At 32.3% G+C, this 70,046-nt stretch overlaps 2 protein-coding genes across 4 annotated transcripts; one reads left to right on the top strand and one right to left on the bottom strand.

Moving 5' to 3' along the window:
• Window positions 1-5,342: 5,342 nt before the first annotated feature.
• LOC127734199 (glycine N-acyltransferase-like) lies at window positions 5,343-21,329 on the bottom strand. The gene is made up of 5 exons (XM_052243953.1): window positions 21,164-21,329; window positions 15,114-15,227; window positions 12,467-12,581; window positions 7,039-7,162; window positions 5,343-6,154 (listed from the first exon to the last, which is right to left on the bottom strand). Exons 1-5 carry the CDS (start codon window positions 21,242-21,244, stop codon window positions 5,635-5,637), a joined length of 954 nt encoding a protein of 317 aa, XP_052099913.1. The 5' UTR covers window positions 21,245-21,329; the 3' UTR covers window positions 5,343-5,634.
• Window positions 21,330-37,298: 15,969 nt separating this feature from the next.
• LOC127734185 (HEAT repeat-containing protein 4-like) lies at window positions 37,299-69,420 on the top strand. Of its 3 annotated transcripts, none has more exons than XM_052243915.1 (15): window positions 37,299-37,446; window positions 40,153-41,219; window positions 41,863-42,002; window positions 46,514-46,531; window positions 47,552-47,692; window positions 50,611-50,837; window positions 51,867-51,978; window positions 53,678-54,000; window positions 54,708-54,902; window positions 57,157-57,261; window positions 57,967-58,150; window positions 58,388-58,573; window positions 59,725-59,914; window positions 60,414-60,609; window positions 68,092-69,420. In XM_052243915.1, exons 2-15 carry the CDS (start codon window positions 40,168-40,170, stop codon window positions 68,803-68,805), a joined length of 3,783 nt encoding a protein of 1,260 aa, XP_052099875.1. In that variant the 5' UTR covers window positions 37,299-37,446; window positions 40,153-40,167; the 3' UTR covers window positions 68,806-69,420. The 3 variants fall into 3 exon arrangements, with proteins under 3 accessions (XP_052099875.1, XP_052099876.1, XP_052099878.1); XM_052243916.1 differs by lacking the exon at window positions 46,514-46,531 and adding an exon at window positions 45,228-45,242; XM_052243918.1 differs by lacking the exon at window positions 46,514-46,531.
• Window positions 69,421-70,046: the final 626 nt, after the last annotated feature.

The following is a 70,046-nucleotide window of genomic DNA, read 5'->3' as shown; positions in this document are numbered from 1 at the left end:
GCCTCTTTTGGGGAGATATATAATACTCATAGATAAATTGTTTTGTTGACGTACTGGTTCCCAGATATGATCTCTATATTACATCTCGTAGAGACATAACTTGGGAATGTTACCTGTATGCAAAGTAAATTCATAATATATGCTCATTTGTAATTTGAATTGTTAAGCAGTACTTATATTTACTCTTCGCAGTCATTGAAAATCATAGATTCTTGATGAATATTGTTGTTGGGGTCTTTTCATCCTGTCAAAAACCCAAATGTAAGCCGTAACACCTGAATGTGGTTTTTTGTAACCGCGGCATAAAAAAATACAAGCTAGAGATACAAAAATACCTCAATAAAGCTAACAATAGTGTGTTCTATTCTAAAAAAGTACTGAATATTCCATATTCAGAGAAACAGCAGAATTATTTTGCAAATTTGAGGCCCCAGGGGCAAAAAACAGAGAAAAATCCCTATCCCCTGGGTCATTAAACAGATAATTTAGCCTGTAAAGGCTATTTATTTATTTTTATAAAGGTCTTCTGTATAGAAAACAATAACTGTGCTTTGAATTTTTGCAAAAATCAGATTCCAGCAGTCAGTTCTATAAAACTTTTAGTGATTTCATATATCAGACTGGTAACTTCATACATACAATTTTTGCAAATATGGCTTTGTTTAAACACTTCCAGCCAAATTATGTTAGATATATAGTAAGATATAATATCATTGTGACATGAATTCTTCACTGACCATTTGAGGCAGAAATTGTAATATTTTAAAGATAAATAGGCATACAGTAAGATGTGGAGTGGAGACATAGGCAGGATTGGATACTTTATATAATCTTGAATGTTGTAATGATTAACTACTAAACTTTACATTTATAGTATTCTGAAATGATTTCAATTTGTTATCAGAATAGTTTCATACAAGTTCTATGCATTTTATGTCAGAAAACATGCACATAGGGTAAGCTGATATTAATTTAAGTCTTGTTTTCAAATTCTTTAAAAAATTGAAACAGGGGTGGGGGTATAAAATATACCGTAGAAGAAAAGTTAGAGCAAATGCAGTGATTTCTTTTAGGCTATGATTCTGATAAATAACTATTGTTGTGAGAAAAAGTGTTTTTTAAGAGTTTTCTATTTGAATAAATATTAGTTGGTTGCACTTTGTAAATACAGCTGTTTCACAAACCACGCCTCTTTTGGGGAGATAAACTGTTTTGTTGACGTACTGGTTCCCAGATATGATCTCTATGTTTCATCTCGTAGAGACATAACTTGGGAATATTACCAGTATATATAAAAAATTATAGCGGCAGCTACGATATCTTGAAATATGCCGCACAGCCCTATATTTTGACCTTTGAAAAAAATAGTAGTGCATATCAGCTTTTCATTCTATGATATAATTTTTTTCGAAACTTCATAGTAAAAGTGGTACAGTTTTAGCCGTAAAAGGAGTTCCTACGGGAAATTGCATTGTCTATATTTACAGAAATGCAACCTATTATACATTAATATATGATGATAATGTGTATGAAGGTCATCTCTTTTATTCAGAAAGGCTTTGAAAAGTAATGATTTTTTAGGTTACGAATTAGAAAGCTAGAAGGCTTGATAACCTTGGCCGGTTTTGACTAGTCTTTTTGTGTGATTTTAGTTGTATTAATACCAATATTTTTTTACTTTTCTTCAGTTTTCGCCGTTTCTGATGAAGGTTGTCCTAGGGAGTTATGCGAATGCAACACATTTTGGATGTGTGTTTTGTACTTGTCCGTGCATGTTTTTTTTTTTTTATTTTTTATTGCCATGTGTGTCGGGTAGGTTTTTTGGTAGTAGAAATTACAGGATTTTATTTGCATGAACAATACTACAGGTGCCACTGGTAGAGCAGAAAGTGCTTACCCTGTCGGACGTTGTAGTTGAACCCCGGTTTGTAACGCGACTCGTGCTGCTCAATCTTTTTTGTCAGTTGTAATTTGTGGACTTGTTTTCCGTTTTTAAACTGACACGACTAAATCGGGTGAAAGCGTTTGATTACATATATTCCAGGAAAATTTATATTTCATTATATATGTATTTTACAAGTGAATTCTTTTTTACTAATAACGACTTTTTAAACTTACTGTTTGCAGTGTTTTGAACACAAGTACATTGTCCACTATTACATGCTAAATGCCATCCCTGATCACAAGTGAGATGAGAGCACTGGGTGTCCAAGTTATTGTTGCCTGAGCATGTCTCCGCGGTGACATATGCTGTAAAACCATCATTTCATATAAATTTTCATCTTTATGTGCTCTTTTTTTCATTAAAAAATATAAAAGGTAATAATCACAACTGTTAGACATATGACGTACTAGGTTCATAAACAGGAAGGAAGCATTCTGTAGTCAGTTCAAGTAATATAAACATTGAATATGATTTTACAGCATAACTACATAAATGGTGTAATTTCTACCATTTTCATATTTAAATATTCCAAATGCACACTGTTTTTATTTCTATGATTCTTAACAGTTAAATGGGTCTTTTTCTGTAATCTAAGTGCAAAGTTATACAATATTGAAAGTAACCGTTTAAAAAAAAGTTATGAAAAGGTCGATAATGCTCATTGGAAAATGTACAGATTTACTGTCACAATTTCGAATCGGTTGACCGATGCTATGTGTTAACGTCTTATTGTTGTATTTTCTAAATCCGTTCCAACGACCCAACAGTGTTTTAATTTCATTGTTTGGTTTAAAACCAATATAACCGGAACTTGACCATTATTCTGTAGTACATAAGCTTCCGGATCTTGGGCAACAAATTTTAGGTTGGAACCATTCGGGCATGAATGAAGGAAAGCGTCAAAGATGTATGAAATGATAAGAGTAAATCATGGCAAAAATATATGTACGTAAAAAACTGATTACTTGGAAAATGTGATTCTCAGAATAGACGTGATGAAAGTGTTAACCATATTATAGTCCGATTATCTAATGTTGCCAATGAAACATGTCCTATATATAGATAAGAATATATGTATCTGACATGATGTCGGAATTAATTTCTGTTACTTTATAGAAATATACTTTACGTGAGCAAAATTGCACTTACCAATTAGGCAAACTACGAAAACAATAGCGGTCTTCATGTTTGAGACTTTACTAACAGTATGTGAAATGGTAGATTGTCACACAATTTACTATTATATATTGATGGTGTCTTATCTATGATCACGTTCACTTCTTATTATGATAAAGAATCACGAAGTAAATACACGCGATAAATGGCCTACTGGCTGATTCAAGTTGAAATTAAACTGAAGAAATGGAACTCTTTAATAGAAATGTAAAAATGGCCAATTTGGTATATTTAAATTGTTTACATGTGTTGTAATGGTCTTTAAAAGTTTAATGTAATTCGGAGTACCAAAATAAGAACAATTGTTTGTCATTTATTTTTGAAAATTTACTCTAAAAAATGAAAACTAGATATTGAACTTTAAAATCAAGTGAAATACATTAACTCTTCGCAATCACTAGATATTGACCTTTGTAAACAAGTGATACACACGACCATAATTTGTATATTTTTGGGTTGTAATTGCAAAAAAAAACACTACTCAAAAACATAGTTCATGTTCCCACACGTAAACAACTTCTACCCCTCTTGATTTAATGGTTATAACTCATTAAACAAACGAGGCATAATTTTATGACACGAGACATACTGTATATTCAAAAGAAAGATGCACATTTAACACGAAGCAGAGTAAATCAAACAGTTACAGGACTAAATGTGACAATTGGACCGTGTGTATTGACATGATAAAACCTTAATGTGTTTAGTTATAGTAGAACCTACTGGTTTAGCTGTAATCAGAGTAAGGTCAAAACCATTTTTAAATCTATTTTGTTTTATATGGGACATATGTTTACTGAAATATTACATGAAAAGGATAACAATAATCACCCCAAATATTGGACAGTACAACAAATCACACCTACCACCAACACCTGACGTCCGGGGGAAACAGACAACCAAAGACAAACAACAACAAACAGTACAACAAATCACACCTACTACCAACACCTGACTTCCGGGCGAAACAGACAACCAAAGACAAACAACAACAAACAGTACAACAAATCACACCTACCACCAACACCTGACTTCCGGGGGAAACAGACAACCAAAGACAAACAACAACAAACAGTACAACAAACCACACCTACCACCAACACCTGACTTCCGGGGGAAACAGACAACCAAAGACAAACAACAACAAACAGTACAACAAATCACACCTACCACCAACACCTGACTTCCGGGGGAAACAGACAACCAAAGATAAACAACAACAAACAGCACATGGTATAGATACCCTGACTTGGTACAGATAGGCAATTAGACAGCAAAACGTGTATGTCTATTTCGTCCTTGACCTACAAATTGCTACTAGGCAATGTTTTTATTATTATTTTTACACATTAGATTAAAATAAAGCCAGGCATGAACGTAGCCAACTTGAAATGTTCTGTTTTCGGTATTCATTGAATTTTTTGTTTAATGGTATGTGTTTCTTTGGGCTTTTTTGTCATGGTAGGGCCATTCTAAAGATTGCTATGCGGTAAGGGTTTTGCTCATTTTTGAAGGCCGTACGGTGACATACCGTTGCTAACATCTAAATCATTTGGACTCTGGTGGAAAGTTGTCTCATTAACAATCATACCACATCTTCTTATTTTATAGCACACATTAAAGTCAGTGCATCTGTCTGGTTCAAAGCAGGGTATTTCCACATCATATTAACATGTACTAGTTTTGTATATTCATGCACAATATCTCGAAGTTACCATAATGCGATACTCCAGTCAACCCTTGGGGTATAATCAATAAGTATATAGTTTAAACAACATTACTACCAAACTTTATACATAATATATAAACTAAAAAGGCCTTTTAATAATTATCAATCGAAATTGTTGTACTAAAAATCATCCTCTCCTTAATGTTTGTTTTCATTTGTGTAATAATTGTATCATATGTATCATCTTTAATAAAGATTGCAAGTGTGTATGAAGAATTGAAACAACGAATCGTTTTTTTCACAAGAAAATATACATAAATAAATTGTCATCATCTACTTCTATCTTTTCTCAAATGAATAGATTAAAAAAATACATCCATAACATCTTTTTGATCTTTTCAAATGAAAAAATAAAAAAAAAACAATACATCCATATCATCTTTCGAATAAACGTACACATATACACATAACAATACACAGGAACATTTTGAAATGGACATATTGTCACCCGTGATCATCTATGCACCATTGTATTTGATTTATTGAATTAACTGCAAGTTATGATTATTTTATTTGTAAGTAACAATGAACACGATATGAAAATAAATATCAACAATTAACAATGTCTAACAAATAAATTAACCAAATGATTAGCTTGCTTAGATTGTAAAGCATGTCATTTGATATTGCAATAAATGTGGTATAATGAATTCAATTCCTGAAACTCTGCTGCAGATCCATAGCCAGAAATTTTCTTTTTGATGATTTGAAAATTATATGATTTGTACTGGTCTCCTTATCTGTCTAACACACTGTCCCCAAAATTAAAGTCTCCGTGTTGTTATCACAAAGTAGTTAGAGGAATAGCATTGATTTTGAGATGATTTAAACAATCCTCCAAATTGCTAGATTTTGCTTCTACTGTTTTGGTTACATTTGAAAGACGATTTGGTTGAGCGGGAGGATTATATCTTATCCAAGTCATATTTCCTTCTGGTACCCATTCAAAACCAAATTCCCGCGCTAATTTTATCAGTTGCGTATCTTGAACAGGAATGAATGCATACGCCACTTCTGTTTTTGCGAGGCGTTTACGAGTAAGGTCACTAAGAAGTATATTAAAATATCCACACTGTCTGTATTCTGGTCTTATATATAACATAGCCATTGCGCCATTATATTGCATACATATATAGGCTAGGAGATTCCCCTCTTTGTCAGTTACACAACTACTGTCAAAGTTTTGTACAACACCCGAGAAATATCCCTCTAAACCTTCTCTGTATCGTGTCGATTCCCAATCGTCTGTCATGGTTTCCACGTGTTTTTGTTCTAAGGTTCCAAGACATATATCATCTGGTATTCTAAAATATTAAAAGGATTTATATATTGTGGCTGGACTCTTATGTGCATATGTAAATTCTCATAGATTTAATCAAATTTATTAAAAAAAAAATCTATACAGATCTTTAGTTTATTGTAATTGTTTCAATGAGGTATGGTCAGTTTGCGTTTAATTTTTTTAACACCAGGGTCATTTAAATTTGATTTTATCAAAACTCCATGTGTGTACTTTTGAACTTCAACCAATATTTTGGCTAATTTCTTAATACTCGACCAATTAATTACGAATGAAAATAGCTTGAAACAACAATTTTGACAGATTTGGACATAAAATGTATAAGTAGGACATGCTTGACCAAAACCAAAATTGTTTTGAAAGTTAAGTTATATATTGACTATTAGAGATCATTTATTTCGTTTTGGTTGAAGATGTTTTTCAATGTACAATTTTACAAAAACATGCAAACTTTGTAGTTTAGTATCAATATATCTAAAACAGAAATATTACTTATACTGTTTTGATGTTATGGAAAAAATTTTGATAGTTGACAAAAGTTTTCAGCATAATAGATAGTCTTTTTAGTACGTGCATTCAAGCCCAGCCGGGAGGCTTTCTATAACAACTATTTGTTTTTAACCCTGTGGGTGAAACAACTACATGGGGAATAGGTCCTACCACTTATGATATAAAAGTTCGTGTGTGGAGGTAAGTTGAATTATCTATTTTATTAAGATAACTTAACTTCAGAGTCTATTTAAGTTGGTTTAATTTCATGAAATAAGAGTTATTGTGTGTAGGTAAATGGCTGCGCCTTTTAAAAAAACATCTACGAAAATTTTTTACACCCGGTATAAAACGGCATCGTAAATATTAAGTCATATCTAAATTTAACAAATATCTTACTGAGGTAAAGGTGGAGGTTCTGGTTTGGTCCAACAGTACATAAATCTGGATTCCTTTGATGTTACAGTGGCGCCATGTTTTCGACTTAGTTCTGTGATAACAGGTATGATGTCATTTGGTACACCTGTAATATTTTTAAGAAACAACATGAAGTGCTTGGTTCTGATTAATATGACGTCCAGTGGCAAATATTTTGGTTAAACAGAGGCGGTTCCGAGATACCAAGGTGACATTCAAAACTCACAATTCGAGAGAAACTAGCAAGATGAATATTTATAACAGAAATAATTGATTGGTTAAGGTTCTAAAGTTATTTGACATTTAGGTAAACTGTAGGAACACAGGGAAAAAGGACGGTTTAGGTAACAGCAGCAATGTTTCCTAATGAGAAGGGTACTATAAACCATTTACAAAAACAAATCGGCATGCTTATCGTAACTAACAATACTCCTCTTCTTGTCGACTTGTTCCTTTATTCATTTGAGTCTTACTTTGTACATGAGCTCCTCGGGAACTTTCAAGTCCCGCTATACATAATGATAATGTCCTTTCACTAAAAAGTTAAAGGTTTTGTGACTATGCTGGACGCATTTATCCTATCGAACTCCAAATAAAGGATACCACAGAAACAGTTAAGATTGCCTCATATCTTGACTTACATCTAAAATTGACACTGTTGGTCGGTTGAGTACTAAACTTTACGACAAAAGAGACGATTCCAGCTTTCCAGAAGAAACTTTCCTTTTCTATATAGCACCAATCCAATTGGTAATAATGGGGTCATCCCATCGGAATTTTTACGGACGACGTCAGATATGGTTGACTGTTATGGAATATCTTTGTCACAGATGACCAATGATATTATATTTCAATTGTCTTAGTCACAATCCCGTCTTCTATTCGTCGAATTAGATTATTATCCGAAATTGTACTTGCCATGAGCAAGGATGTTGATGGGGGTTTACAGGATAGAAAATAACAAAAAAATAGAAAGAATAGAAAAAAAAATAAAGAATAGAGAATAATGAGGTGCTAAAATATAGAGAATAGAGAAAAATGACATAAAAAATGTTAAAAATACAAAAATGAAGGACCCCCATCCAGACCCTCACGAGCAACACGGAGGGTGTCACATGTGGAGGAAGGTCCGCAAAGTCTTTTGTTTTCTATGTAGTGTTTTGTACTCTGTTGATTGTATTTTCGTCTTTTTTGGGGGGGTTTATTATATGGTGTTGTCTGTTTTTTTCCGATTTTTTATTATTTAGCTTTCCTTTTGGTATCATTTTCTCTTTTTTACAATGAGTGGTTATTGTTTCAATGCGTACTGCGTACTCTTTAAATACTGGCCTTTGAATTCATTAGTCCGTACCACTTACAAACAAACAAAAGTTCACGACAATTATTTCATACAAACAAAGATTTCAACAAAAACACCAAGAAAATCCTTTTTTTAAAACAATTTTATGTATACGCATTCAATGCGGTTTTTTCGGTTGCTCACGTTTTTAACTCGTGTAATATAGTCCGCCTGACATCCGAAAATCTTACATCTTAAAAAAAAATAATGTTTATGACATACAGTTATCTACATCAAAATTTACATTAGTTGGCATGAAATGAAATGTCAGCTATCGTGTTTGAAATATTAAGAAAATTGGTACAATCTTACTAAAATCAGATCTTCCTCTTTGCTCCGTTGGATTGATAAGATTTGAAAACATTCCATAAGAGGTGATCATGGTCAGTGACCTTTAATCAGTTAAAGATGATTACCGTCCCCTCGGAGACGGTATTAAGAGTTGAACGATGGACAGTCTGCGGGCTGAAGGCTTTCTTACTACCTGATTGGAAGATATTGCTGACGCTGTCATAATTAAAGTTCGTTGATTGATTAGGACAACTCAAACCTAGTAAATGTCTTTTTATCCCGTACAGTGTCGGATCTGAACTCTTTATTTTAGTAAATAGATTTGCCTGGTTATCAATCATGCATATCGGTACACAGGTAACACTTATCTATGATTAGCCGAATCTCCTGAAGATTTGTAAACACACACGTGATTATTTCAAGTTACGTACATTTTATACGTGAAAACATAAGAAAACTTTTAGGAAAATGCATTTTTCTTAGGTTATATTTATTTATACTCAGTAAGATAATCTAAAGGCAACACAAACATTTTAAAACGGAGATATCAAATAATTTCTGTTTGATTAATATTAATTTACACGATAATTTTTATCTCAGGGGGCGGGGGCGGCGGCACTTCGACCTTTCTATGGCAGGGGTGAGCAGCTGAGACATCCAATACCCCACCCTTTATATATTACTTCAACTTGGTTCATTATAAAGCCATATGACTATTTACAAAAGGTTGGATGACATATGACCTTGAAAAATGACAACCGGAAGTGACCTTGAGAAAACCGGAAGTAGCCATTTTTGCACTTTCTTAATGGAAAAGTACTCGGAATCCATAATTGACATACATTAACTTATCACTGAAGTCTAGAAATGACTTTCGATAAACCGGAAGTGGCCAATTATCTCCTGGTTTACAAGCAAAAGTATATAGAAACTATATATTTTTGGAATCAGTGTGAAAGAAACTATTATGTGAGATCAGAAGTGACATTTACTTCACTGGAAGTAGCTAATTATCTCCCTTATTTCACTCAGAAGTATATAGAAACCACTTATTTATCGCATCAGTATGAAGAAACTGATGATAAGATGCCAATTTTAACTTTGAGTAAACACGAACTAGCTTCTTTTCAATAAATTTAAAAATTGCTGTGGAAAGACCTTCAATTGTTCTTTGAACAATTGGTTTTTAATTTCTATATGATTTGTTCCATCTCTATAAAATAAGTTCCACAATTTACCTGGTGAAATAAGTTCTGGGTTTGTGAAATTTGTTCCTTACCTAGTGAAATAAGTTCCGGGTTTGTGAGATTTGTTCCTTACCTGGTGAAATAAGTTCCTTGTCTGTGAAATATGTTACACTGGTTATAAAAGTTATCTTTTATACTGAGCATTGTTATCAGTGAGTTTAAAGTTATAATTCAAGTACATTATAAAAAACATGTATTATATTGATAATGTAATAAATAAAAGGTGTAAGCATCCAATATGGATTCTGTGGAGTATAGCAAAATGTTTAATTACATTATCCATAAAAAAAATACCCAAATGACAATAATTTAATGAGGCAGATAAGCAAAGAATAAGAAAAATCCGTCAGAAATTTTTTATAGATCGATCATTTATTTATGAATATTGCAATTCAACATATGTTACTTCATATCAGAATTTGTAGATAAACTGTTATCACAGAGATATGTCTCGCCCTTTTGTAATTTTGATTATGCAAATGTTGAAATTAAATAGCAATACTTTAACATGTTTCATAAGTTATGCAAATATTCAAAGTCAACGAACCATGACTGAGGTACATGGCTAGACAATCTCCATGTTAATGAGATGTGCCAAAGCTAATACAACTGCATACCAAATACCATTGACTTATTATTATTCGTTCCCTTTAAACAAACCTAAACACAAACATTAACTTGTAAACTATGTAAAAGTTTCAAAGTCAATGAACCATGAAGAGGGGGTGGGGCTATTTAATCTCCATGGAAACGCTACTTGCAAATGCTAATAAATTTGCATACCAAATATCGTGGACTTAACATTAGCAGTTCGTCTTAAACTGATCTAATCACAAACTAATACATGTAAACTAAGCAAAAGTTTCTAAGTCGATAGACCATGATTGAGGGGCGTGGCCAAATATTGTCCATGGTAATGAGATGTGCTAATGCTTATACAACTGAATACCAATTAACATTTGCCTAACCTAAATGGTTCCCCTTGAACTGACCTAATCACAAACTAATACATGTTAACTTAGCAAAATTCTCAAAGTCAATAGACCATGACTAAGGGGGCGGAGCCAAATAATCTCCATGGAAATGAGATATGCCAATACTTTACATCTGCATACCAAATATCATTGACCTACCACTAGTGGTTCCCCATAAACTGACCTAATCACAAACTAATACATGTAAAAGAGGGACGAAAGATCAGAGGGACAGTCAAACTCATAGATCGTAAACAAACTGACAACGCCATGGCCAAAAATAAAAAGACAAACAGACAAATAATAGTACAGATGACAGAACATAGAAAACTAAAGACTAAGCAACACGAACCCCACCAAAAACTGGGGGTGATCTAAGGTGCTCCGGAAGGGTAAGCAGATCCTGCTCCACATGTGGCACCCGTCGTGTTGCTTATGTTATTACAAATCCGGTAAATAGTCTAATTCGGTAGGTCACATTCGTGAAAAGAGAAGGGTATTGTAGTTACGACATAAGGAACATATCCGATATCATCTGTGAAACGGTTATTCCATAACGGTCAACCAACTCGTGATGGCGTCCGTAAAATTTACGAAGGGATGATTTCAACTTCACCATTTGGAACTCATAGTGAACTTAAAATAGCTTTGCAGAACTTATCACTTTCTTTATAACCAACGACGTCCATTATAATTTGAAAAAGAATGGCGGCGAAACTACTATGTTTTGAATTTCAGGCGCTTACGATAGGTCTTATATAACAAATTACCCGTCTCACGACTCTGAGTATTTTTCATAAAAAAAAAATAATCAAGAAGTCCAATAAAACCAAATAATCTGAAAAAAGAAACATTTAATTGTTAAGGATACTCATTATTCAAATATAGAAAAAGAGGCGTTGGGCATTCCACATTGCAGTCCAACTACAATGAATAGACAAAATCTTCATCGACAACAAAAACCATACATATATGTGAAGCTTTACATTTTAAGGATCATTTTTGAAAAGATGTGAGATACCGTTGGAAATATATTAATTGTGTTCTTATATGTTTAAATGTTACTACGTTTCACTCTCTGCACTTTTCGATGCCTATTATAAACGAAAAACTTTCAGGTGGAAGCGGCCATACTTTTCTAACACAAATAAATAAGCAAACCACCAAAGAAAAAGTCAACGAACAACTCCGATATCTGTTTGAAAAATAATAATTGATAGAAGACATTACCCCTCCATTTCCAGTGTTAATACTTTCCCCCAAAAGAAATTGGTTAATCTAAAAAATTGTATAAGCCTTTTATAATTTTTGTAATCCACTACAATTTACATACAATTCTGAACGAATTGAACTACGAAGAGAAAACATTTTCCACTTTCATCAGCTATGAGACGGCTAGATTTTGAGAAAAGCTATTACTTGTGTATTCCTCTCAGTTAATAACATACCAGCAAATTTGACAGATTCCTCTCCGGTATTAATACACCTGTGAAAGTTACATTTTCCTCTCGGTTAGCATAAATTGAGAGGGAATGGTTTTCTCCCAGTGAATGACATACCTGTGAAAGTGACAGGTTCCTCCCAGTTAATAACTCCTGGTCTCTGAATGAAGTATTTCAACGATGTTACACTTTTCGAATGGCACATATAAGTATGACTAAAATATTTAGGTACCTGAAAAGATGAGAAAGTATCTTTTTATAAATATATTTGTTTGATTACAACTTTGCTTTTACAATTAAGATATTCATTCTTACACAAAGAGCGTATTTGTTGCAATTAAAGATTGAACAAGAGAGGCGAAAGATACCAAAGTGACATTCAAACTCATAAGTCGAAAATAAACTGACAACACCATGTCAAAAAACGAAAAAGACCAAAAAAACAAACAACAGTATACAAAACACAATTCTGCCTTCGGTTGTTTTAAACCATTTATGGGTAAAAATAACCTTTATAATATAAATCCAAAAAATGGCATCAAAAATTATCTAAAAACATTTGTAATATAATATAATTTAATTTTGGATGTAACACGTCTTCTGAAAGTGTTTTGTCTATCAGCTCATAGACATAATTTTGTCATGTGACCTTGGCGTCATCAAAGTTTTTTTTTCTTGATTCACTCCTTAAAAATGGAATTTAGAATTAAATTATAAGGAATGACTGTAATATTTTTTCTGTATATTCGAGATAACAAAAAAAATGTGGTGCACACTTTTAAATAATACGCGGGTTATTCAGTGTGCACCACATTTTTTGATGTAACTGCTTCATAGACAGAAAAAAATATTACAGTCATTTCTTAAATAATATAAATTTTCACTCAATGTTACTTTTATTTTCGTTCGAAACACACCTCATATATAACCTGACTGCGCTATATTTGTGACGTGTTTATGTTGGGTTCTGAATACTATAGTATAATGTTAAGATTTTAAATTTGGACTTTTTTTATTGAGGATCATAAGGAAGATATACATGAAATTGAAATCGCAAGGTAAATTTTAAGTTGTAGTTTTAAATTGAAATTTAGCAGACCTCTGTACATTAATTACAAAAGGAAAGAATAAAGGGGTAACCAATGCCATAACACTTTGACCAAAGACAGAAAGACGAACAGACAAAAAACAATCCACGAAACACTATACTAGAAACTATATAAGGCAATACGGAAGCCTTACAAAAACGAAGTGAATTCATGTTCTCTAAAGGGCAAAGTATCTCCTACTCGATTAGAGACACCCGTCGTGTTACTCTTCTTAAAATTCGTTGATAACATGCAGACTAAAAAAGTTGAGATTTCTTTCTGGCGGTCATGTTGTTTGTCCGATATGAATAATGATCAACATTAATTGACTATTGTTTGATTCAGACTGGTCATGTCAACAACCTTTTCCTCTGAAAGTACATGGTGGCCATATTTACTTTATTAATTCAAATAAAGCCGCTCGTTGTCCCTTGTACTTTTTTAATTTTGTTTACATGTAATAGGTTACCTTGTGGTAAAGGTCTAGGTGTTAAAACATTTATTTCTCGTCTTTTTGTTACTTTTTGGAAAATCCTTCCATTAGCAATAAAACAATATCTACTTGAAAATTTTGTCGGGGAGAAATAATATTCTTTCCAGGGATTTTGTTTTAAACTTGCGACATTGTATAATGAAATTTAAAATGACTATACATTATAGGTTTTGCTCATTGTTGAAGGTCGTGTGGTAACCTATGGTTTCTTACATTTACGACATTTGGTTTCTGGTAGATAGTTGTCTCATTGCCAATCATACCACATCTTCATATTTTATATCAACTTCTTAGTACCAAAAACATGTATCAGATTAGGAGTTTGACCCGGTTTCTGTATTTTCCTTCTTTGGTTACACGGGTCTATTAATAAAATGTTTTAATATTTTACTTAACCAACTTACTTATATCTACACATGTATATTGGTTTCAGTATATCGAATGACAAATCATTGTCAAATGCGTTTACATTTGTGAATTTGTAGGGCCCACTGAAGTTCTTGTCCTTTAATCAATGTGACCTAGATTTATTGAATAATATCATTTTGTATTATGTTGATCACACACGGTTTAAATATATATGGTATCATACATACATACAAACTGAAACGGTGAACGAACCTTAATTGGTATTGACCTTGAAATAATAAGAATAAAAATCTTTATCCACAAAAAATATTTTCCTTCTTTCTTCTCCAACCCAAATCCAATAAATCTGATATTATTTAAACTGCCACTGGAAAACAGGTGCATGTTGGATATGGTAAGAACTTGCAGCAGGTCACCTACAGGTCCCTCGAAGAATTGTGGCAATGGTACTTTAACTACACAATACCTACACGAGGCATTCAATTTCATCATCCCCATTCTGACCGGACGTGGGTGCGTATAATACATCCCGCACAACAAAGTGGACATCTTTAATAAATAGTTACTATTTATACATTTGTTAATAAATGTATATCATGTACATATTAAGTAAATTATTTCACTGAAAATTCAAAGAATAACTTTTGTTCATAATATTACTTTTGAAAGATTTCTTTGAAAGGGAAAGCGTTTAAAGGCTATTGGAGGCAACCGACGTTTTTGCTTTCTTACACAAAAAGTGCATAAATTTCAGTATACTCTGAAACCATGATATCAGTGTTTCGACATTGCATTGTAAGGATATAGTAAGTACCTGTTTTTCTGATTGTGGACGGAGTATTATACATGACCATGATGGCCAGTTATCTACCAGTACTTCATAACCTTGCAAATTTCCATTCACATAACTTCTTATTACGTAATAAATCTGAAAAAAAAAAGAAAATGAAAAGAAATGGAAAATTTTTCAACATGCTAGAAATATTAAAATTTTGATATTGTTAGTTTATTTTTGTTGTTGGTTTTTTTTTCTCGTGCTTGTATTTAGGGGGTCTAGTTCACAAACCATGACGTATATATTTCTTTTATTCTCTGTGCATTAATACCGGTTCTGAACAGTTTGACAAATTTCGATAAACCACACGTTGATCAAATTTGCTTTGAATAATTTCACTCCATACCCATGAGGGTTATACAATAAAAAAAATATGAGTACATCTGTATTAACAACAAATTGATTTTCAAGTCGGTGTTCAAAATCATTTACCCTTCCGAAGCACCTTACTTCGATCATAGTGTTTGGTAATTTAGAAATTTCAAATTATATCTATAACAAGATTTTGTTTACGGAGATATGCTATGATAATTTATTTTAATCAGATAACTATCCAGCTGACGTGGATGTAAGTAACTATAGACCAAACTGAGTATAGCTTTCAACAATGAGAAAAACCTATAACGTATATAGTCAGCTAAAAAAGACCCAGAGATGACAAAATATATAACAATTTTTAAAGGAGAAAATAAACGGTCTGATTTATGATTTGTGACAAAACAATAAACGAGAAAAATTATACAGACAGCAAACAACGACAACCACTGAATTACAGACTCCTGAATTCTGGTTTCATACAGTAGCAGTAATAGAATATCATCGCTGTCGTTTAAATAAATGATAAATGAAAATGTGCTTTTCAATGAGAAATTTTGTAACATGTACGATTGTAGCTTACGCAATTATTATATTGATTCCCCCAAACACACAAAGTGCAATGCATTGATTAAAAATTCACTTGTGCCTTCAATAATCCGCACATCTACAGTAATTCAATTAATAAAACAAACAAATTAATATTAAAATCCCTTTGCTAGATGGGCTCTAAACAGTATTGATCTATGATCGCGTAATGCATTTTGAATTATACACGCTATACTCCAAACGACAATAGAACTCAAATCGCAGTTATGTTATTTCTTGACCATTTATTTCCCTTCCGAAAATCGGACTCAAACATGATCCTCTAAAGCGCTTTGAAGTATTTTACAGCGTAGAAACAAACATGATCATATTTGTAGAACACTCTTCTTTGTTTATATTACTAAGTATTAACGATGTAGGCACAAACAATGTACCAATGACGATCTTCATACGTCGATGAAATAATTAATTTCGTATAATTATTCTATGTATACTAGTCAACAAAAGTAACGGTACACAAGTTTGAACTCCAATTTATCATAAGATATAATAAATAGGGAAAACTGTTGAATTATCCAATGAAAACATTCATTTGCAAAGCAAATGCATACGATTAAAAGAATCTGACCAAATTGGAAAGTGAGAAAATATCGTGTTATTGAACACAGGAGTCAAATTTATTTTGCGGAAAATGATGACAAAAGTCGGCACTTAATTTCGAAGATGAAAATTAAGTATTCAAATATCTGCAAAGGCATTCAAAATTTTAAGCAGACCATGTTTGGGTTTAAAATTTAAAGGTCCAAAAATCGATTTTTGAATTTTTGGGTGAAAATACGATTTTTGAAATAACAAAAATTGCAACAAAAAAATTCGCGTTTTTGCCGTAAATCAATGGTTTTGATAAGAAAATAACACTCTGTAAATATTAGACCAATTAGGCAATTACTTACCTTGGCACAGTGTATTAAATTTCGTTATATATGGAAAATATATTGCCTTGTATCGTTTCTTTTGTTGACTAGTATATTTACAATTTTCAATGGCTGTAATAGGTATGGTGTAAATATTGGTTTAAAATATTCTGGGCTTCCAAATCAAATATTGAAACTATGTCTTGATACATTTTGCACAATACAGACTGTAGATTTAAACTTATGTATCCAATTGATCCAAACAGAAACTAATTTATAAAAAGCACCTGTTAACTCATGTGCCCATCAATTATCTCAACAAAGGAATACAAATACGGAAATCCTCTTATCTAATCATGACGTAACACGCTATTCAAATACTGTAACACTTTTTATGTCTGAACAAGTGCATGTATTTATAGTGATTGATGTCGAATTTATGGCCTTAATTTTTCATTAACAGGGATGTGATCCTAACGCCCATATGGAGGAGAAAGTCAAGCAGCCTGAAAACGACGATCAGAATATACACCAGCAATGTGAAGTCAGTTCTTCTATATGGGGCAGAATGCTGAAGAATTATCCAATCAGACATGAAAAGGCTTTCCTCATTTCATAACACCTGCTTAAGGAAAATCTATAAGATCATCTGGCCCAATAAAATAACCAATAAAGACCTGTACCACAAAACCAGTCAGTGTTGTATAGAGACGGAGATCAAAAGGAAGAGATGGCGTTGGATTGGTCATGTATTAAGGAAAGGAAATGATGATATCACCAAGATTGCTTTGCGATGGACACATGATGGTAGACGAAAAAGAGGGAGGCCAAAAGAGACGGAGATCCAAAGGAAGAGATGGCGTTGGATTGGTCATGTATTAAGGACTGAAGGAAATGATATCACCAAGATTGCTTTGCGATGGGCAGATGATGGTAGACGAAAAAGAGGGAGGCCAAAAGAGACCTGGCGTAGATTGGTAGAAACTGAGATGAAAGACATTGGGAAGACCTTGAAGGAGATTGGTAGAAACTGAGATGAAAGACATTGGGAAGACCTGGAAGGAGATTGAGAAGAAGGCAAAAGACAGGCAAATGTGGCGAGTACTGGTTGAGGTCTTATGTCCTGACAGGCACGAAGAGGATGAGGGAGTGAGTGGGTGATCCTAACGCAAGAAGTGTCCCAGCTGGGTTAGGACTAGGAACGGCTAAAATCGTAGGACAGAAAGTTACAGGGTAAAAAGCATCGGGACAAAAAGCCAAGGACAGTTTTGAGATATTCATTTTCTTAAATTAACAAATGAAAGACTTGTTTAAAAATATTTTTTGTATTTTTCTTTTACTTTCAAATCTACTAATTGTCTCCTATTCCGAGTCCTGGTATTTTGACTGAGCCTGAGCTCGCTTCCATAGCAAGAACCGCTAACCCTGATGATGCATCCGGTCTCGCTTCGTTTAAAGTTCATGCGATTCCCGCAGATTTTTTTATTGTGTTGCCTTTGACTGTGAACATTTCAAAATGGATTTACGAGTTTCGAACATCGGTCTGATGTTGTCTCTTATATCACAAAAGTAAAAATTAGTTTATAATAATATGTATTTTGCCAGTTAATTTGTATTGGTTCCTTGTGACCCTTATATTTGTGGTGATGGTTAATCTAAAAAAAAATTACTTTGCTTACAGCTAACAAGACGAGCATTAAAATCACTGTTCCTTTGTTGGGTCTGTCAAGTGTTTTGGGTCATGAGCAACAATACAAAATTCTTTGCCGGAATTTTTAATGCGAAAAATAAAATGTGACCTTAAAGTACTAATCTGAATGAAAGTGATCAAATGACCAATAGGTAAAAATCTGCATATTATTAAATGTGAAATAATGAAATAAAATAAAGTTTGTTGTATTCATTCGAACATATTTGATTCAGAATCAAATATGTTCGAATGAATCAAATATGTTCGAATGAATACAACAAACTTTATTTATTTGATTTTTCTAATTTATAGCTAGAGTAGTTCATCTTGAAACACATTGATAAAATAATTTACAATTGTGAAATTCGTCCTGTTTTTCGAACACATGACTTGAAATAAATTAATCATGAATCGAGACCACTGTAGATAAACCTGACCTAAAACAAACAGTTATCGAAAAATTTACTCCCTTTATAAGGAATCTTTAGTACTAAAATATAGATCTTTTGTTGCAAAGGTTTTTACGCCGATAGGACAAAACGTGCCGGTGTACTTCAAAATGTTATTAGATCGCGAAAACTGTTATTCACAGTACATCAAATTATGTATTGAATACCGCTTGTAACACGTTATGTGTCGGGAGAGATTACAATAAAGAATTTGAACTTGAACTTGAACAATTAATTCCAAGACTTCACTACACTAAACAGTCGTGGTTGGCATAAAATCCCATGCTATAGAGCAGACTATCGCAATGCTCAGAGCCAAAAGTAGAACATTTTTTTCTGTTCAGTTCCGATAGCTAAATTTTAATCATAAGCAGTGAATTCTGATGGTGACCCCTTTTCATGTATTTATTATATATATTTATGTAATAAGATTTTCAAATTTTGTTGTTTTACTTTTATTGCTCGCAATATCCACCAATCATAAAACGAATAATCAAAAGCACTGATAGAGTCCGAACACCTCAATTTACGTTAAAAGTCACAAAAAAGACTTCTACCGAATAACAAATGTAAAATGCACTCCATGGGTTTAATACTTTAAAGTTGTCCTTAAAACTTAAAATTTAAACCAAAAGAAGTTTACAAATAAAATATTTATTAATGCATTTTGATGATTTGTACTTATGATCTCTATTTTTCCTGAAGCTGTCCTTCAGATAACTGAAATTAAAGTTGGCATCCGGTTGCATAATATATTTATTGAATAATTTTATTTTTTAAAAAGCAAAAAGGAGAATATGTTGTTTCGACATCATGTGTTGTTGATCTTGTTTCTCTTTTATTTTTTTAATTTGTAATATGAGTAAATTTTTCTCATCAATTACATTGACAACATAAATAACATTTAAAAAAATATTAATAAAATTGGCATTTTGAATTAAGAATTGTTATCAATATCCATATAAATAAGCATCAATCAACTCTTTTTTTTTTAACCTAAACTTGTGCACGTCTCTCTTTATTTGAAAAAAAAAAACAATTTCTCGTTCAATTGAATGAAAAACAAGTAGCACCTCGTCTTCTTTACCTAACAACAAACCAGAAACATGGGGTATGAATAAAATATTCAGAATTCGAGAATACAGCGACGAAAAGAAAGCTTTGCTATAACTATTATTTTTCATTTCTTTAAATGACCTTCTCCGTCGAGAAAATGACTTTCATTTTTAAGTGTTGCATAATTTTATATTATTTAAATTAAAATATTTATAACGTATTAATAAGTCATATCAATTATAATCTTGAAGGCTGTTTGTAGGTTAACCACAGTTGTGTAACATAACGTCTGCTGGTATTTCTCATGGTTAACCATATACCATGGTACTTTTTTTTATCATATAACAAATTTTAATTATAGAATAATACATAAAAAGTAGAACAGGATTGGACAGTACTTGAGACCAAACACCATGTTACTTTTTTTTTTATCATATAACTAATTTTAATTATAGAATAATACATAAAAAGTAGAGCAGGATAGGACAGTACTTGAGACCAAACAATCTACCTGACTCCGCCGAGAAAATAGAAATACCAACAAACAGAGACAACCATGAACAAAATACAGGGTCTAAATGGCCTGAATTGAGAAGGACATAAATGGTGAAGGGTTAAAACAGTTTAACGTCCTTTCAAACTATCTCCCGCTTTGCTTATCTACACTAAAATTTCGGGGAAAAAACAAAACACAGTACATGTATAGGTTACCTAAACACCAAAATGTAACCCTGGTTTTGAGATTTGTCTACACAGAGTTATTGCCTACACTGCACCCTAGTGTAAAACAGGCTAGAAAAACAACCAAATAAAACACTAAATAAGGACCTCGAACACAAGCTAACTGGGTATGTTAATAACTTAATGAAGGAATTGGTGGAAATTTTGTTGCTTTATTAAACAAGTAGTTTACTGTGTTGGTTTAATAAGGAGAAAATCTTTGTTGGTATTCCGATAAGGCAGTACATATCCTTTAAGCTGAATCAAGTGAATTGAATTAAGTATATTAGAAAATAATATAAACTTTTAAAATTCTGTATAATACCGATTTCTTACCTTTGCTGTACCTGGTAATGATTTTCTGAGTTCTTTTTCTAATTCCACAACTTCGCTTTCATTTAATATTTGGTATATCATAATTCCTACATGTAATACACATGTATAGTATGTCGATTATACCTGTCGTAAAGGTATACTAATGTATTCGTATATATTTTTACCTGTTTTCACGTGACCAATATTTGATCTTTAATGGACCAGGTAGTATTTTTTAAGACGATCACATGTCCTTGCCATGCTGTGTTAGTGGATAGATTTAACAATTCGGTCACTGTACTGTAACGTATTCTTGACCCATTGATAGTCCCTGTTTAAACAAGATAACTGTGTTTTTACTATCCTTGTCGAGACCAGTGATATGACTCTGAATCAATTTGTGTATTGAGTTATTATTTATAAGTCTTTGTATACGGCTTGTTTACATGTAAAATGTTTGTTCCCCTGAAAGTGTAAATTTTGTTATTAAAGATCCAATTAAAAAAAGTTATGAATCTACGGACTGGTGTTTTTGTTTGATAATGACCCCACTTAACATTTCTATTTTTTTTAAATATAATATGTGTAAGAAGATGCATCTTTCGAAAGCGGTAAGGCTAATTTCTATTGGTTTTAGATCAAATCAGGGCCAATTTCAAAAAAATATTTTCCAATCTTTACTATAATTCACAGTGTCACAGCTTCGTGTGTACTGTCAGACAAAAAAAAAAATAACATAATGTCCTAAATTATGAATATTTAAAATTGGCAAAATTTAAAGATTTTATCAAATATTGTTAATGTTTAAAAGGGCATTCCAAACAAAGTCAAAATTCTAACGAAAGGACTTCAATGCAATCAATGTCTCTTAGATACAAATTAATTCATTTGGTTCAGAATGTCATTCGAGACAAAAGCTTACATTACATGTCTAAATGTGCAATATTGAATAAGTGTTGTTTTCAACAGCAATCATGCATAACACAGAAGATTTTTTTTTAAAGTATATGAATATATGTAAACATTTTGAAATTCTTTTAAAAAGTCTCTTCATAAAACCCACTGTGTTTCATTTCCTTTCCGAATTTGACCTTGTGAGAACAAAACAAATATGGGAAGGTGTCCTTGACTGTTGTTAACATGAACAATTTGTAGATAAGTAAAAGAAAAAAGGTGAACTTTACGTTAACGAATCAATGTTGCAAACAAAGCTTTAAAATACATGGCATTTTGAAGTACAGGCAACGCAATCTGTGAATTTTTTTTTTTTTGTATTTTATATGATTTTTTTTTAATGCTAAAGGGATATTCGTTGCATAGCCAAACGCCCGTTTTAGCTTGGTTTGTATTCATACAGGTTATTTATGTTTACCATGTTCACGTATACATGTACCTATGTATATAACAGTTTAAAATAAGTTTTTCTTCCATTAAAAACCAAGTTTCAGGTGAAAAAAAAAATTCGTATGACTGAGAAAATTATGAGAATAAAATCTCGATTTCAATGATAATTTTCAGTTTCTCATTGCCTGATTCATTATTTTAAAATGTTTTAATCAATTACACAAACAGCTCGATGGATTGAACGATTGTCGTTCATTTAACGCCCAGCAGCGAATATTTCAACTACCTACAGTGTAAAAGGGCGCGGCATTTGGAATATCATTGCAAATACGATATGTTGGTTCGTGCAGAAATTTCCCGAACACCTGGGTCACTAAAAGAGTAATTCTAAGGGTCCGTGGACGTACAGATTCATTCAAAAAGGACATCGAATTTAATGCCCTTATTCCATTAGACTGAAAGCCAACATACATCCCTTGCATGACCGTAAAAGTTCCATGTAGATAACCATATTTCTTTATCCAAGTCAACCTTGGATAACACAAATTAGATTTATTTTAGTGAAACATTAATTGATATATTCATTTAAATGCATTTTACACATTTCACGTTGAAGAAATATGACAAAAAACGGTCTTTTTGAAAATCCCCCAAAACGATGATGACTATCAAAGCATTATCCGACTGCTTTTTTTAAGAACTGCCAAATAAGTTTACACAATGTTTATCCAAATAAAATATCTCATAATTAAACATAATACATGAAATAAATAGAATTCGCTGACAATTAAACTTGAAATAGCTTAAACATATAGAAATTAAAAAAGTCTCAATTAGAAAAATGAAATTGTATGTCGTAATTTAATCAAACCCAACTGACCAAAATCATGAGATAGCTGAGTGCCAATAAATGCAACTCCTTTCCTGTTCAACATATGTTAAGGAGAAAGAAACTTCAGCAAACAGAGCTGTTAAATACTGTTATCTGTGGAGTTTCATATTACATGTACTTTGAATTAGTACTACCGGACCGATACCATTGCTAGTCGACTAAAAGTCCCTAAGAGTTTCGTCTGGTAGAATGTGCCTATAGATGTACTGTTTTGATGTTACTTTGAGAACACAACCAATTAAATATATTTTTTGAAATGCGCAAAGGCTGCATCAAGTTGTAATTTTGAGTAAAACACTGTGACTATGAACTACTAGATTTCGACAGCATCACTTTTAACCTGATTCGTTTGCGCTCTTAGATAACTTTCAATCAAGAAATTACAGTGGAAAACACATAATCTATCCTATCTTATCATTTGGGAAGTTACAATATTCTGCCGTAGGATCGAGGTTCAAAACAGGAATTGATTTTTCTCTTTTCTCTTAGAGTAAATTTAAAAGTCATTATCAATTTTGCTACGGAGCAGTATATATAATCGTGTTATGTATGTTATCGATTTTATATTTATCTATAATTATTTTTTTTGTTATTTGTTTAGGGGGAAGGGGGTAATCTTGACTACCCAATACTGGTGGTCGTGTATGGATATCACCCGTGTATTTCTATCATGTTAATACATGTCTTCCTTTTTATAATTTTGATTATGAAATTCAATTTACGAATCTGCATGATGTAGAATATAGAATAACAATTCAAGTTTATCATCAAAACAATCTTGGATAAAATTATTTTGTTAAGGGAAATACATATTCAAAAGATAATCATTTTCACATTGGGATAGGAATTAATTAAGCTTATAAATTAAATTAAGTACCCTATTTAAGAATATTTGCCAAAAAAGCTGAACCAATGTCTTTACAATGTTTAAATGTCATTTAAAGGCACTTTTGACATGTACAGCATGGTATCGGAACAACCTGTTATATTTAAATATGGATCAACGAAATATGTATATTAATCAGGTACTAGTACATGGAGTTACTCGACTTTTATCATTTCATATCTAACATTTCCAGCTTTTGACTTCCATTGAAGTACATTTTGAAATTCATGCTACCATTAGTAAGACTTTGGTCTTACTTGGAGATCGGTAATAAATATAACCTTATTTTAGCTTATTCTGCCCTTTTGTGAAGACTTCTGGAATGAATGATGACACTTTTTCCAGAAGTAGACAAAATTGAAATTACACTAGTCATGTGACCAATTTTCAATATCCTGAATTGTGAATACAGCCGAAGTATAGGAAAAATTTCGAGAAAAAGGTAATTCCATGCTGATATGCAGCTGTTCACAAAAAAATTTATAGGAAGAGGCACTCATAAAGAACATTTTAGAATGTTTTGTTAATCATATAAAAATACGTAACTGTTTTTTTTTTTTTTTGTATCGTTTTACCTTGCAGCACAGTTGTTTCTGTAAATTTGAATTTTTAAAACTATACTTCTAATAGTTTCAGTTGTTACTTCTGGAAGTTTTATCTTTCGAAGGAAGAAAAATATAATTGTTACCACTCATCGAGCGCGATACAATATGTCTCCTCTTGTAATTGTTACCACTCATCGAGCGCGATACGATATGTCTCCTCTTGTAATTGTTACCACTGATCGAGCGCGATACGATATGTCTCCTCTTGAGACAGCGGAATTTCTTATTTAAAACGCAAGGCTTGTCGAGCGTTTGAAATATTTATTAAAGTTTATTTTGCAAAAATTATTAATTGTCAAGAGTGGAGAGATATCGTATCGCACGAAATGCAGTGGTGGATTGATTTGTTATTTTTCTGTTTCTCAACTTTGACTGGGCCAAAATTCATTTATCTTTTGACTTTTCTTATGCTATCTGGTATATTTTAAGTTGTATAACCATACGACGATATGTCGCATATAATCTTAACCTTCACGTGACCTTAACCTTCGACCTCAGGTTCAGAATAGTTGATACCCCAAGAATGACTGCTGTATATATAGAAATATGGTCACTTTTGGTCTTCTTCTGACCGGTAGTAAAACCCTTGCCTATGTGGGATGATCGTTAGGTTGTACGGAATACATAAAATACGCAGCAACGTCCGGTCAGAACTGGGACGTTAAATTTAATGCCTGGTATAGAGAGACTGACACGCTTTCTGCACGTTAAGATTCCTTGCAACAAGTCTTTGAGGGATCCGTAGGTGGCCCCCGTTTGCAAGACTTAATTTCTGTCCCTATCCAATATATCCTCATTCTCCGTTGGTTTTCCAAATTTCCCTTTCGTTATCCCGGTCGACCCCATTTTGCAAGACCTGCCTATTGTATTCATTGTTAACTTTGTTCTCATCCTGAACATGCATGAACTATTTGACATCGGACGTTAAGCAATCAACAATTAATCAATCAATCGGAGTATATAGTTGATTTTTTCATTGGTATTTTCGCGTCCGGGACATAACTTTATCATCCTTTGACATAAGGTTAGGATACGTCCGGGACATAACTTTATCATCCTTTGACATAAGGTTAGGATACGTCCGGGACATAACTTTATCATCCTTTGACATAAGGTTAGGATATTTGGTAAATAGGTGCATCACCATAAGAAGATGTCTATAATACCATGGAACGGGATCTCTGACCTTGACCTTTTACTAGTACTTCAAGGTCAAATAATTTATTTTAAGAAAACTTTCGTGTTCACTCCAAAACCATGTACTATCTTGTTTGTAATGTCAAGACCTTTTCAGTACACACAAGGGCTTGGACCTTAAAGCGGTAATGCCCCATCCCCTCTTTTAATAAGTCCCGATCCCGACCTCTAACCATATAATTTCAATTGCCTTGATTAGGCATTTTTGAGCCACCACGGATTTTGTCCCTGTGGGACTAGCCTGGCATCCTGACCCAATCTAATACTTCGTCGTCTACTGTGGAGCAGTGAGCCAGGATCCCAGGCTACTGTGGGACATGCACCGCCCCATTAATATCATTGATTGCAAGACCTTCACAGCGCACATAAATTTGTTTGTCTTTGAGAGTCGTGTCCAATCCCCCTTTATCGTTAATTGGTATATATATATATCTATGTATTTTGAATTGACTTGACAAAACCTTTAAAGTTCACTATGGTAATACCTTCTCATTATTTGAATGTATTTGTTGGGCCTTTTTTTACTGACCGCCTCGTTTCTGTGTTGAATTCTATAGATGAAGAAGACATTTGTTTTAGTCCATAAAAACAGTTATTTCTTGTTACTTTTTGTTATATTGAGAATTTGTTGTTCATGACAGATCTTACTTTTATAAATGTTTAAACTCGGTGAGATTTTGAACTGTACTTTGAAATTTTACATACTATTTTGTTGAAAAGTAGACTAGTTGTACGTTGACCTCCATATGTCTTTTTGTTATTTGCTTTGGTGGGTTGTTGTCATCTCCTTTTATCCAATGAGGAACTTAAATACAAGTTTTTGTAGCAATTACAAAATAATCAAATGTATGTAATAATTCCTTTGATAACAATCCCAGTAGTAGCAAATAAGTAAAACGTTCTGATTTGAACGAAAAAGTGTTGGTGGTTATCTCCCTTACACAAACTCCAACACTGAAAAAAAATATTAAGAGCATACACTCATGTCATTCATATTCATACTGTATGAGTTGAAAATAAACTCATCATAGATACTATAGGATTAAAAGGTTGTACGCCAGACGCGTGTTTCGTCTACAAAAGACTCATCAGTGACGCTCGAATCAAAATAATGAAAAAGGCCAAATATTGTAGGGGTATGTGTCTCCTCAAGTAAAGAATCGTTGCCAGACATACCGTTGATGTCCTACTTTCTCTTAAAAGGACAGTATTGGGATATGTATAGCAGTGTGTGTGTGAGTCGTTGCTTAAGCCTTTTTTCAAGGTAAATGTTACAGACTCTAGATATTAACAACATATATTATTAGTAAAATAAATATTTATATATGTAGCACAAAAGACTAGATGAATATCGATGAAAGTAAGTTCCACAAAAGAACAAAAATGTACTAGGATCGCGTCTAAAAATTCTTAATTTTACAAAGTGAGTGAAAGAATGTTGGTTGTCATAAAGGCAATAAAATATTTCGTAGGTTGAGATTGATTATTTTGTTCTAAAACAAAAATATGACAATAGATAAAGTTCTCTTCTTGTCATTATATTTTGCAGGATTTTGTTCTTACGGTGTATGATATTTCCTGTTCCAGCTTATTCCTACGCTTACAATTACACTTTCAAAACTATAAAAGCTTACAATAAAATTTTAGCTGATTTTCGTCTGTAACGACACGTGGTAACGACACATGGTAACGACATGCACTAAGCTATGTAACTTTGGTGATATTTATCATGCTGTTCTTTCGTATTTACGTGGATTCATATGTTTCATTGGTAACGGTTTCCTCGGAGGGTCACGTAAACCTGTACGTTCCATTTCCTGTACACGACGGTCATCTCTTTCAACATTTTCTCCGGTGCTATACCAGTGTTTTCTTTGAATTTCTCTGGGTTCTCTTCGAATTTCCCGGGGTTCTCTGTGCATTTCCCGATGTTCTCTAGGGTAAGTTTCGTATGAGGTATGTCTCCGTTGGTAAGAATCATCAGCAAAATAATCTCCTTCGTATTTCTTTGTATAAATGTCATGATGTGGTGCTTGTCTATTTGGGGAGAAAGATCGAGGGTATACTGTTGCTCGCCTTCCATTTGAATACGATTTATTTGGGTCATACATATAACCTTGGTGTCTTAACATAGGTGCCGGTACATCCGGTGAAGCATAAACATTGTATTCACCGTTTTCTGCTTCTATAGTCACTTCAGTCCTTGGAATTACTCTATAAGTTTTATGGCAGTTAGCCAACACAGAATCTGGAATATCCCTGAACGACACATTACCCTCTTTAATTCTGATGGACACCATTTTCCCATATTCTAGCGTTCCTTCTATTTTAAAGTTTGTTGGATATGATCTTCTGTTTGTTATGTATTGTGGTCGAGGTCTGAACATTTCATTAGGTGGTCCTGGTAGTCTTTCCCCATTTGGACCATAGTAGTGGTGAGTTTCATTCCCTTGGCCTCCATATGGTGGAGCCATCTGACCTTGCGGTGGCATTGGTGGTTGTTGGGCAGCCATGTTTGGACCCTGCGGTGGCATTGGTAGTTGTTGGGCAGCCATATTCGGAATAGTTGTGTATGAAGGATATGGTAAAACATTACTTTCATTAACTAGGTTTGACGTTGGACTATTTTGATATCCACGAGGACTTGGCTGATTTGGGAAATTGTAATACTGACCTACATATCCACCATGTGAATGGTCCCTAGGAACGTTCTTTCCAACATTATAGGAATACTCGGTTGGTCCAAACATCCGTGGTGGGACATCGGCCAAATTAGAGCTCATGTAATTATTTTTACCAACTCCATAGGCAAATGCAGGAAGATCAATTATAGGTCTAGCACCGAATTTTGTGTTGACAACTGAACCGGTTTCACTCTGTGCTCGTGATACCGCCATGAATTGATATAATATCAGATTAATTATCCTTTAATTTTCCTAAACTGTTTTATATTTCACCATTTTTAACTGTCATTCACCATAATATGTTAATCCAAATGTTCACATCCCATACTCCTTTATTTTAAATGTCAAATCATAGTCACTTGAAATACTTTTCCATTATAAGATGATAGGTATGGCAGATTATCGTCTGACTTTGACATATATTTATACAAACTGCATTAACACATCCATTAAGTATCTTATAACTTTGGCCCCCACTTGGCTCACCTAGGTTTCAATCTGTCTTCATGAGCTCCCATTATTGACAAAGGAATATATGATTTAAATCCGTTCTAATCAATCCCTTACTGTAAACAATCGAATAAGTTTGTTATATTTCAATATTTTCACAGAAATTTGTTTTTATATTATCTGTTCTGATTTTCATCTATGTTATGGCCATATCCTATTTAGCTAAATCATGATGGTGCTTGTTACTAAATAACAGGGTGATAAATTTCAAATATATGAATACAACTAATTCAATACAAAATAACTTGCACTGTATACATACTTTAAGGCCCTTAGATTTAACTTCTTTCAGTATTAAAATGGGAGTAAATATATTGTATTCATCAGTTCCGTCAGTGCGGAAATCTATGTAAAGGTATCCATGTAGTTGTGTGTTACGCTCAATGATTTCTTTATAATCGTATAGATATATTGATTGATTTTTATTTTCAATGAAATAGGGTCTCGGATTTCATAAAAGTACCGCATACTTTTGTTGAATGAAAACACTGAAAATTAATAGATAATTGAAATATTTGACAGTGTTTGTTTGTAATAGAAGCGTGTTAACTATTTCTTTATTGTATGTATCTGAGTATTTTTTATTTAAATTCTTCAGGTGTGTGTTTTTATATTATTTTTGTACACAAGTGATTTTACGTTTACTGACGTCATAACTCTCTACGGTTGGTAAATCAAATGCATAATTTAATTCCATTTTATCTCTAAATTAATAAATTCCTTTACTGTCGTTGTTTTACTCGGTTTTCAAAAATTTATCTGCACGTGTTAGTATATGACCGTCTTGTATGTTACTAAACAGTTAATAACTATTTGAAGTGCAAGTAAAAGGAATACCAAGTGGTTTATTGTAGTTCTGAGAATAAGAACTTGGTCTTATAATTTTCCTGGATAGATCATTATAGCAATTGAAGCGTTATTACGTAATATGGACTATGTTTTTGATATACCTTTAGATAATGTTTTTGGGGAAGGGGAGGGGATTAATGTATTGATATATTCTCCACTCAGAGCAGTATAATGTGTGTCACCTGTTAATAAATGAACTAAAACGACTTTAAGCTGAATTTATGTTTTCAAATCTCTATAGTGACCAATAAACGGCTCTTTTACTTTATATTTCTGGATATCACTTTTTCAATTATTTGTCTATGTCCTTTAACTTCCTGTCAGTGTATTCGTCGCGACGTAGTTTTGTATTGCAAATATCATGCACCATCGAGATAATTGTATTTAGGCACAGTACGTTTGCGCTTTTTTACCTGTAACACAAGACATTTGCGCTTTAAATTTTGATACACTTGTATCAAGTTGACCGGACATTTGCGCTTTTTGTCTCGCCTTGACGGAGTCAAAAAGCGAGACATAGGTATGCTGTTTCCGGCGTCGGAGTCGGCGGCGGCGGCGGCGGCGGTGTCCAATGTATTAGTTTGTGATTAGGTCTAGTTTATGGTGAACCATTAGTGGTAGTTCAATGATATTTGGTATGCAGTTATATCAGCATTGGCACATCTCATTTCCATGGAGATTATTTGACCCTGCCCCCTCAGTCATGGTCTATTGATTTTGAAACTTTTGCTTAGTCCAGTTACATGTATTAGTTTGTGATTAGGTCAGTTTATGGGGAACCACTAGTGGTAGGTCAATGTTAATTGGTATGCAGTTGTATAAGCATTAATATATCTCATTTCCATGGAGAATATTTAGCTCCGCTCCCTCAGTCATGGTCTATTGACTTTGAAACTTTCGCTTAGTTTACATGTATTAGTTTGTGATTAGGTCAGTTCAATAGGAACCATTTATGGTAGGCCAATGCTAATTGGTATGCAGTTGTATAAGCATTGGCATATCTCATTTCCATGGAGATTATTTGGCTCCGTGCCCTCAGTCATGGTCTATTGACTTTGAAACTTTCGTTTAGTTTACATGTATTAGTTTGTGATTAGGAAAGTTCAAGGGGAACCATTAGTGGTAGGCCAATGTTAATTAGTATGCAGTTGTATAAGCATTAGTACATCTCATTTCCATGGAGAATATTTAGCCCCGCCCCCTCAATCATGGTCTATTGACTTTGAAACTTTCGTTTAGTTTACATGTATTAGTTTGTGATTAGGTCAGGTCAATGGGAACCATAAGTGGTATGTCAATGCTAATTGGTATGCCGTTGTATAAGCATTAGCACATCTCATTTCCATGGAGAATGTTTAGCCCCTACCCCTCAGTCATGATCTATTGACTTTGAAACTTTTGCTTAGATTACATGTATTAGTTTGTGATTAGATCAGTTTAAGTTGAACCGCTAATGTTAAGTCAGTGATATTTGGTATGCAAATGTATTGGCATTTGCATGTCTCGTTTCCATGGATATTATATAGCCCCACCCCCTCATCATGGTTCATTGACTTTGAAACTTTTACATAGTTTGCAAGTTAATGTTTGTTTAGGTTTATTTAAAGTGAACGACTTATGATAAGTCAATGGTATTTGGTATGCAGTTGTATTAGCACATCTCATTTCCATGGAGATTGTTTAGCCATGTACATTCAGTCATGGTTCATTGACTTTGAATATAAGCATAACTTACAAGTTAAAGTATTTCTATTCTAATTTCAACATTTGCATTATCAAAATCATGCATAAAAAGGCGAGGCATATGTCTGTAATAACAGTTTATTTACACGTAAAAAGCGAATTGAGGTAATCCAAACTATCAATGGCCTATCGTAAATGATTCAGTGCCACTTCTTGAACAATCATAGAATTAAGAATTTTTATGATTAAATGAATGTACAAAACATAACGAAAGAATGTACAAAACATTATCAAAACTATGGTATTTACCAGTGGGGTTCAATTACGTTCGTTCAAACAGAGATGTGTACAATTTGAAAGTCAACGATGAAGTAAAAGAATCACCTCCAAATGTCAATCGGTAAACAGTATTATCGCTATTTTACGAATTTTTGCTTTGATCTTGTTGACTGATAATTTCCGTTCTCAGCGGAGTCGAGTGATATGAAAACGGAGTCGAGTGATATGAAAATTATCGCTAGAAACTAAGGGAACACGTGCCTTGTCAAGGAAATTAACAACGTCTTCATAGGTAAAATATCGATAAACAGATTATCATTGGTCATCTCAACTCGATTGCTTTTCTCGCTTTCGCCGTACCGGCTCAAGCGAGAAAATCAATCTCGTTGAGATAATCAACGATAATCTATAAAGATCAGTAATGTTGCAATTTTAATTATGATAAGTTACGTTTTTTAAATCTTATTACAAATAATATTTTGATATTCATTACCTTTCGAATTCGTTTAAGTTGTTGTTCCAACAGACAATGACTAATAACAATATTGTTTTATATGCAAAAAACTTTATTTCGAAAATCTAACTAAAGTTCATGAAAAAAATTCACAAGACAAATAGTCAAAATAATATCAAAATGCTGTCGAGATATAAAAATTTTAATTACGTAAAAATGTTATAAATATAGACAGGAATCATCATAAGCAATAGCAATAGATAAAAAAAAAACATCATGTTAAGAAAGGTCTAACTTGAAATAGGAATACTTGTGATTAAAGTCTTCCTTTTTGTCATAAACCGATAAAAAATTATGTACAAATCTTGTTTTAGTTACTTTTCAAACGTGTCTGTATATTTGCTTCTGCACTTCCTTTTGACTTCAACTTCAAAGATTTCTCCCAACAAATGAGTGTTTGATTTTGGTTTACTTTAAATTATCTCCAAACTTTATATCTTACAAACAAGTGTCATGCGCACTTTATTGAATATTTCTAGATTCATATATAACAACCTTTTATTTTCTAAATAATGTAAATATAACGACACGAAATATATATATACTTATCTTTAATGGATCGTTGACAAATCTTTAAAAAAAGTTTTATCTTAATAATGTGATCGTTGACAAATCTTTAAAAAAAGTTTTATCTTAATAATGTAACTTTGAAAGGTTCGTGTTTTAAGTAAAAGATGTTCTTCAAGATCAATAACTTGTAAAATTTAGCATAAGCAATACAACAGTAATATATCAAAATAAACAACAGCTAAAAACAAGCAATACAAATTGAAAATTCAACCAACACTCTCAAAAATCTGTGATAATATTTTTTTTAATCTTTCAAACCACGAAAATATTTCGCCAATTTGGATCTAGAAAACGCCGAAGACACCGAATAAAACATAAAACCCTAAAAAATGAGGAGGTTTATTGATATATTTTTTTTTATCTTAGAATATTAACAGAAATATTGCATAAGTTTCCAAGTACAATGTCATGTATATATACTGTATGTTATTTACCCTGTTTCACATAATGATGCACAAGTAATTAGTTCTTACAAACATAAATCTGATTGTTCGACCCAGAGTTATTATTTTATTACACATTTCTCCTTTAAAAAGGCCTGTTATGAATATATTATTTGTAGACTATAGATAAAACTCTACCGTTGGCTTTCTATATCTTGTTCTGAAACATCATCCATTTCTAAACTGTAAGATCTGTTATCCGTATATTCTTCTTCTTCTTTTAATATTTGAGGATATATGCTATAATCGTCTCCTTCTGCTTCAATGATTATGTTCACTCTTGGTACCATTCTATACGTCCTTTTTAAATCGGACATTAAGAAATCTGGTATTTCACGGAATGAAATGTGTCCACGTTTAATTTTTACCGAAACCATTTTCCCATATTCCAATATTGCTTCTAATGAAAAATTTGTTGGATAAAGTTTCCTGTTTTTAAGATATGTTTTTTGGGGTGGTCCGGGTAACTTTTCTCCGTTTGGTCCATAATAGTGATGGATTTCTTCTGGGCTAGAAAGGTATGTAGGTCCAGGATGAAATGAAGATGGTCGCGGCACCAAAGCATTATAGATATTATTCGGATACACATAAGCAGCAGGCACAACATTAGATGGTCTCATACCTGGTTGTTGTGATTTAATCATTTCTTTCTGAGAAAACGGTCGCACTGGTTCTGAATAGTAACTTGGAATAGTTACTGAGTTACTGGTATACATGTTCTCACTGCGATTTTTCAACATTATATCATCCGCTGTGAAATGTGGAACGTATTGCGCAAATACTCCTTCTCCCAGTACCGGCAAATCTATGATGGACCTGTCTCCAAATTTCGTATTTACTACTCGCGGACTACCTCGTGTTGACATTCTTAGTAAACATTTTTGAGTGAATCCTAAATTTATCTTTTAAATCTCACAGAAAGAAACTAAAAGATTACTGAGATATTGGTTTTGTTTTATTCAAATTTCACATGATCAATAAACCAGTTTTATCTGTCATTTCAGACTACGTTCTTCACTTAATGAAATCTATTTAACTATGGTTTTATCTCTTGTAGTCTCAGATGATCCACTTTTAAATAAAGCACTGCGAAATTTAAAAATTACTCGGGTTTGTAATCTTCAATAATGCATATTTGTCTTCTGTTTACCGCCCAGTGATTGTTTTGTCTCGCACATGCATGCCATGGTTGTCAGGGAATAGAGTACATTGAAAATAGTTAGGTCTAGTTTGTGTTTATTTCAAAGAAATTTTCACAATTTAAGTTGAGCATGCCAGAAGAATTATAGATTAATACTTTTAGCTGCAAAATGTTCACTGGCAAATATTAGAAATCACAAAACAGTACTATGTAGTTGTGATAATATGAGGTATTTGCTTTTTGTGTTTTTGCTTTGCTTTGCATGCACTGGTTTTGTGTCGTGGATAGATACCCCATTTCCTCCTTTCTTTTCTATTATATATGAGCATTACAAAAAGATAATAATGTTTCGATGCATGTAAGCTTCTTTAGAGTGAAAAATAAAAAGGCAGGACAGAGATTACAAATTAAAAAAAATGCAGGACAAAATTTTTCATCCTAGCCCCCCATAAATATCAAATGGTAGCTCCCTTATATTTTATATTTATCAATCTATTCGTGTTTGTTGTTGTTGTTGTTGTATAGTTGTAGAAGTGATAAATCAGACCTCGTGTCTTTTATGTTTTCTGTGAGTAATCTTTACTTTATATTAGTGAGGCGTCAATATAGTTTACATTGTTTAATAGCCAGCTGAAGCCAGCCTCCGGGTGCGGTATTTTCCGGCCCGCTGCGTTGAAGACCCGTTGGTGACCTTGTGCTGTTTTATGCTCTTAGGTCGGGATCTTGTCTCTGTTATACATTCCACGTTTCCATACTCTATTCTGTTTAACACCTCTTAGAGTTTCTTCAGTTTCTTTTAAAGAGTCCTATATGTTTTATATTTAATGTAATAATAAAATTGAGAATGGAAATGGGGAATGTGTCAAAGAGACAACAACCCGACCAAAGAGCAGAAAACAGCCCAAGGCTTCAGTTAAATATCAAAGTAAAACGTTTGCTGCGTTCGATGTGCATTTTCTGATTAATCTTCACCAGGAACTCACACAGCCAAATGTTAAATCTCGTGCAATTGTGTGATTTTGTATATGCAGGTTCCAATCTGATTTTTGTGTTTTTCTAATTTATCGTAATTCTGTCCTAATTTATCGTGGTTCTTTCCCAAATAACCTTATCATAGATACCAGGATTAAAATTTGGTAAGCCAGACGCTCTTTTCGTCTACAAAAGATGCATCAGTGACGCTCAAATCGAAGAAGTTAAAAAGGCCAAATAAAGTACGAAATTGTAGAGCATTGGAGACCCACTGAAATTTGAAAATCCCGAAAGGTTATGCCAAATACAGCTAAAGCGTTATACATAAGGTCAAAGTTGTGGTTTTTTCTTTGTTTTGGTCCATTTGAAGGAAGGATTTTATGGTATGTGAACAAAAGTAAAAACAGCAAAAACATTATTTCAGAAAATTAATCTTTTCATATTAAAAAAGGGCATACGATACAGTTTTGATCCCACGGTGATTTTTTTACGAAAATTTGCATACAAGCTATTTTTCACCTAGTCAATTCAAATATGTAATAAAAAATATACCTTCATGTGCTTCTTTATGGTGGTCGAAATTTTAGACATTTACTTAAAATTTCTGTTTTCAAATCTAAACATTCGTAATCAAACCTAATGTCATTTTGAAAAAGAGGGGTCCATGAACTCGTTTTCGAGTTAAATCAGTCTGAATTATAAAAATCAGTCGAAAAATTCATCTTTTCCCTATATGGATAACGAGTTCATGGACCCCTCTTTTTAAAAATGACATTTAGCTTGATTATGTATGAAGATTACTTGGGCCAATTTTTATAAACAAAGCGCCGACGAATTTTTTTTAAATTCACCGTGGGATCAAAACTGTATCGTATGCCCTTAAGCAGACATTTGAACTTTTGTCATTTTATGTCCTACGTCATAAATTATTTGTTTCGAAATAAAAACATTTAATACTGATTATGACGCATCTATCGGCCTGCTTATCTAACAAGACTGAGTATTTTAAGATCAGAAAATGGTGTCAAACTGTTTACTTAATGGGCCTTAATATGAAGAAAATTTACAATATCTTTGAGCAGACTAAAGTAAATGAATCAAGCATAGATTGATATACTTTTTTTTGCTTAGTGTTTAACATTTTATAAAGTTTGTGCTTACTTTGCTTAGTGTTTTTAGTGTTCTTATGTTGCTGCTTTAATGTTTTGACATATTCCTGCTTATATGTTTTAGCTTAGTGCTCATGCATGCATAAAATGTGTACTATTAAACTTAATTCAGCCTTGCCTAACTCATTGTAACTGTGCATGACATATATATATATATGTTTTATGACGGTACTTTATGCCGCTTTAATATCAATATTGAATATGTTTATTGTGTATATGTATGTATTTTCGGTAATGAAATTGCAAAGAGCTTATGTAATTATTTTATGATATGCCGATATTTTTGCTTTTAAATAAAGCTTTTAATTGCGATAGAGAAAGAGTTCATGGAGTTAGTTAAAAAAAATACAATGAAATGCGGAATCGTAACAAGTTTATTCCGATAATCTCCGGTTGTTAAAATAGACAATTCAAACATTTGAAGGACTAAGATGTCAGCCTGGTAACGGACGCAAACTGAAAACTGGAACTAAAAAAATATATTAAAATGTAGCTGATCTGTAGCTTAAAATGCACATTTGTAAACGACAGCGTGACCCAACATAGTCATCAATAAAAGGGGGAATGTATGTTAAGATTAAAAACAACCAGAAACAAAATTATTGAGGCCACTCTTCAATTTTATTTACACTTGTTTATCATGTATTGGCGTGCTGGCTATTGAAAGGTCGTCTTGTACACTGCCACACTGTAAATCTGTGCTTTAAATTGTATGTTGATGTAATGAACCTACTACCAAAAGGTGTTGATATCTGTAAATGCAGTATCGTTTGATTTTTTTGGGCTTTGATTCAATGTAGAATGCAAGTCCTAATACATGTAAATTAAACCTTATCGCTTTTGGGAATCTTCGATACATGACCTGAGAATCTGCGACACCTGAGCTATTGACATCATACAACAATACTCAGTTCTCCGAGTACAAAATTTGTACTTGAAACATCAAATCCAGTATATTGATTGGTTGAATTCTAAGTCTAAGAACAACAATCGTACTCATTGTGTGAAACCTCCGCACGTCAACTATCCTAAGGCGACTAAGAAACAAATATGGCGAGCACTGATACTTGGTAACTCGCCAATGTGGCGAGTGATATAAAATACTTCAACTGGCCAGAAAAAAATTATCTGGCCAGTTGAAGTATTTTGACAGTTGTCAGGCCTTATTTTGTCAAAGGTTCATGATTTTTTTAAGTCTGTTGAACTAATTTCAATCTGCATTGTTAATAGATATGATATTCCTAGCTCCTAAACCGTTTATTTATTGTGATTGGCAAACTTAAACATTATTATGATGACCTTGATACTTCATTGAATCAGTAAACTAAAACCTACTATACGATCCCCACCACACAGATTTTAATTTCTTGACTAAAATAAACATATTATGCATACAGTTGGGTATCAGTTGGTTACAAGTAAAACATTTAATATTAATTTCACCTTTCTATGGTCCTTGTATGTTTATTTTAAGCAAATTACAGGATGGACATTGTATTTGTTGACCAGATTTATAAGCCATTTTTTATACTTCTCTGATCATGTATGTTCAACAAGTACAATCTGGAGGCAAATTATGAAATAGTAATTTCAAAATTGGAATAGTTTTTAAGGCTAAATAATAAAAAAAAACCAAAAGGAACTAAATTAATAAGCAAAACCAGAAACTAAACATAAAAAAACCTTTGGTGCAGAACAGTGTAATTATTTCTGTTTTTTTTAAAATAAAAAATGTGATAATTATAGTAGAAGAGGCTGCTCAATAACTCCAGCATTTGTAGTAAGATTTATCCATAATCATTGGAATAAGGAAGTCTGGTTATGACAAAAAAATACCTTTAGACTTGTCAGTTGAGTTGTGGTAAAAATGTATTTGAAACCTCTTACCTAAGGTAATCACAAGATAAGTAGACTGCTCCCTTATATAACTGAGACTACTATATGTAAATAGTAATTTAAATTGTCAAGTTACCAGTTACAGATAAAAATAATGTACATAAGAACATACATTAAATAAATGGAATGGAATACATTGTAATATGTTTTAATAATTATGTATAAAAAAGAAGGCGAGTCCCAAAAGTAAATCACTTTGGCAAGTTGAAATGAATAGCTGCTCGCAAATTTAAATGAGCAAATGTTTATGATTGTAAAGCCCGGGTTCTAGGTCACAAAACTTTACTCATTGCTCAGAGTACAAAATTTATGCTCGAAACAACAAATCCAGTATTTTGATAGGTTGAATTCTGAGACTGAATACAATAATCATACTCTATATGTTTATGACTGTAAAGCCCGGGCTGTAGGTCTTAAAAGTTTACTCTGTACTCGGAGTACAAAATTTGTCCTTGAAAAACACCAAATCTAGTATTTTGTTGGTTGATTTCTGATTTTAAGTACGATAATCGTGGTCCAAATTTTTATGACCACATAAAATTATATTTTTTATCTTCATAAAAAATATCTATGAAATGTTATTTTTTAGTCTAACCCTTGGACACAACCCTGTACATGTAAGGAATTCTTTAAAACAGCCATAAAATATCCATTTTGTGTATTTACATACTTTTTTTTGTACTGAAAGTTGAGTTTTACTGCATTTATGTATTTGTATGCTTGGGTAATTATGCTTAGATGTAGATACATGTACATCCAAGTGATTAATTTTCCTACTGGCATATTTATGAGGAAACTTTCTTTATGATACGTACTAATCATTGCTAATGAAAGATGCTGATGTAATCTTATTGACTTATAAACTTTTATCATATCTTATTCATGTCCTCTTTTCTGTTAATGTTTGTCACCTTGCTTGTATATGTTTGCGTTAAACTGATGTATGGTAATTCTCCTGTGTCAATAGAGTGTTTGTATATGGGTTTTTACTTGCATGAATTTTTATTGCAAACTGACCCCATTTACTGATGGCGTACAATAAAATTACAACAAAGACAACTTCCGTTGTAAGATTCAACTTCTTTGAATATTTCTCAAAGTTAAAGTTTGATTTGTAGAACTAGACTCTTTATTAAAGAAGCACAAAATAAAACATAAATATTTTTAAATACTTGATATTTTTGAAAATGTTGAAATGAAACAAAAAACAAGTTGCACATGTATGTTTCCAAGATAATAACGTTTTCATGCACTTAATTATAAAGGGCATTTATTTATCTTCTCTTGAGTTCCGTTATAGACAGGGTTGACATGAAGATACATAGTATGCACTATTGACTAAGTAGTAGTACTCATAATCCAACATTCTTTTACAGATACAATAAGGAAAGATGGCATTGTTTGCTGATGCTTCAAGCCTCAGTGGCACCTTTGACAGATCTGAGAAATTAAGAACTCCTGCCTTATTTAGCTGTGCAGCTAGAGTTAAAATTCCTCAGTTAGGAGCAGAGGATTCTCAATTGAGCTTGCAGTTACCTCCCAAGAAACCAGCGCAGACCTCAATAGTGTTCCGTTCTTTTAGTCATCCAGAACCTGTAGATAGAAGATACTTAAAGAAAATAAGTTCAGATTTACATTTTGGCGAGGATGTTGTTAAAGACAGATGTTTCCATATGTTACCATATGATGAGAAGTACTTGTTTGAGGCTTTGTCATTGGATGGTATTGTTGAAGCTCCAGAAAAAGCAAAAATTCCACCTGGTCGACATGATTCACGAGGTACTGATAATAGACATATGCCATGCAACCTAACAAAATCTACAAAATCTCATTTAAAACCTCTCAAGAGAAAAATTATGGAGAAAGCCAAACAAATGCATGACGATGCTATCCAGAAAGCTGCCATTGATGAAGAGAAAAGAAAAGCGGAGGCTATTCCTGAAAATGAAGAAGAAGAGATTGAGGTCAAACAGAGTTTCTTTATCACAGAACCACAACTACAGCCTCCACAACCTAGTTCTGTTAGATATATACCTCCTGCTCCTCATTGGGAGCTCCCAAAAAGAGAAGAAGCTCAACCAGACAAAAAGGAGGTTAAAGTACAACCAAAACCTAAACCTTCTACAAAATCAGTGATATCTAGAGTCAGTAAAGGAAGACCTATAGTCCTAGAGGAAAAGAAAGAGGATGATTGGGATGCCTATGTCTTGTCAAAATTAAGTAAAAATATAGCCCAAAAACTTGTGCATGAAGGTATAGCTGATCCAGAAAGGAAGGAAAGGTTAACCAAATTATTAGAAACTCAGTATGGAAAAGCTGATCTAAATAATTTTTTCTTAGATGAGAATGACATACTGGATGTACATGAAGAAATGGAAAAAAAGGAGAGAGAAAAAGAAAAAGAAAGTAAACCTAAAAAGAAATGGAAGAAAAAAGAAGCTTCGTAAGTTTGATAAGCTACATGTTATGGTGTAGCTTTCTTATTTTCAATTTTGATCAGCATGTACTGATTTTGCTACATAATTATCTCAAAAGAAAACCATTTAATACTAACTGAAGAGATTTCTACGGGTGAAGAATATCATCCTAAAATTGGTTTCAAATTAGGGTAGGATCCCATCCCCCCCTTCCATTTTCCGAACCAGGCAAAATTACATATTATTTTATTTTGGGAATAAATCTATATTTATAAATAAAAATGAATAAAAGGAGATTTAGGTTATATTTGTCAATGAGACAGAAACCCAACAACACAAAAAACAAAAGATTTCTTATTGATAAGTAAATCTCTATAAGAATAAGATAAGCTACATATTAGGGAATTGTATGTTCAAGATAATATTTTTTTCAAATTTTAAAAAGCATATGATACTGGCAAATAAATTAAACAAAATATTCAAGAATATGACTTACAGTGATGCTATGAGGTTTCAACAGTGACTATCTGTTCTCAGTAGGATTCAGATTTGTGGGCTCTCCCTGTATATTGAAATTTACTATAAACATATCCTCAAAACCCTGAGTGAATACAGTTTTCTTTTGGTTTTTACTTTTCATTAAAATTTAAAATGATTATGATTTTTCAGTGTATTACAACGTGTATACAACATGCAGGAAGTTGAAAGAGAAGCCAACGATCCGTACTCTGATGACAACAAGGCTCCATTTTATAGACAACCCATAGGTCTTAGGAGAGTTATCAAAGAAAGGGAAAAAGAAGAAGCTGGTATGTTAATTATCTAAGCAAAATTAAATAGGATTTTAATTGTCTTGAAAAAAAATCAATGGAAGAAATTATTGGATGTTTACTTCCAGTCAGTCTGTCAGTTCAAATTTTGTGTAATTATGTAAAGTGTGCTAGCATTTCAATATGTATATATATATACTAAAAGCTACAATGAGATAACACACAGGAGCACCATATCCTATTCATAAGTGGAGGTCCACTGCCATCTCGATCAGCCCCTAGAATAATAGGGATCTAAAATTATTTAAAATCAGTTGAGCTTTTTTGACATTTCATGCTTAAAACTCTATTTTTAACAGGATTTAAGTTAACACAATTTTGCATTCAAATTGAAACAACTAAAACTTTATTTTAAAAGGTTGTAGTGAACTGTGACATCAGCAGTCTTTTACAACTGTTATCTGGACCATGGCTTCCAAAACGGTCATATATTCCGGACTTGACCGAAATTTATATAAAAAGACCGGCTGCTCTCAGCCTCAAACGGTCAAATATCATAGGTTTGCCACTTTTTGTTATTCAAGGCATTTTCATAAAACGGTCATTTCACTTTTTTTACCAACTATCGATCAGTAAAAATGTCCGTTTGGGCATTATAGTTTATAATTGTGGCAATCTATTTCACAAAGATATTTCGGTCATATTTGGGTTAAATTAAATAGATGCAGCATATTTCATACTTTGAAGTGTCTCAGTTAGTCTAATCCTCTGGGTACACAAATGCACGGCTTGCTACATCAATAAAAAGTCGAAAAAAAATTTGTTCTTTTATTTAAAAAACAACAAGCTGTCAAACAATTATCCCTTCAATAAGTAATATTGAAGCCATAAATCATTTACTGATTACAGGTCATTATCTTTGATGAGAGACCTTAGCTTGTCTTAATCAATAGAATTGATGATGCATAACAATGAACATAAAGGTGATCAGGTAAACGAGGTCAAACATGTAAGCGTGTATGGAACAACATCCTATTTAATTACGCTTTGTAGATATTATTGTAAATGACCATTCAGTTTTTAAAAAATTTCCTTAGATTTTAAAATAATTTTTCAAATAAGAATATTTATAAATGAATTCGAATATGTATGATATTCATTATTATATTTAAAAACACTGTACATCGTGTTGAATACTGGGGTACGCTAAAGGGTATTCAAAGTTATTTTCTTACATTTCAGCGGGTTACATCTAATTAATTTAGTCTAAAAGATTGAAATTATAAGAAATACGTTAATAAATATGATTTGATGAAAAATTTGAAAAGGTTTTAAACGAATAATCGTCAGAACCACGTTGTTTGAACTAGTACACGTGTGCGCATGTGTCTATTGTCCGCTGGTGGGAAATTTAATTATGCATCCTAATTCTTCAATAATGCTAAAATTATCATTGATTCCTTTATCTAACGTTCATTTCGAGTATTTTCTTGAAGAAATAACTTGAAAAGGCTACTTAACTCAATCGTAAACTTACACGGATATTACGTATCCGTCTCTGATCCATGATTTACCATTGTCAAGTCAACATCCGGCATTAGGAAAATGTGATTTTAAAAACAAAAGTAAAGCTTTTGACAGCGTTATTTGGCACAAATAAAGAGTCTAAAGCGGAATAGGTACGCTGATGTTGCACACTTCCAATGCTGCACTTTCAATTTAACACTTTATGTCAGAACATCGAATTTATATCAAAGTAAAGTTTAAGATCGTTTTAATGTCAATCATAATTTGGTTATATCAATTTTATCATATATGATGGCCAGCTGATTATCATAGTTGCCTAATTTACTAAGTCTAAAGGGATTTAAAATCGGGATAAGATATGAAATGTCCGGCTGGCTCAACAAAATTTTGGAAGCCCTGATCTGGACTGTCATGCACTGTTGTTTACAGACTGTTACTTCTGTTACCTGGACTGTCATGTACTGTTGTTTACAGACTGTTACTTCTGTTACCTGGACTGTCATGTACTGTTGTTTACAGACTGTTACAACTGTTACCTGGACTGTCATGCACTGTTGTTTACAGACTGTTACTTCTGTTACCTGGACTGTCATGTACTGTTGTTTACAGACTGTTACAACTGTTACCTGGACTGTCATGTACTGTTGTTTACAGACTGATACAACTGTTACCATGACTGTCATGTACTGTTGTTTACAGACTGATACAACTGTTACCTTGACTGTCATGTACTGTTGTTTACAGACTGTTACTTCTGTTACCTTGACTGTCATGTACTGTTGTTTACACAAAGTAAAGATGCATTCTTCTTAAGGACTGTGCTGTGTAAATTCCAAGCAATGTATAGATAACACGTGACAGTCTAGTTAAGGGTTGTGAAAGACTGTGATTCAGTCATCAAAAGATTTTAATAATCCAGGAGAAGTGTTTGTAATCCACTGTTATAGCTTGTTATTTGAATTAGCCCATAGCTGTTCAGGAACTGAAAATGGCTGCTACAGGCCTCATACTGGGATTTCTTATCTTATATACATAATGTGGTAGTGCAGAAATTGGCATAGTAGAATTGAGTTATGGGACAAAAAGTCTGAAAATCTTTCTATTGGCCTGTAGGTTAAATTCTTATAGACCCAGAAGCTGCCCAATAGTATTTTTTAAATCATGTGCTGGTGGTCCTGTGGAAGACTGGTCAACATTGAGGTTTCATTATCGTTATATCCCCTGACAATGTAGCGACTCCCTTTGAATATGAGGGTATATGTTTTACCAACAAAACTACTGTTGACATGACATTTATATAATATAAGTTATTAAAATATAGGTGCCAAATTAAATTATCTTCATTTTTTTGGGGAAAGAATTAGTATATTATTTTTCCTGGACTACCGGTATTCTCATTTTCATATATAATCTTGTCATTGTTCTGCAGAAATGTGAAATAAAATGCAAATTAAAAGATAATTTGACATTTAATTGTGTTTCATTTACAAATAGCTGCCAGGGGTAATGTGTTCAAATGATCCCTGCCTTTATGTACAAAGCTTCCAGTCCTTTATATGTGTAACATTAAGGAATATAATTTGCATTTTAATTATGAAGAGTCATTGATCTTTCATTTGAACAGAAACTAATTTACTCATTAACAAATGTGTGTTTGAGTGATATATATCAAGTGAAACCATATTTTAGCACAATGATTGCTTTCACATTCATTTAATGCTATTTGTTTCAACACAGAATCACTTGGAATAGGTATGAATGTGCACCTATTATGATCCATTGTGTATGATTGTTTCCAGCATTTTTATTTTTTTGGTGCTTTTATCCCTTTTTCTTGATAAAGACATGTTATACCTTTAGGCCAATTAAATTTATTTTTTGTTTGCTGTTGCGAAAATCACCTATTCTCATGTCATTTAAGAAATGTTACTTCTTCAAATTACATATTTTAAAAACATTTCAGTATTTCTTGTAAAGAATATAAGAATAATCCTGCCCCCTTTCAGAATTTTGAGTTGAGTTACAGTAAACAAATAACAAATTTAAGGATAGGCCAAGACAAATGTGTGGCCAGAATATATCTTTAGTTAGTTGAGTCTTTTTTATCCAATGCTTTGTCAGTGAAATATTGGAAATATATTGCTAAATGTTGTTTTTCTCCATTGATATTTTCAGAACATTAATTAACAAGATATCCAAGTCAATAGACCACTTTCGAGTTTTTTGCATTTCCATCAAAAATTTGGTTTTAGTGAACATCAGTCGTGCGTTTAGGGGCATTGTCACTTCCTTCCCATGTTGAACCAGCGGTTGAAAAAATATGATGCTATATTGCACGAATTTTTAGGCAAATTAAATTCTTAGTTATAATTGATAATCAGCACTGCTGTCATTAGGGAATTGTGATTAAGTACCTACGGAAATCATCATTTGTAGTTTATCCTACATGATGATCACCAAGACTCTTGATGAACTTTAATAGTCCAGGGATACAGACAGTCCCCTCTATATATGGTAAATGACGTCACAAAAGCGTGCATAATTGACAAACATTTCCGGTGAAGGACATAACTTGAAAGTGGTCTATTACATGATCAAAAGTTTTCCAATGTTGAAAATCCAGTTTAAGTGCACAATATCATATTATAGTCAAACACATAGTATGCACAAATAAACAGCTTCCATTAAGATTATACATCAACGAGACCATAATCTAACAACACAAAAAATTTAAAACACTTTTTGCAATCAACATTTATTCTATAGTGAATGTAGCAAATGTAGATGTGTTTCGGTGTAGTTCTATGTTTATTTATTATTGTACGTACCCTGACTAGATATGTTGTTTTTAAAATAATATATAACTGTAGTACAAAAGTAGATGTCTTGTGACATCAGTCTAATTCTGTAGTTTATAGATCATTTGGTTTTAGAACTTATCTCAGTAATTGTAACATATTTGGTGTTCGAATTTAAAAAAAAAGATTTTATAGAAATGATTCATTATTTTGTATTATATTCAGTGTACAGGCAAGCTGGTGGTTAGTATGTAGATTGGACTATATGTCAACTAATATACTATGTATTTGAGGGACTAGAAGGTTGGGGAGGACTATTGTTTTTTCACATACTCACACTATATTTCATCACTTTCTATGATAGAAGGGCAAAGTCATGAACCATTTATCACATCTCTTATGTATATTTTCCCGAAAAAATCTCAAGAGGACTTTTTATTTTTCGAGCTATTTTAAAAACTAGGATCATGATTTTTTTGACATGTTGCTAAAAATTACATAAATAGAGATAATATTTTAATATATATAGTCTACAAGAATTTAATGAAACAGTACATAATCACAACTTTTTATGCATATAAATCCTTATGGTTAAGTTAATCTTTTGTATAAATGCAGATTTTAAACCCTTCTGGTTCATTGTTGGGTGTTATTGCAGGTCAAACTTTGCCTTATAGTCCTTCATTTACACTAGAGGGTAGCTGTGTTAACCGGTCATCTTCTAATCTCGAAAATGACTATTTGAATAAGACTTAGTAAAACTGAATTGAAAAATAATACTTTAATGAATTAAACTGTTTTTTGATTGATAAATGCATGATTATGCTTTTTAATTATTTTATAATTATTTGTAGGAACAATAACTCATTTGTAAAGATTTGGTTTTGGTAAATGTTTTAACCAATGGTGTTTTAGGTGTTTGAAAAATAACTTAGAAACATATATAAGGTCAAAGACTTGAGTTTATAGAGCTAAAAATAAGAAGTATGATTTCATATTGTTTGTTTTTTCCTATAGTAAGCAGTTTTATTTCATTATATTACATTAACTACTAGTCTCATGCTTTTGTGGTTTTGGTTATAGTTACACTTTCTGTCGCCAATTCATTTATTTCATGTAGAAAACATTTAATAAAAACATAATTTTACATATTCATTACTTTTCTCTTTTTTTTTACTCTTTGATTGAGTAAATCATTATTAATAACATGTGGTACTTTTAAAAATTCAATTGGTTTCTGATTTGGTGCTTTTGTCCTTTTAGGTGTTATAAACAAAACAGCTGATATTGAAATCCCTGAATATAAAGCATCACCACCTCCTACAATCAGGGACTATGTCAATCCTAAAGTCGGAGATAAACTGTACGAGTCAGACAACAAATTTATACAGGAATGGCTCACAGGTTAGTATACAATCCTTCCCTAATCTTTAACCACAAGCTTTCTCAAAATCAGGAGCTGTACAATATATATATATATCAACCTAAAAGTCAAAAGTAAATTGTATAAATTATACAGAAAAAATGGCAGGTTTGCTTACATCTTTGCATAAAATTAGGCTATAAAGTACTGTAAATTCAGAATTTATTGCGAGGTTTTTATTATTGCGAATAATGCGACTGGGTAAGTATCGCAATAATTAGAACTCGCATTCAGATATCTGATTCCTGACATCGCAATAATTAGACCCGCATTTTTGTCCATTCTTCAAAAATCGCAATAATTTCTGAATTTACAGTATTCAGTTTTATGTTTTAATCTTCCTAAAGGACAATCTTGTTCTAAGACAACCCATCAGAAAGCCTTGGGCAACACACTTATAAAGGTATGTCAGACATTGGTATACAACACTCCTCCATCCACAAATCAGATACATTCCTCATATAGTCATTTTTTGTAAAATGTGTGTTAACCCAAAATTTGAATATAAAAATCAAATCAATGATAACAGATGTAAAGAAATATTTTTACATTTTTGACTGCTATAAGCAATTTTGTATATTTCAGCAAACATTCAAATATATATAAATAATAAATATAAAAAAAATCAATTCGGAATCTTTAGTTTGTAAGGATTATAAAATGCTATTTCAGGAAATTTACAGAAAAGTTTAAGATTTACTGAATAAAACAGTTGATATATGTTAGGTGGTGAGCAGGTTTACTGAATAAAAGAATTGATGTATGTCAGGTACTGAGGAGGTTTACTAAATAAAACAATTGATGTATGTTAGGTGCTGAGCAGGTTTACTAAATAAAACAATTGATGTATGTCAGGTACTGAGTAGGTTTACTAAATAAAACAATTGAAGGTATGTTAGGTACTGAGCAGGTTTACTCAATTGATGTATGTTAGGTGCTGAGCAGGTTTACTAAATAAAACAATTGATTTATGTTAGGTGCTGAGCAGGTTTACTAAATAAAACAATTGATGTATGTTAGGTGCTGAGTAGGTTTACTAAATAAAACAATTGATGTATGTTAGGTACTGAGTAGGTTTACTAAATAAAACAATTGATTTTTTATGTTAGGTGCTGAGCAGGTTTACTAAATAAAACAATTGATGTATGTCAGGTACTGAGTAGGTTTACTAAATAAAACAATTGAAGGTATGTTAGGTACTGAGCAGGTTTACTCAATTGATGTATGTTAGGTGCTGAGCAGGTTTACTAAATAAAACAATTGATTTATGTTAGGTGCTGAGCAGGTTTACTAAATAAAACAATTGATGTATGTTAGGTGTTGAGTAGGTTTACTAAATAAAACAATTGATGTATGTTAGGTACTGAGTAGGTTTACTAAATAAAACAATTGATTTTTTATGTTAGGTGCTGAGCAGGTTTACTAAATAAAACAATTGATGTATGTTAGGTACTGAGCAGGTTTACTCAATTGATGTATGTTAGGTGCTGAGCAGGTTTTTTAAATAAAACAATTGATGTATGTTAGGTGGTGAGTGGGTTTACTAAATAAAACAATTGATGTATGTTAGGTACTGAGCAGGTTTACTCAGTTGATGTATGTTAGGTGCTGAGCAGGTTTTTTGAATAAAACAATTGATGTATGTTAGGTGTTGAGTAGGTTTACTAAATAAAACAATTGATGTATGTTAGGTGCTGAGTAGGTTTACTAAATAAAACAATTGATTTTTTATGTTAGGTGCTGAGTAGGTTTACTAAATAAAACAATTGATGTATGTTAGGTACTGAGTAGGTTTACTAAATAAAACAATTGATGTATGTTAGGTGCTGAGTCGGTTTACTAAATAAAACAATTGATGTATGTTAGGTGCTGAGTAGGTTAACTAAATAAAACAATTGATGAATGTTAGGTGCTGAGTAGGTTTACTAAATAAAACAATTGATGTATGTTAGGTGCTGAGTAGGTTTACTAAATAAAACAATTGATGTATGTTAGGTACTGAGCAGGTTTACTCAATTGATGTATGTTAGGTGCTGAGCAGGTTTACTAAATAAAACAATTGTTTTATGTAAGGTGCTGAGCAGGTTTACTAAATAAAACAACTGATTTATGTTAGGTGCTGAGCAGGTTTACTGAATAACAGAATTGATGTATGTCAGGTACTGAGTAGGTTTACTAAATAAAACAATTGATGTATGTTAGGTGCTAAGCAGGTTTACTAAATAAAACAATTGATGTATGTCAGGTACTGAGTAGGTTTACTAAATAAAACAATTGATGTATGTTAGGTGCTGAGGAGGTTTACTCAATAAAACATTTGATGTATGTTAGGTACTGATCAGGTTTATTAAATAAAACAATTGTTTTATGTTAGGTGCTGAGCAGGTTTAATCAATAAAACAATTGATTTGTGTTAGGTGCTGAGCAGGTTTACTCAATAAAACAATTGATGTATGTAAGGTACTGAGCAGGTTTACTAAATAAAACAATTGATGTATGTTAGGTGCTGAGCAGGTTTACTAAATAAAACAATTGTTGTATGTAAGGTGCTGAGCAGGTTTACTCAATAAAACAATTGATGTATGTTAGGTACTGAGCAGGTTTACTAAATAAAACAATTGATGTATGTTAGGTACTTAGCAGGTTTACTAAATAAAACAATTGATTTTTTATGTTAGGTACTGAGCAGGTTTACTAAATAAAACAATTGATTTATGTTAGGTGCTGAGCAGGTTTACTAAATAAAACAATTGATGTATGTTAGGTACTGAGCAGGTTTACTAAATAAAACAATTGATGTATGTTAGGTACTGAGCAGGTTTACTAAATAAAACAATTGATTTTTTATGTTAGGTACTGAGCAGGTTTACTTAATAAAACAATTTATTTTTTATGTTAGGTACTGAGCAAGTTTACTCTAAAGACAAAGAGAAGATAGTTATGTCATCAACCAGCCATTACAAAAAGTTCTACAAGATTGATCGACCAAAACCTGCAGATGGTTGGTATCCTATCGATGTAATGGAAGAAAAGGATACATACAGAACACAGTCTCCCACACCGACACCTAGAATGAAGAGAGTAGAGAGAGGATTCAAACGTTGGAAGGCTTTACCAGAACCAACAGTTAGTTTATGTTACTGTTAACCCAGTCATTGAAATTTGACTTTTGCTAAAACGTTTAATTTAATGCCTCCGTAGCGGAGGGGGCATTAAGTTTTACCCTTGTCCGTCTGTGCGTCCGTACGTACGTCCCATAGTTGGTTTCCATTCTCTAACTTTAATTTGCCTTAACCAAATGTTATGAAACTTATACACAATGCTTATTACCACATAACACAGATCAAGTTTGAATTTTGGTGGTGTCACTTCAACGGTTCTAGAGTTATGCCCCTTTACAAATGGAAAAATTGCCTAATTTTTCATTTCTGTTCTCTAATTAGTTTGCCTCAACCAAATGCTATGAAACTTATACACAATGTTTATTACCACAAAATCCAGATCAAGATTGAATTTTGGTGGTATCACTTTAACAGTTCTAGAGTTATGCCCCTTTACAAATGGAAAAATGGCTGAATTATTCGTTACCGTTCTCTAACTTAAGTTTGCCTCAACCAAAATGTATGAAACTTATACACAAAACTTATTACCACAAAACTCAGATCAAGTAAAAATTTGGGTAGCATCACTTTTACTTTTCTGTAGTTATGTCCCTTTATAACTTTATATAATATGCAAGCGGGGGCATCATCTGTGTCCCATGGACACATTCCCCATTTATTTCAGATTTAATATGATCATAAATGAAAAAAACAGAGAAATACAAAATTAGCTTATTTGAATCAACTCAAATAATTGCATGAAAAACTGTCATAAAATATAATATGATTTCAAAGTTCTGCTTGTTTAATATGATCAAACTGATAACCATAAACTTTTTTTTGGGGGGGGAGGGAGTTGAAATAAGTGCTTGTGAGTGATAAGTGAGTATAGTATGCTGATGTCTGCAGGCTACCTGCAGGGAAAGTGGGTTTTTATTTTGTGTAATCAAGTCCAATACAATGACTATATGACAAAGATTTTCATAGTCTTAATTTTGACCATTAAAAAAATACTATTGCAAGAGAAACAAAGAGTATATGATTTATTCAATAGGATGGAGAAGCCACATCCATGATACCACCAGGATTTGATCCAGAATTTCACAGGTCACCTGATCCTACTACTAGACGTCTGACTAAGCAGAACGCTTCCTTAGTACAAGTCAGTAAGTAGTAACTGTTGAAGTGGACATCATACAGATTTAGAGAATATCATTAGTTTTATATAGAACTTGTTTTTAGATAGTTGTACATAGATTATTTATATTATTTAAGGAAAGAATTACTAATTTTGAAAAAAATCATTTTAGCTCTGCAACAATTGTATATGAGTTCTAAGATCAATACAATAAAGGAATCACTTTGATGTAAGGGACTTTTTTTATGTAATATAATATATTTATTTATTTTGAATTCAAAGCAATGGCTAAACCATAAAAAGACAGTATTCACTTTAATATTTTAATTACCTTGAATATTTTGAACTATTTTGAGAAATTTTCTTACAAATAAACAAATTCTTTATTGCCAATTTGGATGCCCCTAGAGGCAGTGTTGTACAAAGGCAGAAAAAGTATAATCAAGTACTAAAAGACGATGAAAAAACACAAGTGTTTATATTCAAATGAATACAGTAATAAAATTGATGATGTATGTAGAGCTCTTTATATTGTCTAATATTATCTTCAAGATGAGGTATTTACTTATATCTCTATATACTAAAATTTCAAAATGTCATTATCTATTGAAATTTTTATGATAATCATTACTTGTTTCTGTTGTGTATCATGCATTTGCATTTGCAAAGAACATATAGCATTTTACATTTTTGTATTTCATAAGAATTACCAGAAATTTCAGACTCCGACAATATCATATACAAACCACCAGAAAGGAAAATGTCTGGTAAAATATTGTTTTGCTGCCACTATTGTGAATATCTATTTATCTTACTGACACAATGCCAGTCTGTTACTGTTTTATTGGCAACTTTTTAAGTTATTATTAGAATGGGCTACTTTTGTGGCTGCTATTCAGTTATCTTGTCAGAATGAAATATCTTTTCACTCTATTGATGCTTTCTATTTTACTGTTTATTTTTGTATTTGTTTTTTGCATGACTGTTTATCTACAGAGCTTGTTGTTTGTATGAATTGCAGCTTTCTGAGGAATGATGCCAAATTTTTGAGAGTATATATTCAATCATTAATATGCCAATGTGACTGCTAAAGTCTTTATTACTCAGCTTTAAAAGGGGACATCTCAGAAATCTAAGCTATAACATATCAATGCACAAAACGTAAACAAATTTATTCTCCACTGAAGCTCAAATATAAATAAAGGAAACAATTTCCTTCTTTGTGCATTTGAAAAAATGATTTAAATTAGATTGTAGGCTTGTTTACATATTTTTATACAATTGATATGTTTAACATATGTCTGAAATTGAAAACACAGTATTCTTTTCATATATTTGTGAAGGAAAAAAATGCTTCCAGTACTTTTCTTTGACAATTTTTTACCCATTATTAAACGGTGGTTTAAGTGGTCGGTAACTCATGAAAGCAAAGTGTGATATCATGAAAGAGTCAATTATTTTTTTGTATGTGACAATCAGATCTTGACAATGCTTGCAACAGATAAGAGATAAATTAGTTGTGCTAAGGAAATGATTGAATTCGCTGCTATGCCATGTAATCATAAACTGTAATTTACTATTATGTTAGTATTTACAGAATTTCATTTGTACTAAAACCATGTAGTCCCCCAAATGACATTGCTTTTAGGCTGGCTACTATTTGTCTAAATAGAAATGTCATCTTTTGATGTATTTTTATATACTTAAAATGAATATTATAATTTAAGTTGATGAATGGAGGCAGAGGTATCACTTGAGTGGACAGTTACTTGACAGTACTCCTGACGATTTGATCCGAGACATGGGCGACATCCAGTCCCATGTCAGACTACAGGCCATAGCTACACTCAGTAAAGTAGCAGAGTACAGGGCTGCCACAGAAGATCCCTTTAATATGGCCTTTAAAGACATACCATTAGACAATCCTTACTCTCGTAGCATTCCAGAGAAGTTGTATGTAGCATTAGAGTGTCTGCTGGAAGATTCTAATGACAGAGTTAGATGTGCTGCAGCAATAACCCTGTATTCATTGAATAGGCCATGTGATAAGGTAATGCATAAATAATTAGTTTGTTTTATTTCTTTAACAATGTTATACATTTATATCTATAATATACCAATGAATTTTATGTGAAAAAATAGTTAAATTTGATACATGATAAATGTTTTAAAAAAGATCACTCTAAAAGACTCATTTGAAATTGTTTAGTAGCTGATCAAGGAAATAATAATTATTATTGAACAGAAAAATTAGCCTTGTCATTTACATTATCTGTTATAAGGTTGAGAATGTAAAATTAAAGGTTAACAATTTTATAGAATGTTGCATAAGTAAAGAGATTTTTAAGAGGTAAACTGGTTTCACTGTGAGAAAAGTTTATGAATGTGGATGTTTTCTACTGGAAAAAGCACTTTGAAAAAAGTGTTCTGAACTTGCTATTTTTGTATTACAGTCTATATGAATATAAAACTTTATTAATTGGTGCATCGAAAGCCATTTTCTGGATTTACCTTCATCAGGAATGACTAAAAGCACAAATTTGAAAGCTGGGGGTGTATAAATTTTAAAGAGCTATACTTAACAAATGGGACCTTAACAGAATAGTTCAAACCATCTCAGTCAACTTTGCAACTTTGGGAATTGGAACCTTACTTTCTTAATAATTTCTAAATTTATCAACGGAAAATAACAAGACAAATCACTGACTAATGGACTAATGATACACTCGTATATTTTTATTATGTGTTCATTTTCAGGCCAAAGACATCATGTATGGAACAATGAAAGGAGAATCTCGGATAGATAGATGGGCTGCAGCTCAGTGTCTGGCTCATTCTGGAGTATGTAACTCGCTAATAGTAGGGGAGATAATCCACCAGCTACTGACCACAGAGGACACCATCAAACATGAGAGAGCTATATCTCTGCTTGGAAAACTAAGTATTTTCTCTGTAAGTGTTGAAGTTAAACTTGAAAGAGTTATACATATATCAAGGTTGGCAAAAACCCGGGTTTTATGAGTATTGCCCAGCCCAGTGGGAAATACTGGGAAAACCCGGGTTTTACTGGGTTTTACCAGGTAATACTGGGCAATACTGGGTAATATGAAATACTGGCCTGAATTTTAAGGTTTAAAACCACTTATTCATAGCCCCATTGCTTTCTATGTTAAATTCTGCAATTTCAAGCATAAATGGCTACTTTGTCTGAAGTTCAAATAAAGTGGCAGTTATTTCATGTCAAAACTGTACCTTATGCTGACTTGTGCTGAAAAAATCAACATACCTTTAATTGCATATTAGAGCGTACTGGTTCCCGGAAGTTTGATAGTACAAAAACAGGAACTTCTGATCTGAACAACAGGCCAAATGAGCCCTCCTTTTAAAATTTCATATACTTCTTTATTATTCAAATAAAACTTTCAACAAGGGTTCTACAGTGATCCCAAGTCCCCAAGCTTTCATTTGATACTAAAACTACCCAAATATTCCCACTATTGACAAAGATACAGCTATGCGTAGGAACTATTTTGTTTAAAATATGTACTACTTTCTTGTATGTTCTTTTGGACCGGGCCTGAATTAGTGGTTCTAAACCTTAACGTGGATTAATCACAAATACAATAAGTTATAGAATTTTTTTAAAATAAGATATAGTATTTTAATTTATAAGTTCACTTGTTTGAGATTATTAATAAAAAGTGTATAAATCTGAGAAAAGAATAATTTTCCAGCAACTCTAAGACAAGTGTACATGAAGAAATATAAGACAAATGTGAAAAGCTTTTCTTAATAATCCTCCTAAAAATCTATTTAATTACCATTCTGTCTAGATTGGTCAAAGTGTTGACTTAATGTCGAAGAATTCATTTTTTTTTTTTTTTTAATAAATATAACGTGTATTAAGAATTAACAATTATATTAAATTTGTTTTCATTATCTAAAAATGTTTACTTAGTTTTAGCATATGTTTATGTACATCACTAATTGATAAGTAATTATTCAGATTATAACACACATTTGTTTATATAACAACAACCAGCCTTTTGATTTCAATGAGTGTTTATGGCCTGTCCCCTTAGGGTGTTTATTTACCAATAGGAATGTATAACAATTAAAATTTAAAATTCACTTAAACACTGCAATTAAATGCATTTTTTTCAAAGTTTCAAATTGGATTATTGAAACAAAGCTTCGAAATTGACAAGGTATCCTGAAATGTGCAAAACTTGTATTCTGCCTACATAGAACTAGTGGAGAAAAGGAGGAAATTGAATTGTCAATCTTCAGGAATGACTCTTGATGGTTATCTGTATAGAATGTATATATTTAGCTATAATACTATTAAACTACAACAAACCTTTACTATTTTGTGTTAAAATAAGCTTGAAAAATCATATTACCCAGTATTGCCCAGTATTACCCGTTTCTGGGAGTATTGCCAACCCTGACATATATGCTTTGAAATTTTGGTATATTGTGTATATATTTGATGGTCAATCTTTTAAAATTTTGTATATTCTGTGTTAGTGATAGTTAAAAATTAGGGAAATTAATCTCTGCTAGATAACCTAGTATATTATGTGATTGATTGATAACAGTTTAATACCATAGTAGCACATATGGGCTATGTCACAGCAAGAACATATTATGTTGAAAAAAACACAATAAAAAGTCAGTCAAAGATCAATCACATAGGTAAAAATCTATTTTGCATACAATATTACTATTCACGTATGTAAATGTGAGAATATTTTGCATAGATATGAAATGAAAATAGATATAATTCCTTGCTGGGAAAGCTTTTATCATCCTTGAAACTAATATTTGTCAGATTTGACTCTGAGTTAGAAATTAGGATGAATATATAATGCTTAGATCATCACATACATCTTGCCTATAGCTTCCGCTTTATAAATTTATACCATGAATTTATTTGAGAGCTTATAAGATAGCAACATGAAATCCAGTAAAATATCACTTCCTGGGATCTTATTCTGTAAGAGTATTTACAAATTTTGTAAGCGCCACATCTCAGTTAGATAGATATTCTGTCACTGATGGTGCCATACCAATATCATATTTATCAACCATTACAATAAAGACATTGTTTTAAGCCATTCATTTTATCTTTTTTAATAGAGAAATGTAGGGCATTCCAAAATTCTCTTAACTTTAACATATTACATGTACATTCTACTTTCAGCCATTGGTTCATGGAATGACAGCAGAATTATTAAACAGTTCAAGCTGGCGACATAAAGTGATAGCCTGTAAAATATTACCAACTTTACATGGTACAATTAATAAGGTATAAAGCTTTAGAAGTAATTGCTATTGATTTTATTCTTAGGAAAAAAAAGATAATCTATGTTCATTTATTGTCTTTTTTTTAGTATTGGTAGTTTGTATTGCCAAAACCTTAATGGTAAGTGTTTTCTATTATCAAAATAATTAAATTAATAGCTGTCTTTATGGTTGTGTGTTTGGGTTGTCTTTGGGGGTGGGGGGGGGGGGGGGGGGGTATGTCTTGTCATATATTGTCCAATGGATTATTGACATTTAAGAAATTCCTTGTAATGCAGCTTCACTTGTTATTCTTTTAGTCTTCACTGGACACTTTTATTTTACCAACTTAAAATATGGTTGTTACCAATCAGCCCCTTCTAAGCAATCAAATCAAAAACATGTTTGGTAGGGAAACTCTTATGTTTCAAAACAAATTTCTGATAAGACAAAAAATCCATTAATACCCAATGACAACCAATGGGCCTTAAATGCTGAGTAGCATGAAGAGGGTAGGTGAGGTGAGGTGACGACCAATGGGCCATAAATGCTGACTAGCATGAAGAGGATAGGTGAGGTGAGGTGACAACCAATGGTAAGATGTTTGACTTGGGACAGATATATTTACATATGTCCTTTTTAAACCAGTTTATTACATATCAACACTAACTGAATGTTATAACCATATACTGCCAGTTTAGATAGCTTGTTTATATGTTAAATTTTGTAGGATATTACAAGTAAATTATCAGATTTAATGTGGAATGATTGGCACTCGGATGTAAGGAAGAGTGCAGCTCAGTGTCTTGGTAAAACTAGTCATGGAAAGGAAGTGCATGATGACTTAAAGGAAAGACTCACTATAGATAATGAAGAAATTAGACTGGAGGCTATCAATAAGATTGGACAACTAGGTAATGATAGATTTGAAAGGGGAGATGAAGAATTTAACATGAAATATGTTACGAAGTAAAGGTCTTCAGACTGGTAAATGTTCATATACAGAAAAACCTGATTAAAAGTACTTTTTACATCTATTATAAAATAAACTGTTCTTTTATAAATGGACAGTGAGAGCTAATTTCTTTATATTGGGAGTTTAAATCTGTTTTTGCATTTAGTACTATACATTGATATTTTCTATGTTGTAGGTATAATGACAGCTAAATTGTTGCCTACTTTCCTGAAATGTTTTGAGGATGACTATATATCTATCAGATCAGAAGTCTGTATTACCTGTGGTAATATTGAGCTTAAAGATGAAGTAGTCGTAGAGAAATTGATCCTTCTAGCAACCTTTGACCCCATCTGGAAGGTCAAAGCATTAGCATTCCAAGGTAAGTTTAACACATGATATTACACTGTTGATGTTTTTAACATTACAGTAATATACTGTGACTTTAGAAATTAATGCCATATTTTCAATAATATGAAAAATGCAATGGCATGAGCATCCCAATAATTAATTTTGCTTTGTTGTCACTTGTTGAAAATGCCCTATAACTGCATACACTGAAATCTGAATTTATAGTATTTGGAATTACTACACAAAGTGTCTTTAAAAATAAACTTTATTAGTACCAGTCTTAGATACAGAAAAAAAAGTTGGGCTTGCCAAGAATTTTGATCATGTTTCTTGCTATAGTTTAATAAAACTAAAATTTGTGTCAAGTAAATTTATGGTTATTCCTTTTATACTGCATTGCTTTAAACTATTCAGAAGATAATATGTTGAGTGAAAGTTGTGAATTTCAACCTGCAGTCAAATAAAAAAATCAACAAAGCTATTTGCCGTAACATTTTTCTGTGGAAAAATTGTTATCATCAGCAGGCTGTATACCATAAGTGACTTTATAGATCGATTTTTGTATACATGCACAGTAAATACAGGTTGAATTTACAAAACGCACACTGGCAGTCTAAGGATTTATTGGTAATCCATAATTTGTTGAAAAAGAATTCATGAAATCTGTGCCATTGCAAACATGATACAAAGAAATATTACATTCACTTTTTAATACCAAAATGTTCAATATGTTCCTTACTTTGAAAGTAAAATGTACTAGACAGAGTATAACTATAGGGAACATTTTACTGAATGTCTCATTTCAATTCTATTTAAAATCTTGTATGTAGCAGGTTTATATTGTTTGACAACTGTAATGCACTATTTGAATGTTTTTCATGTATGTCAATGTAGAAAATTCCATACCTTATACAGTCCATAGTATTGAATTATAATTGAAAAAAAGGATATAGGGTATTCTTCCATGACCCGAAATCAGTACATGCAGAGCAAAAAACACAAAAAGAAAAGGAACAGTGCTTTTATTTCTGTTCTTCATTATTATATCTGATTGTTTTGATTATTATACTAAAGTCAGTGCTGAAAACTTAACACCTCAATTAAAAAATTTTTGCAGCATATGAAGAAGCTCTCAGACCAATTGTTTGGCAAGTACATAATTCTTTAATATTTTACTTTTAGCCTTAGGCAATATTGGAGTCATATCAGAAGAAATAACAGAATGTTTACTGTGGGCTGTCAGATATGAAGAGAAGGCAGCTGTACGAGCTGAGGCATGCCATACTATTGCTGTATTAGAATTGCAAACAGAAGATGTTGCAGAGGTCCTACAAGAAAGATTTTTAGTAGAATCCAGTCCAATAGTCAGAGAGTGAGTAATTCAGAATAATCATTACATCAATGAACATGTATTTGAATTTTTTACAAACTTTTTAATGTAAAATAGTACTATTTGGTGTATGAAGTGACAATTTTAAACATTTAGAATAATTTGGCTTGTTTTAGCAGATACAACGAAACTAATATGAATGACTCATTTAACAGAATATTATTGCAAATTGTTTATAGGAAGAAAGAAGTAAGAATCAAACAAGGAAATACTAAAACCACCAAGTTTTTAAGGTGAAATTACCATAGTTTAAATAATACAAAACAATAAAAGATAATAGAGAGAAAATTGCTGCCCAATATTTCATGCTAAAAGGTTATTGTCAAGTGATATTGTGAAAAGAGAATAAAATTAAAGGAGAATAGAATGATAAATCAGTACAATATATAGACTGTCAGTTTGCTGTTATGAACTATTAGTTTGGTATTGGTTTTACTTGTTGTACCATGCTATAGTAACTAAATAACTGTTTATATTACAGTGAAATAGCGGCTACTTTGCAGATGTTCGGTATTAGTGCTACTGAGGATATGGACATGGTGACGCAGATAAAAAGTGAAGTCCGTAAACTGTGTACACGTAACAATATTGCCAGTCAAATTGTCCTGAATGAAAAAGATCAACAAAAAGAGGAAAATCTGGCTCGTATGATATATGAATCTCAGAAAGAGGTTAAGGTACACCAAGACAGATTTTTATGTTGCTACTTTCTGCACTTAACCTTGTAGATAATTTATGTTAAAGTTTCCAAAATTTGCATAATCTTCATTATCAACACTCACAGGTAGAATTTTTGAGTATTTCTCCGTTTAAGAATCATGCAGTTATTAGCACTTGATTAAGCTAAGGTACCACTACCTTTTCCTTTCATATTTTAAAAAGCCTCCATTTCCTTATATTCAAACCTACAAGAAGACCATACTAATTATACACCTTTGTATATATATATATATATACTTATTGTACATATTTGCACATATATAATTATATACTATAAATCTTACATATTGCATATTAAATAATCATACTTCTTTGCCTGTATACTAATTGTACACCTTTGCACATAAATAATAATCTTACAACTTCACATATAGACTAAAAGTTCATCTTTGCATGTAAACTGATTATACATCTTTGCATATATACTCATTGTACATCTTTGCATCAAACTGATCTTACAAATTTGCATATTAACTAATTGTACTTCTTTGCATATAAAATAATCATACTTCTGTGCCTGCATACTGATTGATTTTTAGCTCATCTGGCCCAAAGGGCCAAGTGAGATTTTCTCATCACTTGGTGTCCATCGTCATCGTTGTCGTCCGTGATCATCCATTTTTACAAAAATCTTCTTCTCTGAAACTACTTGACCAAATTTAACCAAACTTGGCCACAATCATCATTGGGGTATCTAGTTTAAAAAATGTGTCCGATGACCTCACCTGCTATCCAAGATGGCCAACATGGCTAAAAATAGAACATAGGGGTAAAATGCAAGTTATGTCTATTATTTTGAAAATCATTTTAAAAAGAGAAAATCTGACAGGGCAAAAATGTTCAGAATGTTGAGCTCTACGAATTGTTCATTACGTCAAAGCTGTCAGAGGACATCTACTTGGAGTTATTGCCCTTAATGACAAATATTACCATTTTTTTTCATTTTTGCCTATTATCTTGAAAACTAAAATAGATACAGAAAAACTTTAAATTACAAAAATGATCAGCAAGACAAGATCTACAAATAAGTCTGCAACTGGTCTAAATCGCCGAGATTTATTTCATGAATTCTATTCTCGTTTACAATTTTGAAGAGTGTCCTTTCTTGAATATACACATAGATCTAGGTGAGCGGCACAGTGCCTCTAGTTAAGTCTTAGATAAATGATTTTTTTTTATTAGTTGTTATTGGCTTTGAACAAGCTGTCAGTAACTGTGAGTACTCTCAGATTTGTACATTGTGTTTTTTTTGTTTTTAGGGATGTATAAATACCCTGCCACGTCCTGTTTGTGTTTTTGTTTTTCAGCTTTGTAAAGATCTGATGAGTTAAGCCCTTTTCAACTGATTTTTATAGTTTGTTCTTATGTTGTACTGTTACACCACTGTCCAAGGTTAGGGGAGGGTTGGCGCCTTCAAACATGTTTAACCCAGCCACATTCTATTTATGCCTGTCCCAAGTCAGGAGCCTGTAGTTCAGTGGTTGTTGTTGGTTCATGTCTGTCATATTTGTTTTTCCTATATTGTTTTGTTATAAATTTGGCAGTTAGTTTTCCTAATAGAATTGTTTCATATTTTTCATGGTAGGGGCTTTTATAGCTGACTATACAGTTTGGATTTTTCTCATTGTTGAAGGCCGTACCGTTACCTATAATTGCTTACATTCACTACATTTGAACTCTGGTGAATAGTTGTCTCACTTGCAATCATACCACATCTCCTTATTTATTTTTATACTAATTGAACACCTTTGCACATATATACTAATCTTACAACTTTGCATCATTACTAATCATAGTTTGTATATATACTATATAATCATACTTCTGTGCATGCATGCTAATTGTACACCTTTGCACATGTATACTAGTCTTACAACTTTACATCTTTACTAATCATAGTTTATATATATGTAGGACTCAAATCCATGGTGGGTTCCAGATCTATGGCAGATCCCTAATCTATGGCAAATATGACGTCATGCCATCCCAAATCTATGGCAGATTTGTTACAATCCTAATCTATGGCAAGTTTTGTAATTTCCTAATCTATGGCGGATTTTTGTTGTTTCCAAATCTATGGCAAATTTTGTGCATATGGAAAACAAGGCAGTACATATACGATTGATGCCTTTTCTTAAACAAGTGAAAATGTATGAAAACGGAAGCATGTTTATAAACATTTTTGAAACAAACATTCCTATACCATAATACAGACCTCAGGATTAAAATGATGCGCCCCGGAAAAATAAGCGTCTGCTCTTTGGTCGGTTTGTTGTCTCTTTGACATATTCCCCATTTTCATTCTCAATTTTATTAATTTTATGGTACCTGTTTAGTCTATTTATTAAACGAACTAATAAAAATGGAAGTCCCATGACAAACAAGAAAGCAGTTTTTTTTATGAAAAGAATCAAACAGTTTAATTTTTCATATAATATTTATTTGAGCGTTAATCAATTTTTTTTTAACTAATGACGATTTAAGTCAAAGTGGTATCCTGTAAATTTCATCTCTCACTTTATATACATTGCCAGGCGTAGATGCTAAAATATAAATTATAACTCCTTTCCTAAAATATCCACTACTAAAAACAGCCGTGCCTTTATTCATCGCGGGATTCGGACAGTACAGCACATCTTCCTTTAAACCATCGGCTAATTGTTTTTAGAGGGAGAGTGTTTCCCTGTGTTTTTGTTTGTAAAAATATGAAATCTGTGAGCCCCGTGTTAAATATTTGTTTTCGGTTTACATCATACAATTAAAAGAAAAAAATTATAAATGGTGTTCAAATCTATGCCGGTTCTGCCAACGTTAGCGCCGGCGACGACGACGTAATTATGGCGTTATTTAATTGTGACACTATATGTTACTCTTTTCCCCGGAAAATTACGCAATTTCAAGATCTGCCATAGATTTGGAGAAAACAAAAAACTGCCATAGATTTGATTTGTAACGTCATATTTGCCATTGATTAGGAATCTGCCATACATTTGGAACCCACCATAGATTTGAGTCCTACATATATACTATATATAAAATCATACTGCTGTGCATACATACTAATCATACTTCTTTACACATGTATACTAGTCTTACAACTTTACATCTTTATTAATCATAGTTTGTATATACTATAATCATACTTCTTTGCACATATCATAATCATACTTCTTTGCACATATCATAATCATACTTTTTTACACATATATATACACTACTTTTACATCTTTTTATATATACTAATCAAACATCTTTGCACATATACTAATTGTTGCTTTCTTTTTTTAACACAGCTCTTTTTCCGCAAAAAGCACCCATATATTCATGCTAAGCTTAAAAATGCAGGAAAAAATAGGAAAGCTTGTCACTTCGCTATTAGCTATCATCATTTCTCATATAACTTCATATTACACAATGTGAGTATAATCTAATATTTTAACATAATAAAAAGAAAATAAGGCCCCTAAAATAAGTGTGTTTACAATCTGACATCTGATTGACTTTAACCCTAAACATTTTTTCTGTGATAAAATTGAGTTATCTTTCTTGGACCAAAATGTCCTGTAAGGGCATTCTTCCATGCATAGCACAAAACTTGACAAAGAGACCAACACTTTCATGATTTAACAACATATTGTATGAATTTTAAGTGATCAATGCTCTTTTATGAACATAATGTAACGCCCCTGGTCAAGCATTACGAAGCTAAACTATTGTGTGTGTATATTAATATACAGGACCAACCTTGGTAGCAGTAACTTTCAGTGGTAATTGTGAAACTGCAATTGTAACTTGGAAATAACTTGGTAGCTTAGCTGAGCAGTCTAGACACTGGTTTCTAAATTTGTAGTTAGATGAAATATAAGAAAAACAGTTATAAGTTTCTACAATGACTATTTAATCAGTCATGAATATTAATAAACATCATCAGTAAATGCCCCAGAGCAAGAAAACAGTACAGGGACCCCCCCCCCCCCCCCCCCCCCCCTTGGACATTAATTGTCATGTGTTAATATGGAGAATATGGAGAAAGTGTAGTAAAACATCATCTAGGTCATTCATGGTTTGGTCCATTAATTCAAAGGGGATACATAAAATATCAAAGGTACCCGGTACATGTATTTTATGGGTTGCATCGACTGTGGCATATTTTGTTTGCTCTGGTAATTTCCTTGGTATCAGGAGTGAATGCCCGGGTGGTGGGCCACAGTCTCTTAGGAGAACTGATATGCACTCGATTTTATACAACTGTCCCACCAAAGTCTTGTGGCCCTATGGTGAATGTGGGCAAATTACGTAATGCAGATTGGCTGCTGATCTCAGGCCATGAGGTCAATAACGTCAATATAGTTGCTGATGCTAAACTATACCATTATTTCCAGAGACCTTACTAACAATATTTACACACAATAACAATAAAGGTATATTTAATGTTCATCAAATGTCTGCATACGCTTTGGCTAACAGTAAACGGCAAACACAGAAAGTATACGTGAGTGTTTACTAAGTAGCCTGAAAAAGTGGTATGTACATACCGAACAGCCTACCTACTAAACCGTAACAATATTATTATATCTTTTTCCAGAATAATGCATTGACAACAAAATCCTTGTAAAAACAATTGTGACAGGACTATTTAATTAAGGATGTATTCTTCTGACGTTTCAGTCTCGTTGAAATCTCGTTCAGGAATTATTTCCAAAACATGTGATACAAGTGGAAAATATCAATGAATTTAAAAAATGTTATAATCAAACTGAACTCTGTGAAAAAATTGTGCATTTACAATGAATAGTTTTTGAGTAATCAATTTTTCAAATTTTATTACCAATCAAGTCAGTCTTTTTAGCCAAAATTTTGAGAAAATGGGTGAGGGGTACAAGAAATGATTTTACCAGAAACATGTACATCCCATATCACTTTTTTCTTTTCAAATTTCTTAGATATGTATTTTTTCAATCATTTATAACAAAGAAGTTGAAATGATATGCATTTTGTTCTTTAAACAGAGAAAAATCACAAATTTACGAAATTGACAGCATGGTAAATTTGACACAAAAAAGCATCAAAATATGATAAAACTTTCTTATATTAACACCTACCTATACTTTTTTTAAGTTAAATTTATTCAGATTGGTCCACTTCATCTTTATTGAAAGTATGAAAAAAAGTTTAATTGTGGAACTGTGATTTTTTTCACGAAAATAGCCCAAAAATAGGTAAAAATTTATGAAAAATGGGAAAATCATCAAAATTGGGTACTTTCAAAGGGCCGTAGCAAAAAAAGAAGTGCCCCACCATATGATTTTTTCTTCTCCAATTATTTTTTTCAATCATAGAAACCCAAAAATCAGGTTAAGAAAAAAAGTTTAATTCTTGAAATTTTTGGCTCCTCAGAGGTGTACATCCTTAAATAGTTTTTGTCGAGCCTGCGACTTTTGTCGCAGAAAGCTCGACATAGGGATAGCGATCCGGCGGCGGCGGCGGCGGCGGCGGCGGCGGCGTTAGCTAACTTCTTAAAAGCTTTATATTTTAGAAGATGGAAGACCTGGATGCTTCATACTTTGTATATGGATGCCTCATGTTACGAAGTTTCCGTCAGTCACATGTCCAATGTCCTTGACCTCATTTTCATGGTTCAGTGACTACTTGAAAAAAAAGTTCAGATTTTTTGTAATGTTAAATTCTCTCTTATTATAAGTAATAGGATAACTATATTTGGTATGTGCGTACCTTGCAAGGTCCTCATGCCTGTCAGACAGTTTTCACTTGACCTCGACCTCATTTCATGGATCAGTGAACAAGGTTAAGTTTTCGTGGTCAAGTCCATATCTCAGATACTATAAGCAATAGGTCTAGTATATTCGGTGTATGGAAGGACTGTAAGGTGTACATGTCCAACTGGCAGGTGTCATCTGACCTTGACCTCATTTTCATGGTTCAGTGGTTATAGTTAAGTTTTTGTATTTTGGTCTGTTTTTCTTATACTGTATGCAATAGGTCTACTATATTTGGTGTATGGAATGATTGTAAGGTGTACATGTCTAGCTGGCAGGTGTCATCTGACCTTGACCTCATTTTCATGGTTCAGTGGTCAAAGTTAAGTTTTTGAGTTTTGGTCTTTCTTTCTAATACTGCATGCAATAGGTCAGCTATATTTGGTGTATGGAATGATTGTAAGGTGTACATGTCTAGCTGGCAGGTGTCATCTTACCTTGACCTCATTTTCATGGTTCAGTGGTCAAAGTTAAGTTTTTGAGTTTTGGTCTTTTTTTCTAATACTATATGCAATAGTTCAACTATATTTGGTGTATGGAAATATTTTATGATCTATATGTCAGTCACGCAGGTTTTATTTGACCTTGACCTCATTTTCAAGGTTCATTGCTCAGTGTTAAGTTTTTGTGTTTTCGTCTGTTTTTCTTAAACTATAAGCAATAGGTCAACTATATTTGTTGTATGGAAGAATTGTTAGCTGTACATGCCTGCCTAGCATGGTTCATCTGACCTTGACCTCATTTTCATGGTTCATTGGTCAATGTTTAGTTTACTTGGTTAATGTTAAGTTTATGTGACAGTTGTAATAAAGCTTTATATTTAGGACTATCAACATAATATCAATGATTAGTAAAGAAGGCGAGACATTTCAGCGTGTGCACTCTTGTTGTTTATAAAATGCATTTCACCAACCAACTTGACTTTTTACAGGTATTAATGGAATATCACATATCTATTTTGTCTCATACATGACAAAATATATCATATGATGTTTCAGTCTGAGTAAACTTCTAAAGTTTTACAGGCATATATTTTGGGTTGATATATCATGTGATACAAATTTTACCATGTAGTTTCACTTTTACTTCTATCCTTTTTCTGTAACCACTATTCATCACTACAACACTCAGTTTTTTTAATCAAATTTACAATTTACTGCAAAGTTCCTTAAGAACATATATATGATTAAAGTTTTCTTTAATTCACTTTCTTTACAATAAATGTATTGTAGTTATATTAAATATTTTTCAACCAGTGGATGTCAACTTTATGTATAATAAGTTGCAGATATTTTAGTAAAGTATAGTTTGCCTTTGTTTGGCAGATTTACCCAGCATGCAAAATGTATGTTTTGTCGCACTGTGATGTCATAGTATACATAGCATGCTTTATTAGCTAAGCAGCATATGGTGTCACAATGCCTATCTGTTTTGTTAAGCATCTTTTTCAGGTAATAGAATCAACTATATGATCTGCTAGTATTTTGTAAAATCATTTAATAGATACTTTTAAAATGTTAATTATAGTAGCATTGATAGTTTGATTTAGTTTACTGACCTTAACCAACTTTTATCATTTAATAGGTTCATCATTATTATAAAGAAAAAGCAAAATTCTATTAATTATGCATCTAAATACATCTTGTGAAATTTTTTTAACAGGAAAATGAAAGAGAAAAAGAACCCATTATGCAGAGAATTAGATCTATGTCTCAGGCCAGTAGTCGAACTGAAACACCCGCTCCCAAGATTGTAATTGAAACAGACACTCCAGCCTCACCTGTACCCAGCAGGGAGGGAGCAGTATTTACACCTACTGCTGAGGAGGAACTAGATACAATATTGTCGAGGGAGGAGTCTACAGCCACACCAGAAACTGTTTCAACAACACCCGGTCTCAAATCACGTACTGAGAATGATGAATCTGAATCAGAATCTAAATCTAGATTGGAGAAAATTTCAGAGCGAGCTGACAGTGGTAGTCAGTTGTCACAGTCTATGACAGAAGAAGAAGAGAAACCAGTTAGTAGACCAGGTAGCAAGGTCAAATTCTTAGAAGTTGAAGAAAAACCATTGACTGCACCATCTAAATCCAGTGCCATGGGTTTGGGTTCAGAAATCAGGGCATTTAGTAGAGACGCTATTAAAGAGCGTGACAAAATCAATCGAGAAGCAAGGAACACATTTGCTGCATTTGATGAGAGGTATGCAGATTTAACTGACGACTTGTTACTAGTAGACAATGCATACTTAGGTAAGATGCCCAGTGAAGAAAGAATAACTTCTGTATCCATTATTAGTGAACCAGCACCTACATATGAACTGAAAGCCAGAGAAGGCCAGGCTGATGAAGCTTTCCCAGTAGATGATGATTGATCATAAAGAATATACAGTCCTTTGTAAATGTTTTACACGAAAACCAAGTGTTATTTCAATGGTCAATTAATGTGACAAAGAAGCAAAACCAGTATGTACTTTTTGTATAGTCACACACAGTGTAAATGTTATTAACTTGGAATATATTGTTATCTTATTTGAGTTAACTAAAAAGACAGATCTAAAACTATTGTTTTTAAAATTATTTTCATTTGATTAGATTATTATTGTGATCTTTATGCATTTAAAAAAATATGTTTGTTTGTATCAAGAGTTTACAATTTTATGTAATTTATTGTACTTAAAATCTAGAAACAAATTTTGTCTACACTGGAATGTACATATATTCTTCTGATCCAGGTATTTTATAAGTTAAGTTTTTTCAATGACGGTTTTTTAAAAGGACAAACAAATTAAACCTTATACCTGCATTTATTTAGTATTACCGTTAGTTTAATTTACATAGGAATGTCTGTTGTTCAAGTGGGTTAGTGTTGTATATTCAAATAAGGAAAGTTTTCAGATAAATACGCTGTATGTTTTATGGTTGTAAAACTACTTAGTTGAAAAAATGATTTCCGATTATTTCGTGAGACTTAATGTGTTTTGAAAGGATGACAACTTATCAATTCTGATAAATAAACTGGCCATAAGAGAAAAAATGATGTAGTCTACATAAGAAAAGTTATTTCAACATAAATAAACCATAGCGGTAAAAATGTAAGAGCATACACTTGATGGAGGGGTACATTTTTAAAAACTGTTGTATATGACCTTTATAATTAATTACAACAGTACAAATGTACAGTCTTTCTCTCACTTTTCTGAGATCATTGCTTACAGAACACTTGATGCTATTAACACATGCAGTGTAAAAGTACTCTAAATGTATTTGTACGAACTTGTTTTCATTGTTGAATACAATATGTTGATTGTATATATTTGAATAGATAGTCAGTCAATTTAATAGAAACAATATGCTAAAATCAATTCCCCAAGATATATTACTTTCTGCCAACCATTGAAGCAGCTGGAGATAATATACTTAGGGTAATATTTGAAGACCATCTGATAGTAAATGTCTCTGACTAAGTCTGTCAGCAATACACAACTACTTTCATTTGTTTTTTGTAACATTAATTACCAGATTTACTATATTTTGCTATTAACAAAACAATTGATTCATAATGTTTGGTCTGATGTGTATTTTATTTTTTAATGAAAACTTGACCAATATCTAT

The sequence above is a fragment of the Mytilus californianus genome, unplaced genomic scaffold (genome assembly GCF_021869535.1).
Source record: "Mytilus californianus isolate M0D057914Y unplaced genomic scaffold, xbMytCali1.0.p SCAF_3, whole genome shotgun sequence".
Taxonomy (NCBI): Eukaryota; Metazoa; Mollusca; class Bivalvia; order Mytilida; family Mytilidae; genus Mytilus; species Mytilus californianus.
The sequence above is the reverse complement of the archived record's forward strand: the minus strand, read 5'-3'. Positions and strand labels throughout refer to the sequence as shown.

Excerpts from the sequence above, each read along its gene's own strand:
- LOC127734199 (XM_052243953.1), bottom strand. The coding sequence starts at position 21,244 with ATGATATACCAAATATTAAATGAAAGCGAAGTTGTGGAATTAGAAAAA. Across the intron at positions 12,582-15,113 it reads GTCCACAATCAGAAAAACAG|GTACCTAAATATTTTAGTCA; the intron begins GTACTTACTATA and ends TCATCTTTTCAG. Across the intron at positions 7,163-12,466 it reads GGAACCTGTCACTTTCACAG|GTGTACCAAATGACATCATA; the intron begins GTATGTCATTCA and ends AAAATATTACAG.
- LOC127734185 (XM_052243915.1), top strand. The coding sequence starts at position 40,168 with ATGGCATTGTTTGCTGATGCTTCAAGCCTCAGTGGCACCTTTGACAGA. Across the intron at positions 58,574-59,724 it reads CAAAGCATTAGCATTCCAAG|CCTTAGGCAATATTGGAGTC; the intron begins GTAAGTTTAACA and ends TTTTACTTTTAG. Across the intron at positions 60,610-68,091 it reads AATCTCAGAAAGAGGTTAAG|GAAAATGAAAGAGAAAAAGA; the intron begins GTACACCAAGAC and ends TTTTTTTAACAG.